Raw genomic sequence first — 72,089 nt, forward strand, 5'->3', positions numbered from 1 at the left:
TTCCTTATTTTTGCCAAAAAAATCAAAAAAATCAGAAGATAGTAAAATCGCAAAAAAATTTAGAAAAGTTAGTATTTTTGGCAAATTCTCAAAATATTATACTTTGTACAAATTATTGTATTGAAGTCTAACATTAGTGTACTATTATCGTTAAATATGTTTTAAGTGGTAGAATTCGATAAAAGTATACTCTAGGCCAAGATTGTTGTATTTTTTAACGAACAACTTCATCCTTAGATTTTGATCCATTGCATACTCTAAATCCTCTAATTCAATCAAAAAATTTCAATATCGTTGGATCTATGAGCCCTTTACTCGAATAAGATCCTATTAATCCTTCAATAAAATTTGTTGAAATTAAGGTGTAATTTGATATATAAACCTTAAAGTGTTAGATAGTAACCCTTTTCAGGATCTTATATTATTCTAACAGAAGTCTACCGAGCAAGACTTGCACAACAAAGAAATTTAATCAGCAAGACTTGTAAAGTTTATCGAGGAAGACTTGGAAATATTATCGAGAAAGTTTTGTAACACTTAATGAAAAATATTTGAATAGCTTAATTAGTAAGACTTGTAAACCAACTACTATAAATACCTCATTTAACTAATAAAATGAGATACAACTTTCTCTCAATATCTTCTATTATCATATATTTCCTTCACATTAAACATAACTAATATTTTCGGTCAAGGTTTATAACAATTTTAGGAAAATGTTATTTCCAGAGAAAAAAAGACTGAAATGACAAAATTGCCTCTCCTGCATTCACAATAAAAGCCCTGAAAAATATGAATATAAGGATAATTTAGTCTTTTTACACATTTTTGCTCAGGAAATAAAAAAAGGAGTTCTGGAAATAACATTTTCCCAATTTTAATATTAACATCCCAACTGAGAAACACTGTGTGGAAAACTGCAAATTGATTTGTTGTTGGGCAAACACGCAGTAATACCTGAGTGTGTGTGAAATTATCATCCAATGTCCATATCAATTGGAATTCCAATGGCATCATCACTCTCCTCCATTTCTTCATCCTCACCACACAACCACTAAAACGACACAGTTTTAACCCAACTTGCTTCCGATACGTCGCCGTTTTTGCATATTTTCGATTCTCCAACTCTCACGGCTACCCCTGCACAAGTATATATATATGTGTATGTATGTATGTAATAATTTTTGTTCACATTTCATCTGTTTTGTCATATAATGTGAGTTAATTACTGTTTTACATTTTTAATTAAGTAATGCTTATTCATTTCGAGCTTAAATTAAGTCCAATGCATTACTATTTAGTGCAGGTAATTTGAGCTGATCCCGAGTGTCTGAGTTTTAGTTGAGTCAAGCTTGGGCTGTCAATTATATTTAAATTAAACAGATTCATGTTAGCACTTAACCAAACATATAATATCAAGAATTATTCCTCAACCCCATGTCAGCTTAACCCGGTTCCCGATTCCCGATTCCAAACTCATACCGTCTTTGAACCAAACGACCCATAACTACATATATAAATAATTATTTACTATTGAAAATAAGACATTCCTCGTATAATGCTGTATAAAGTACACTTGGGCCATGTTTGTTTAATGATATTAAGTAAGGGATAAGATTATAGTTCTTTAAATTTTCCAATTCCATGTTTGTTTTGTAAAAAGTTAGTGAAAGGTTATCCAAGGATTATAATCCTTTAAATTATCCTATCCAATGTTTGTTTTGTTGGAGTAGAGGATAGGATTATAATCCCATCTATATACTTGGTGGGGGAAGGTATTGTTTTATCCTCTTCTACAAGTCATTTTTTAAAAGATTATAATCCCCTCATTGTTATCCCATATGAAACAAACATAGGATTGAAAAATTTAAAGGACTATATTCCAATCTCAAGTACTATCCCACAAAACAAACATAGGATAAAGTTTTAAAGGATTATATTTCAATCCTACACTTAATCCTTTCAAACAAACTTATGATAAGATTATTTAATCCATAGTACTAATTTTGATGAGATTAGTTATCCCCGGATTATTATCCCGGGATTATAATCCCATGAAACAAACATGGCCTTGGTGATAATTTTGAATGGGATTATTAGTTAGGTCCTTGCTTTTTCTAGTTAAACACATTTGTGCACACCCTTAGACATCCGAGGAGTGAGGGAGAGGTGTTGGGTTATTATGTAGGTCTTTGTATGTGAAAGTGGAGGGAAATCAGAAGTAAAGTGGTGAGAAATAATTGCTCGTTGTGAAATTACAAATGAAATTACGTTAATGATTGAGAATCATGTTTGATAGTAGAGGTTTAGAGAACATATCAAGGCCATCGGTTTTTCATGGGCACCTCACACTTTAGTGTCGCATATCTAGTCCTGAGGCTTTTTGAATATGAGATAGGGTTATCCTGATTTTTTTGTCTTCTCTATTATTGTTGGATTTACATTTGGCAAGGACAAGATCATTTGTGGTATCATTTAGTGGATTTGGAGTAGCTTTGACGAGACCTTTTAATCTTTTTCTACCGAGTGTACAATCATGTTTGGACATCATTCATTTTTGCATTTTGCAGTTTAAATAATTCAGGTCACTTATCCATGATTAGTACAGGGTATTTTATATGTGATGTATCTTGGACAATTTGATTGGGATTTGGGAGGGGCAAACCTATGATCACTGATGGGATATAAATGAACTTACCGAATGAAGAAAGATACCCCCCCCCCTTTTACTCCCACCTCCCCTTAAATGATCACTAATTAGATTTTTTCTCTACCAGTCAGTTGAAGCTGTAGCCAATGTGATGAGGCGCCCATTTAATATGGACTCCACAAGAGCTAAAGAATTTGGCGTCATTGTTAAGGTGGCAGTTCAATCTTTTCGCTGTTCTGCATATTTACGTTTCTTTCAAGAAAATAAAATACTCCCAGCAATGGCGATGTTGTTACAGGATTGTCAACTTGGTAAGCTAAATTGGTTGGATATTGTGATGAATGCTATGATAGTGGAGGAAATTAAGCTGTGGTGTTCTTTGGACTAGAAAAGTCATTTAGAGGAGAAACAGAGTTCATGATGTAAGGCTGTACATAAGGGTCAGTTTAGAATTTCAACTTGGAGCAGTCGAAATATAATTTTATATAAACAAGTTCGTAATATTAGAGAACTTGTTGGGGGCTCCAGTTGTTTACCCTTCATTAAAATGACAAAATCGGATTATTCTTTGAGCTTATGGATCATAATTGTAAATTCTACCTGGCGAATGACTTATATCTGAATAAATAAAGCATATAAAAGCTATCTTGTTCTATTTCAATTTTATTTAATACAATCTTACAGGTTGCATTTGGTAAACAACTCTGAAAGTAAAATGAATTTCAATATTTTTGCAAATTAAACAGGACAAATTGTCTCAGGGCTGGTGGTTGGAGTGGTTGTACAATTGTTGTCTTCTTCAGCTTACCAATTGATTGATGCTTTTGACTTGGGACTGGTGGTTACTGGTTAGTAGCTTTTACTTCCAGCTAAATTGCAGTAATATCTTTTGCTTCATGAAAATTGTCCATAATTGGCCTTTAAACTTTAGATGTACAACCTAAGAATTAACTAAAGTAGATCTTAGTAGTTGGGGTCCTTGGAAAGTGAGATTGAAAAAATAAAAGGGTAATGGAAGCATAGGAACAAGGATTGAAGCCTGAGAGTAGATAGAGTTAGACTTAGTTTTACTTGGCTAATCAAATTAACTTTTATTTAAATATAATGTTGAGGAACTTATGTTTGAGTTGGAATTGAACACTAATAAAATTTTGGCCAATCAGTTAAGGTGAAATGAGATATTCTGAACAGAGATAAATAGATTATATGTGAAATGTTCAAATGTATGAGATTGTCGATGGAGTAAGTTATTATCTTACTGAGAATAGCATTACTGTTGTTTTGGATCTCATTCCTTGTGTTGCATCATTTTTCAACCTCGTATTTATTATGCCTCATTATTTAATAATATGTTGTCTCCATTCTTTCGTAATTGCAAAGTTCCATTCTTCTAAAATTTTGTTTTTTTCACCTCCAATCCCCTCTCCCCTAAAAAAAAAGAAACTGCGGTCGATATAACAGTTAGCGCAGCAAGTCAGCAATATAGATTTATAACTACAATGGCTTTGCCGTGTAGGTAACAGCCTTGTACAAACAGTAATGAACCCTACAAGCAAGGGAATTATGCAAGTGTGGAGGCATAATAATTCCCACATAAAAGTTTCTGACCATTAGTCAGAATACTCAGAACCTGTAGTGAGGACCCAGAATCATTAATAGATGTTGAGATGAAATTCTAAAAGCGTGGGTTAATATGGAGGCACAATTCATAGAGGACAATTCTTGATGGGTGGGCTAAATGAGCTTGATTTCTTTCTTAAACCCTAAACTTGCATCTTTCTTGACCACCAGTCCAATTTGTACTGAAAATTAATCTCTGCACTACTTTGTTCTGTTCACACTCTGGAGTTGCAAAATGCTTTAGTTAAACGGCTAAACTTTCGGTGTATTTATTAATTTTAGATATCTGATTTAGCTTTAGGATGTTAGTCCATTTATGTTAGCAATCTGAGAAGTGAAAATCTGTTTTAATCTTACGTTTTATCAGTTTTCTTAGCATCGAAATGAAGCGCTTTATTGTATAAGCGAAAGAAACCAGCTACCTTAAGGTTTCATACAACTAATACGTCATGTAATGTGGTATTTAGATAATAATATGTTAACAGCAAAGCTGATAATTTAGGCCAAAAGTTTTACCACCTTTGGCTGGAAGGCACCAACGTACTTTGTTATAGCTTTATAGGGTCCTGGTCTACAACAATCGATGTGGTTTGTGTAAGATAGGTTTTTTCGTGTGAAAGGATGAAGGGCTATCTTTACACATACCGCGATAGGGTACGCTGCCAACAATCCTTTGCCGGGATCATCACCCTTTGTTATATCCAGAAAATTGGCGATGTATACACACTGCAGAGATCTTAAGAAATCAGTGGATGAAAAATGTACTGCAGGTAAAAGAAAATAGTATGTACGAAAAAACATTTAAGAATAATTATTAAGTCTGCTTGAAGGACTGGCAATAATAAGCTCCATGTGCTGGTAGATAAGGTGCCCATGATAGTAAAACACGGACAGTGGTTCCAAAAATGAAGGAAGCAATTGATACAGCAAAATAGGCAATATTTCTTATTCTGCATTTGTTACTGTTTGTTCAATATGTACTGATAGTCCCATGTTTGTTTAATATAGTGAGAGCTAGTTTAAGCTATATATATATATATATATATATATATATATATATATATATATATGGATGGTATCATGGTGAGTCTAACCCTATTTTCTCACCATGATACCATCCATGCTCTAAACACTTAATTTCCACATAAGCGTTTAGTGGAATGCTTTTCCGGTAACACATGCTCAGTTTTGCGAAACGAAACATTTAACTAAACTATATATGAACTCCAATTCTCTTAGTACTCTCTCTTCATGCACTAGTCAATTTTGAAGCTGTTTTTGTTAAGTTTTACAGTTTTACCTTTTAAAGAGTGATTTTTTTAGGATACATTGATGATTGAACAGACTCTATAAGTACATTTCATCGACCCTGTTACAAATGACTCTCTACACCTAGATTCATGCATTCCTTCTAAACTCAACATCGGGGACAATTATAATGTTTTGGTTCGCTTACAACTATAATTACGACGGCAATTAGCAAATGGAGTATGGTGTGCCATTGAATAATATACAGTATCAATCACATGGAGGACAATATGTGACTAAATATGTAAGTAAGAATTATATTGTACAAATTGTATTGCTTGCAGAAAAAGTGGTCATAAAAGTGAAAAAAGCAGGTACACCTTAACATTGGTGCATTATAAAATTTTATCACCAAACATGTTTTTGTTTTAACACAAAAGATAGAAACCACCGTCAGTGCTTTACTTTGAAAACACAATATTAGGTACTTAAAAATGACTAAACAAGGAATATGAATATACACATACTCACCCATATCTGTAATACAACTCACAGTTATAAATGTTTATATCCATATATACAAACACAGTGCTAACATTTAACGAGGCCTCCATTAAACCTAAACTTTTAAAATCCAATTACACCCGCCGGTGGTCCTGCTTGCGAAACATAAATTTATTTAAGGGCCCTCAAAGAACCCTATTTTTAAATTTTGTGATACATATCTATATATGTATAATAAGATTGATACCTTGTTGCATTATTGATGATTGATGGTATTGGAGGTAGATAAATGTTGAAGAAAGGAATTCCATTATATTGTGCATAGCATGTGAATGTCTTTAATATTGCTTTCATATTCTTGTGAATTACAGAGTGTGACAACAGAACAAGTAATGTTATGTGTACAAGGCATCTATATTGTAGATTTTTAGCTAGCTGTGAGAATTTTATATATATATATATACTATCTATATATACCATACTATTGTAAGCGGAACACCCACTATTTGGCAGTCGGTTGCTCAGTACAGTTGTTTGTTACGACAAATAACCGTCAGATATAAAGTCGGATAGATGAGAACTGTTGAATGCAATAATAAATATTATTATATTAATGTTAAACTGCTTCCATGGAATCAGGGTTCGAACCCCGTGAACAGTTCGTTATATTTAAACTTTTATATTCTTTATTTTAACAATTTTTACAGGTTCAGAGCTCGAGTCCCGTGAACAACATATTATATTATATTATGTATTTTCAGTCAAGTCTTAAATTATCACAAAACATCATTTATTTGGTAGTCAGTTGTTCAGTATAGTCGTTTGATACGACAAATAACAACCGTCAAATCTAAAGTCAGATAGATGGGAACCGTCAACAACTTATTATATTAAAAAAATTTATATTCTTTATTTTAACAATTTCCATAGGTTGAGTACTTGAGTCCCATTAATAACATATTATATTATATTATTTATTTTCAGTCAAGTCTCAAATTATCACATAACATTTATTATTAGAACTTATTATGTTCTTCAATTTATTTTTTAACTATTGAAAATATATATCAAAATATAATAATTTTAAGATATAATTATATTATTAAAACTCATTAAAATGTTAAAAACAATCTGTGTATCGCACGGGTCATAACTAGTATATATATATATATGTAAAATGATCCCTACTTGGGTCTAGAGTTTATGTAGTTTTTTTAATAAATACATTTGTAGAATAATGCGAATGCATTTTTAAGATGATACATTTGCTAAACAACTAAAAGCAAAACATGGTTGGAAGTTGAAATGAGGTTTGCTCTTTCACTGCTGCTGTTAGAGAGTCAAGATCCTCTCTCCCCACATTGTGTACCCCAACATGTCCCCTCTTTTACTATTGATCGGTTTTTCACATTTAATGTAATCAAATAACTGACCAGGAACATGGTTATTAGTGATCAGACGAGGGGACATATTAGGGGATGTAGAAAGGGATATAGAATCCGGACTCCTATTAGACCAATCTCAACCAATATGATTTTTCATCCGGGGAGATCGTGTAACCTAAGCTTTGATAGTACTTAGAATGTTATTAAACCATTTCTTAAATTTACTCAACACCATGTCCCTTTTACAGTTGATATAACTCAACAAATCTTGGTCATTGTAACCTTAGTTTTAACACCAGTTATTGGTTTAAGACATATATCTCGAACCTCAAGAACTAGTTCGCAGGTGAGAGAAGCTCAGTCTCACATTTGGTTTGCTAATTTTATACAACATTTTTAGATATAAAAATCAAGGTAAAACAAAAAGTAACTCGAGATAGCGACCGGGGTCTAGCGTGTTGGATTGAGACTTATTACATGTTCGATTGCTCCATCAAAGCGAATGAAAGGCAAGCCCCATCTCCATTAAAGCGCAATTTTTAAATATCTAATATTGAATTTTGAACTTCAAAACAATTGATGCATAATTTTACTGTCATAATTTTCCTTTTATAATTATTAATTGGTTTTAGTTCTCGAATCATTTTCTGCTAACCTACCTACTGCAGAACGCGTATCTCATATTTTATTCAATACTGTATCAAATAAATTATAGGATAGTGTTTAAAATCGAAAATGAGGACTTGACCGAATATAATTTTATCTGCTTGTGTGTTAAATCGCACGCAACTTCTATTCATTCATCTTATATATTGTAGTATATATTGACATTTTTAAGAGTAAAAATCTTTAAAAAGCATGATTTCAAAGAATGAAAGCACCGAAATTTGAAATGTTGATAAATTTGTAGAGCTGTAATTCGAGCCGGGTTATGTAAATGTTAGTTAAATGAGCCGTCTCAACTTAATTCATGAAACTAAACGAGCTGGATTTGGGTAAAGGGTTTAACTGGTTTTAAGTGTAAAATTAAACAAGTTTACTCATATGATTCGTTACAACTGGCTAGTTTAGCATCGACCGAATTCTTGAAATTAAATGAGTTAAATTCAGGCATAAGTTTATACTCGATTAGGTAAAGAAGTTGGCTCGACTTGACAAATTTCTGCTCAAATTATGTCACATTCGAATCTCGGACCATCGGCCCTGAGGTCGTGTAATTGAACAGATTGAGAAGATAATATGATTTCATAATCTTTTTCTTTTCGTTTTTGTTCATTTACCGTATGGATTAATCTTTTCCGTCAACAAGAGGTTCCCTTTTTGTTAAAATGGGTGACCGAAAGGGAGGTTTAACTGGCCCGTTCGGTTAAAATAGAAAAGAAAAAGTGTCAAGCATGACAAATGACAGCAAGATAATTTAAATTAGTTTCAATTTAGCTTTGGTTTAAACACAAGATAAAAGAAGTATGAAATTATGGATCACTTTTTTAATTTAACCATCAAAACAATAAAACACGCCAGTGAGCTGGAGAGATATCCAAATCAGAATATAAAACGTTATTATTGAAATAAACCAACTCAACAAGAGTCAAGAGCAAACCTATCATTGCTTAATTTTGTTTCCAACACAATGAGATCTAAAACAACAGTTGTGCTCTTAAAAATTCAAAGATCTTGCTATCTAATAAATTATAATATATCTCAGACAATATGATAATTTGTATGTAACAAAATCAAGAAATGCACACTTAAATACAAACATGATTTGTATGTATATTAAACACCATGTAATGTAATATGGATTAATATATAGTAAAATTTCAACCTAAAATAAAACCACAAATGAGTATATGAAACACATATCTTCATTTAACAACTTAATATCCCACACAAATCTCTCTTTGCACTTTGTATATAACAAATAATTAAAAATCCCCACCTCCAAAAATTTCAAATTATTTAAAAATCTTGGAAGATTGGAATTAGTTAATTAACTAAAACAAATATTAAATTAAATACACACTAATATAATAAAACTTAGCTTCTGCAACGACTAATGGCACTGCAGCCCCGGTTGTAAGGATTGGCTTGTGCACCTTGTTTACAATTATAGTAAGATGCGCCACGCTGTGAGCATGGTACATTGTTCCTCTGCAGCGCACCATAGCTTATGTAGTTGCTTGTTGCTAATATGCGCCTGTTTGACTCTGAGTCAAGCTCGAACTCCGAGTCTTCCTCGCCGCCGGAAAGACACTCTGCGACTGTTCCACGGCAGCCGGATCTCGTGGGCATCCAACCGATGGAGTTTTGTTGGGACCCACTTGCTTGGATTATCATAATGTGGATCAGAAACAGAGCTAGCAATGCAAGAAAGCCTGAAGAAGCTGCCATCTTTTACTTGCTACTTTTTTTTTGAGAAGATATAGAGAGGTGTTTGTTTTATGCGTGTGTTTTCTTTTTCTTTGTTTGGGTTGTACGAGAGAGAGAGAGGGAGAGAGATCTTTGGGTTCTTGTGATGAGAGCGGGGGGAGAGATACAGAAAGAAAGAGTGTGTTAATTTCTTTCTGTAATGGAATGGAATGGAGAGAGAGGGGAAGAGCTGGCTATACTATAAGTATTCTGTGTGTTGTGATTTAGGTTTCAATGTTGTTGATTTTTACAATAATACCATGAATCTTTTTTGTGAGCTGTCACATATGGCCATATTTTTTTTAAAAAAAGAATACTCGTTTAGGTTTGCAGCTGACATATCTTTTTTTATTTTTTATTTAGTTAATTAGATTTATATTTCTTATAATTGAATATCTGTTTTAACAAATTTCGGGACGAGTAGATAAGTAGTTATAGCAAGTACAACAGTATCTTAGTGTATTATATATATATTATAAAAAAAATATTTTTTAGTGATTTAAAATATTGTTTTGTGTTTCAATTACAACAATGATCCTTATATACAATTCTTATCATTGTTATAATAATATATTTATAAAGAATTGGACAAAAAAGGAAGGAAAAGTGAGAAAAGGAGTCAAAAAAGAGGGGATATTGAAATTTTTATTAATAAAAATAAAATAAGTGATGATTAGGGGATTCTTATTAATAAAATATGAGATTTTGCTCTTAACTTTTTAAGAAATTATTAAAAAGTTGTTAGAGCAGTATTTTTACTCAAAATTCTTATAATCTTAACTAGGAGCTCGTATAAATAATATGTTGGATATCGAGATATTTCATCATCGTGCTCAACAAGTGGCATATCTTAGTTTAAGAAAAATTATAACATAATTTCAGTGATAATCCTCACATTAACACACATTTTACTCATTCAGCTGCTGTATAACTTCTTCACTAATCATCATGCTTAGTATCATGATTTATAAAACTTATATCAAAATAATACTCCCCGTCATATTTTAATTGTCACATTTGATTTTTAACCAGTCAAATTAACTAAATTTTGTTCAAAATTTATTAATATTTATAATTGAACAAAATAAAAAAAATTACATTATGAGAAAGTAGATTTAATCTACTTTAATATATAATTTTTAGTTTTTTTCATAATATAATAATAATGTTTAATTTTTGGTCAAAAATTGATCAGCTTAACTTCTATAAAAAGAAATGTGACAAGTAAAATGGGATGGAGGGAGTAACACATATATTGAAATAATTAAAAATTTATATATTTTTTACACTTTTATTTTCTTAAATAGACAATTAAAAAACATAAATATACTTTTAAATATAATTAATTATTTTAAAACATCAAAACATTCGAGTTACAATAACACGAAGATAAAAAAATTCAAGTTATAAAAGTTACTCAAACTTTTTTTTTTTTTATCATAACTAACTCGCAGCCGCTACCCTTCGGGTGCGCAGTGATAATACTACGAGATCACGCAATAACCTGCTGCTCGACTCTTGATTTTCTTTAAAGGAAAAAAATAAGGGGGCAGTATGGTAAATAGAGAAGAAGTCTTACCTAGAATGTACCTAAAAAGACAGAAATGGATTAGTTGACTGAGTTGTCTTTCTTTAGTTGATGGGGAGGGCATCAATCTTCTATTATAATAGTACTATTATATTTCAGTATTTAATAAAATCAAATAAAACAGTAGTAATAATTTAGAGTTAGGGGTATGCTTTCCATGTATGTTAACCAAAACACGTTTTCTCTTTCTTGCTTTGCATATATACATTGTATTTTGTATTATCCTCCGTCATTGTCTAAGGTTTAATTACGTACGAAAACCGTTATCTTTATTACAGTGTTAATTAAATATATATATATGAAAAATAATAAAATAGAAAATATAAAAACCAGAAATTAATCTAAATTATTAGATCAATCTAATCTTATGCCCCATAAAAATACCACATTCAACAATATGCAACCTCTCATATACAGACTTTACTGTATTTTTCTTCATCTCTCAAATATCGATTTACATATAATATATATTATATTTCAAAAAAAAATTTAATTTTTAGTTTCTATTTTAAAATTAATTAATTTATTTATAGTAGAGTAGGCCCTACTATTTATAACGAGAATTTCAATTAATGAATTCGACGGTAATATTAAATTTAGAGCATTATCAATTGGCAAATCCTACGTGACTCCCACTCTTTTTTTGAGTAAAGGTGCCATTCAATTAGCAAAAGTAAAATAAAAAAGAAATTATTAACAAACGGCGTTAGAAAAGAAAAATGAAGGGAGGGGAGCGCCGACACAAACCGCACGTAGCCGTTGGGTGAAAAAATAAATAATGCAACAGAGAGGGAGCCAAGGGGGTTTTATTAATTATAACAGTCGGTGTTTGCGCGTTCCCAGACTTATTGCTGTTTTTCATTATATTATACACAATTAATCCATCACCACAATTCTATTAATCTATACACATCGGACAAACTTGCTCCGAATTTTCTTTGTTTTCACTGTTCCACTATTGGTTCCATAGTAATTTACTTACGTATGGCCAACAATTGTTTTGCTAAAGATGATGGCAAACTCTCTTTATATCACACTAATTATTTAACTATAGCTGTGGTTGTCCTAACCTTTATTTGACTCTTAAGATATGACAATGAATATAACTTTCTTATCTATAGACTATACCTATGTGTACCAAAATAATTGAACCGAACCTTTATTAATTAATAATTGAAATAAGATATAATTTAGTATATTTTTTTTTGTTGGTTTGTTTTCCTAATTTATAATCGTTGGATCTTTTTAATTAAGTGATTAAGGATAACATATTCAAATATTAAAACAATAAACACCACTAAATCTCCTAAATTCAAACCAAACCAACAACAAATATTTATATTATTATTTTTACAATACTAAAACTTTATCAAAACATTTTTAGCATGCCAATTCTTTGATAGCTAGTATAAAAACCTTCAGCGAGGTTTGAGTAACGAATGAGTTTATAAATGGTTTAATCATTGATCATGTAAACTTACCACCCATCCATTTAGTTCTGGAGAGCAGAAACTCCACAGGCAAACAACGGGGAAGCACATTATATAAATGCAAACAGAACCAAATGAGCTGCATTCTTTTGTGTACCCTTGTTTCACGCGCTGACATTTATATACTATTACTGTTAATATATGCCTGTCAGACTAAAATGCAGAAATATATATAAGATTAGGCTCACAGACCTATAATGCAAGAACATATAATTCGAGCACTTGGACTTGTTCCTGGTTTCCCTCAACCGATAGAAAATCAAACAACATATATGATGGATTTAAGAATTATGTTTGATACATTAAGTGAATGGAAACATCAATGTTGTGTAATTTGAACCATATCTTACAAATGTAACAGGCAGGATAATACAAATTGATAGCAAAGTTGAAGAACAATCACCCTAATTTCTAGGTTGCACTATGATCTTAAAACAACCTAGCATGAAGTTATCCATCCAATAATTGAAATAATAAAATTTACAGTTCTGCCGCTAGTCTTGGATTGACTAAAATAGGGTTGCGAGAGTAAGGGTACAAACGGAGACAAGTCTTGCCATACCAACAACACTCAGGATTAGTGCATCTGCAACACTTGTACGGATTTTCGTTAACTTATGTCAAGATATCATCTATGATTTTAAGTGAAATGGCTCCCATATATTATTGTATCTATGATGATGCATGAAGCGAATTACTGGATCTAATCCCTACTTACTGCACCTTTATAAGACTAAATTCCATCAACAATAAATGATCAAAGCAAATTTTAACTCGAGCAAATTCAAAAGCTTTTTTTATCCCACCATAATTAACTCCGGCAATTATAGCTTACTACAATTTACTACAAAAAGGTAGGACCTACACTCTTGCCCGTGACTGTTTACAACTTACAGTTATATAATAATATATGGCTAGTTATCTATTTCTTATGAGTTACCACCAATTATTTTTTCCCAACAGAATACGCTTGACATTGAAACATACCCGTACTAAACATTCTCATGTCGTAAAACAGTCATGATGTATCAACAGAGATAAGTTGGCCTTGTGAAACTAAACGAAAAAGGCTAATATGACTAGCAACACTTGCACAATGAGGACCCAAAGAACAATCCCTCTTTTGCAGAAAAGAACTGGAACTTTATAGTGCTATCTTTCTTCATAATATGGTGGTGTAGATTGGATACACAGGTCAGGCTCATCACCTTCATCATCATCCTCATCAGCATCAACCCAATTACTAGGATGGTGTTGTGAAAAACCAGGATCATTCGTTTCAGCTCTGTCTGAAGGAAAAATAGGTGAAGAGTTAAAAGAACCCATCACGATGAATTCTTAAACAAAAAACATAATTTTACTTTCCTTCTATCAGATGACTAGTTACTCTAATCCGAAAAAAGTAACATTTAAATGTATAGAATATGGTTATTACATTGTTGTGTATCCAGACAAACGGGTACAGAAAACACTATGATCAGATAATGTTAATTTTATGCAGTTCGGAAAAGAAAAGCAGTAAAAAATTTACTCTGGTCCAGTAACTTGTAGCTGGATTGACTGGTGGTACTACGAGACTTTAATGAGTATAATCATCAAGTCATATACTGTACAACACTTCAGAATCAAAGTATCAGCTACAATATCTTGGCAATACTGTAACAAACAAACCATGTTCATTATTTTGATGCCTTACTAATTACCATCATTATCACGAGATGCAACATTGTTTGCAGTGAAGTAACTATGTCCAAGTAATGCACTCTCACATATCGAGCAAGGTATGAAGGTAATGTAGGAAGAAACTATCCCAAATTGTTAATTAATAAACGAGAATATATTTATCCATTAAGTCTCATACCAGTGCACGTGATATTGCCACAAGTGGCTTTGCAGCACTATAGTACTAACACCACTTGTTTATTTCATTTACGGTATTGAACATTACATGTTGACTCCTACAACAGCTGGTGTTTCTTGCACCTTACCTAAGATGTAACAGCAATTCATTTTGAAGTCTAGCAATCCAACAGCCAGCACAGCAGGAATTATCATTACAATATGTTAAAACATATCTACACTAGTAACAATAGAAAAAAAAAGGACAAAATTTGTTACCATTTGGCACATTTCTTTTGCCCGAACCAGCTCCGGCAATATGCAATTCACTGATTCTATGAATTTCCTCTTGTTCAGTTGTATTAGGATTTCTTTCCGCTTGAGCTCCCCTTTGTTCAGCGCCAGTACCATCTCTGATGCCGCTTGCTATTTTAAAACCGAACTTAAAACATGTAAAACCTTTGTTCTCTGTGATGCGTGTTTCAGCATCAATGAAAATTAAAAAACAATTACCTGAAAGTTCAGACCAAATTCTTGTGTGATCAGATGGATGCTCAGAAACATTTCCCCTTGTTTTCTCTTGTTGCATTGATTCAACTCCTTGATGAGATTCATCATTTGTTGTAGCTTCAGCTGGTGGTGGCCCTGTGTCCGTCCTTTCTTGAAGCTGAGAAACAAGCATCGTTGCTAGTACTAGTGTGGCATCAAAATTTGAAGTAGAGCCATCATCTAAGCCAAACTTTGGTGCCATGAGAATGGGCCTGTATGATAATGATTATTCATATGAACACCATACAATGAAACCATAAAAAAATGGCTAATAAAAGCGAGATAGAAGAATGATGTTAAGAACTGCCGTAGTAATTAGACATCTCCTGATATGAGAATTTTTTTTGAAAAAACTTTCAACATGCAAGGCCTCAATATATTATTTTAAGTATCCTTTATTTATTTGGAATCTGATCCTAATAGAATAAACATTTAAATGTAAGGTTTTTTTCAATAAATAAACTAAAATAAAGATTAATAAGTGTACTTAAGTAACTTAACATATCTCGAGGTGCAATTAGTAACTACACAAAATTTCATGTCTTTAACCTAATGGAAAAAATTATGTTAGTGATGACCGTAAGCTCGTTTAAAAAATAAAACATTTCCACCCCGTATCCGTATCGTCGTCCCCTAATCAAGTTTCTTATAATGGTTATCACAAGACAGGGACTATACTATCTGATGCAAAACTTGTCTAGGATGGCTGACCACTCAAAAATATATAAGATGCATCATCCATCATTTGAAAGGAAAGCAAGTAAATACCAGATATCACTAAAGAAAAACAAATGTTACATGGGTTATTTAAAATCATCTTACTCGCCGGCTTTCTCGAAGTACAAGTGAATATCAACTTCACATCCCTCACAGAAAGAGAGAAAGGCCTGCAATTTGGAAAATAACAAAACGATTTATGGGAACTAAGAAATAAGTTATAGAAATGTATTGAATATCGATAATCTTAACCGTACATGAGACCATATTTTCTTTTAGACAGACAAGTCTCAACTACAACCTACAAGTATATACCTTCAATTCCTTCACGCCAAATGTCACATCCACAGGGTTTCCAGTGTGATTGTATTGCACAAACTCTTCAGAAGGATCTATCCACAGTTGTGTGTGTAATGATGAATCGTTATCTACAACAGAAATGTTGAATATAAACACCTTTAGCACAGAATCTCAAAGAAAAAACTGCAATTTAAGAGTAACCTTTGCTTGGGTCTATGTAGCTTCTAAGTTCAACAGCTTTCCCCCCAATTTCACTTGCAGCGTCAGCAGGCACGGAAGTTGGCTCAGTTGCAAAGATTGTAATCTCCTGAAGGGTTGACTGAAAATTAGCTAATAATCTGTTGAGATCACGAGGCCTAACAACAAGGCTGCTTGGAAGCTTTCTCCTATCAAGAGATAGATGTTGAATGTCAGGCTCAACATTGCAAGTTATCCAATAGGCTTTCCTCAAACCTGTAAATTGACCACAAACTGGTGACCAACCTCATCGAGGTACAAAAATACTTGTGTAAGATAAATATAAAATGCGTAGTAATACATATTCTCAGAGTTAAGTCCTAAATTGCTTAAGTGTAGAATATAAACAATGGACCAGATAGATTGGTAATAAACGATAGACCAATGTTGAATGTCAGGTTCAACATTGCAAGTTATCCAATAGGCCTTCCTCAAACCTGTAAATTGACCACAAACTAGTGATCGACCTTATTGAGGTAGATAATACTTGTGTAAGGTAATTATAAAATGCAGAGCAATACATATTCCCAAAGTTTAGGTTCTAATTTGGTTAACAAGTATAGAACATAAACGATGGACTGGATAGACTGGCAATATAATTTCAAAGCAGATCCGAAAGATCTATTGATGGACAGGGTCGCAATTTCTGTATAGGACGTGATGGAAGGACTAACTCTTCTAGAATTTCAAAATTATAAATGCTACTTCACCACAGCACAAGCAAAAACTATTTTATACAATTTAGCAATAATGATTGATAATTTGAAATGACTCAAAATGTGGCTACAGAAGAACAGACATGTGTATCTCTAAACTGGGAGGGTCTGCATATTGAAGATTCTTCCATGTGTAAATTGAGCAGAAATTAGAATATGAGAAATTCAAAAAAGTGAATTACCATTGTTGCAGTCCAATGTCCACTGTACTTTTGAAGCATCAGGATTAGGTAAGTGCACTCTTAAATGGTCAATACTTGCAATTGGTGTACGAAGAACAGCACAAATAGCCTTCAAGCATCAACGTAAAGGGTCACAGTCCAGCAATTTCTACAGATCATACGTTGTAACTACATATTACCTTCAAAAGTACGCTGCACTGAATCTGAGCACCACCAGAAATTGTGTAGGCATCGAAGAAATCCGGCTTCAGTGAGATAGATTGATAGGCAGAACGTGATGAGTTCAGACTGTGAAACGTCAACTGCAAACAAAGAAGGACAAATAACTAACACCCCGAAAGAGTTGAATTTAAACAGTTTGCACAGAAGTAAGCAATATGCATAAATATAAATTTATTACAACCAGAAAGTTTAGATCGTCGCAATTCACTATAGAAATTACAAATTTCAATAAATAAGACTAACACGATGAAACAGAAGTTCCGACTACAAACCGGGGTTATTAACCATGAATCAGACGTCACCTAAGTCCTCTTAAAAATTACCCTAATAACATTTCACAAAATCACCTTAACAAACCCTAATTAATAAAAATAAATAGTTAACTAAAATAAAATTAAAAATAAGCAAAAAAGGAGGGGGGGGGGGGGTTGGGTTGTTACCAGAGAAGGAGAAGCTTGAATAGCGAGTTCATTGCCGATGCGTGCGAGGCACGTGATGGACCTTGCAAATGTCTTCAAAGCATGTCCACTTACATTAAACTCCATTTTCTTCTATTTCAACTTCCAATTCCAAGCTTGTTATTTGCTACTTACTTACTGCTGCTCGTGGCGGGAAAGCCATCAACATATGACCCGGCCCGCCTCTCTGTTTATTTAACTGGGCTTTATAAACCTTGGGCTTTTTTAGTTATTTTTTTTTTAATTTTCAGTAGCTACAAACAACTTAAGCCCATTAAGATTATTTAGCAATCACTTCTGTGTTACGCTTACAAGTCAGCAATGCAAATTGGACTTCTTCACCCCCATCCGGAAATACTTCATTTGTCCTTTTTTAATTGTCCTTTTTTTTATTAATTAAAATTAATAAATTTCAGTTGTCACATAAAAAAGACGGACGAGGTACTAATTTGTTCACAGTACCTTCATTTCTGTTGGATGAAATAAATCATATCATTATAATTGGTTTTGTTAGCTACTTGGTACAAATATTTTGTCTAGTCAAGGTTCGAGTCTTATGTAACGGGTGTAATACTTTGATTACTCATCTGCACGGGACAAAAAAAAGTAATTTTCTTGTACAACAGACCATACTTGTGTGTATGGATCAAACATTTAAAATATAGTAACGTTATTTTTTACACACGCCGGACTCTTTATATGACATATCTGTAAATTAATTATCCTTGCTTAAATAGTTATATGTTACAAAAGAATCACTCATGACGTACGTCTGAGGTAATTTAATGCGATTCTTCCATTGCCTCCTCGAGGAAAAAATCCACCAGGAACACTCTCATTGCCAGTGCTATACACAATTCTCAGTATCTCTTTCGGAGTTCTTCCGTACGACAGAGAGTTGCGATGTGCTGATAAAACGTTGCTAGAGGTACGCATTTCTGCTCCTAACACTGGTGGCACGAATACACCCTCATCTTTGTTCCCACACATTCCCAAACTATTCCTTAATATTGAAATTCTGTTTGTGAATTCTGTTACAGTTATGTTGTAGGGGTGCACAAGCTGCTCCCCTCACTCGTACAGGTAATGTCGAATCACAGCGTCTTGGCCTGCTTCCACCCCGTACAATCCTGCCAAAAGCTGATGCAAATTGCAAATTTAGTCACCTGTTCTTACAGACCTTCAATGCTGTGGAAACAGGGGATGATCCACCGGTATATATTTGAGAGTCTTTTTTTGAGTAAAATGTTGCATATCGTAATTTATATTCATGTATAAATGCAAAACGCTAGTATGCAAAAAATGAAATATTTCAGATGGGGCACCTACATCCTTTGATATGTAACCCCTGATAAAACGATTTGAGCCTTTGTAACCATTGAGTCCAACGTACGGCACCACATAACAAGTGAGCGTGAGCATATAATTGATGCTATTTACGTACGGGTTGAAAGGAGGATCGAGCTTGTATCCGAATGCAATGTCCATTATCTTGGCAAAGTTTGATTCACTCAAATCTAGTAGAGGCCTAGGAAACCCGCCAACCGTACTCTTTAAAGACCTTAAATTCAAGCCATACGTAAATGTCAATTACAAGCTAAATAGTAGTATGTAGTAGTTCATACTTCATATACCAGAACAAGTAGCGGTGCTTATATAAAACCAGTGTGAACCAAAACTGAACATGCCACTATGAACACAGAACATATGATGTATCAATTACGCATAAAGCTCAAAGCCCGGGATTAATCATACCTTAAATGACCCACCTCTTGGAGTCCAAATTCACCGATTATACTCCGAGTCTGATTGTCAAGATTTGCTCGCTGAGCACCGATAGGGGGAGGGCCTCCATCAACTAGTTCTGGTGCAAATTTGTCTAAACCATAGCCATAAGCACCGAACAAAAAATAATCAGCCTCCAAGTGTTCTAGGTTTTCTGCAAACTGGAAGAGGTCTATATCTCTTTTATATATTGGAAGCCCATAATCTGGATAATCAGGATTGCATTTAGGGTTTGAATTGCACAGAACTTTGCTACACAAAATCGTAACCACCAACACAATTACGGAGGCAGATGAAATTATGCTAATTGCCATGGTACCTGACTATATATATTATAACTTGTACAGTTGAACTATTGTTTATTTTCTGTGCATTGAGAGACAGAGAGTCGAGATATATAGGATTTATGCATGCATGATGTACACAAAGTCACAAACACATATATATGCTGCATGTTTGGTGTAATGAAATTATGGGACAATGACATTTAAACAAAAAAACAATTAATTCCGTAATCAAATCAAGAAACTAATTAGGCTGTGTTAGAAAAAAACTTGGGAAATGTACGTTCTTATAAAGTAAGTATAACTTTCAACCGAGAAATTACGGAAAGCTTCGTACTTAAATGAACAATACGTATTTCATACGTGTGTTTAAGCTTTAAAAGTCAGAAGCTAGCTGCGTTTGTAAAACTTTGAAGTAGTTTAACATGTAGTGATGTGGATTATGTGCTCCTAAATCCTAATTCTAACTAATCATGAATCCAGTATCCAACCGTAGCAGGGAAGTTAATGATGGTTTAAACAACGTAATTAAATGTTACAAGGACAAGCCGTGTAATAATTTGGTGCAATTTTGAAATGATCGATCCAGAATTTGACAGAACAAATGAACAATAGCTTGTGCAGGTTAGAATTCACGAATTGAATTTCAAAAATCCACGACAAGGATCTACCTAAGCTTAGCAAATGAAATTACTGTAGATTGATCAATGATTAAAAGCTTGGAAATCTTTATTTCCAACTACTTATTTTGTTCTCACCTCACATCTAACATGCTACATGTTTCGTTGCCGTCGTCTGTTATTAATTTTCGTGAATTTATTCATCCGTAAATATTGACGTGGACACGGGACATGACATTCATCTACGATCAGTCTTTTTCTTCTTTTAAAATTTCATCCACTAATAATTTCCTCATTATTACAATTCTATGCACCACATTCTTTTAAATATATCTACTTTCTTTTACAGGGCACCGTAGACCGGCGAAAGCAGTGACGGGATCCAACGACTATTAAAAATTAAACTGAGATTTATTCACTTTTACTAGTTTTTATTAAGATTCTTCGGGCATTAAAATATAAACTTTCAGAATAATACTCGAAGATCAGTTGAGATTTTTCAGAAGGCGGTTCCTGCCTTGTCAACAATTGTAAATGTATTTTTAATTGTTTTATTAATTTTTTTTGGTGAGATAAAAATTAGGATTTCGTTTATATTTAATGTTACGGTTGTTGAATTTTGAGCTTTAACGATTGTGTTTGTGTTCGAGACTACACGGTCTTCACAAAATGTTTACGTGTCCCTGTGTTGTAGAGAATTAAGCCAAAACGTACTTTTAGGTTAAGGGGAGAGCCCTTTATAAATATTGAGTATAGGGTTAGACCAACGTTGAAAGACTTGGTATACAAGTCTCCTACTTAGATAGTAAGTAGGACTTCTCAAGACGGTGGATTCTAAATCCTTCCTTATAGGAGTCTGTTTACATGTTGGATGTTGTTAATAGTGTTGAAGTAGACCTCGTTTTTATGTCAGCTCGACGGGCCTATCAGGTACCTGATATTGGGCCATGGACGTTACGACCTATATTGGGCCGTGGCCGTTATAGTCTACTTGGACTATCAGGACTATTAGGGCCAACATGGGGTCGTGGTCGCGACGACCTACTTTGGAACGTGGCCGTCATGACCTAATATGTCTTTGGTCACCACGACCATACTTGGTCGGGTCATTCACGAGTTTTGACCAGTCAATTTTAGGACATAATTAATTCAGCATTAATTATGTCTTAACGGATTACTTTTCATCCACATTATTTGCCACCCAACCTGTCGGAAAAACATCTTGAGTTTTAGTGGAAGTTATAATAGTCTAAACGCGACTCGGGGGTTGTTTCATCCCTTCTTGGGTTCGATCATATTGCGAAGTGTGGAGCGACCTACACATTCACAGTGACTTATACTTTCTTAAGTGTTCTTTCACACATTTGGGCCATCATGAGGCTAGTCAATAGCTTTTGAAGCTACCATGCCTTTACTAAGGCTAATAAACGAGCGTTGATAGTCTTTTAACTTTATCAAAGGATAATTACAAGGTGAAACTAATAATCGACCCTAATCAGGGTTAATTGGAATTAATCGAGTCTAATTGGCCATAATCGGGCCTAATTGGTCTTAATCCGGGTTAAATATTAAGCGTGAGTTACTAATTAAACTTAATATAGGCTAATTATAAAATACATTACGCTAACTGGCCTTAATCGAGGCTAATCGGCCATAATCAGGGCTACTTATTGATTGTAGGTTGTTAATTAACCTTAATATATGCTAATTATTAATATATTATGCTAATTGGCCTTAATCGATGCTAATCGGCCATAATTGGGGGCTAATTATTGAGCGTAAGTTGTTAAATAACCTTAATATAGACTAATTGAACTATATTACCCTAACTGGCTTTAATCGAGGCTAATTACCATTAATCGGGGCTAATTATTGAATGTATGTTGTTAATTAACCTTAATATAGGCAAATTATAAACTATATTACACTTATTAGCTTAATCGTGGCTAGTCGACTCAGGGCTAATTATTAGGCATAAGTTGTTAATTAACCTTAATATAGGCTATTTATTAACTATATTACACTACTTGGCCTTAATCAAGGCTAATCGGCCCTAATTGGGGCTAATTATTGAGTGTAAGTTGTTAGTTAACATTAATATAAGCTAATTATTAACTATGTAACGCTAATTGGCCTTAATCGAGGCTATCGGGGCTAATTAATGACTATAAGCTGTTAATTAACCTTAATATATGCTAATTATTAACTAGATTACACTAATTGGCCTTAATCGAGGCTAATCGGCCATAATCGGGGCTAATTAGTAAATTTGAAAATTTTCATTTTTCGGCGAAAAATCATTAAAAAATATTATCCGTGTTCGCCATGGGAATCCGAAATTTTCGTTCCTGGTCGCGACGGGGGGAGCCAAAAGTTTTTGCCCATGACCGCGACGGAGGGCCGAGGGCTCCTATGGAGCCTACTCTTCCGAGTCAACTCGTTTGAGAGCTTCGTATGTGGTCGCGACGACCCAGTTTGTTCATGGTCGCCATGACCTACATTGTTCATGGTCGCCACGACCCACTTTGTTTGTGGTCGCGATGGAGGGAGCCTAAAATTTTATCCGTGTGCGCGATGGAGGGCTGAGCGCCTCCTGAGCCTACTCGGCTCACTCTAGTTGGCTGAGGGGCTTAACAATGGCCTCCTACTTGGCTGGGGGTGTCAAGGTGAAGGCCTACCCGGCTAAAAAAAATTCAAATTTTTTTGGCAACGCCGTGACCGCGAGGCGGGCGAGAGGCTCCTCTGGAGCCTACTCGGCCCACTCTCCTCGGCCGAAGGGATGCGCCAAGCCAGCCTACTGGACTGGTAGGTGCCTTGGTGTAGGCCTTCACGACTAAAAACTTTTCAATTTGTTTTTTGGTGACAGCCTACTCGGCTAAGAGGTTCCCTGGGAGCCTACTCGGCTAGGGCTACTCGACCGGGAGCTCTAGGGAGCCTGCTCGGCTGAGTTAACTCAGCTAGAGTGGTTCCCTTGGAGCCTCCTTGCTCGGGGGTCCTCGACCCAATTTTATTTTAAATCTTATGATATTGACGTCCTACTCTTTCGGAAGCTTGTGGCATGGACGCTCTACTCTTTCGGGAGTAACTGCGGTGACGTACTAGACGACTAAAAAAGCCTTCAAAATAATCCTACTATTTCGAGAGTAAGTGAGGTGACATTCTTGGCGGCTGAAATGCCTCCAAATAATCCTACACTTCCGAGTCTACTCTTCCGAGAGTAAGCGATGTGACATCCTTGGCGGCTGAAAAGCCTTCAAATTAATACTACTCTTCCGAGAGTAAGCGCGGTGACATCCTTGACGGTTGACAATTCTCCAAAATAATCCTACTCTTCCGAGAGTAAGTGAGGTGAAATCATTGACGGCTGAAAAGCCTCCAAAAAAATTCCACTCTTCTGAGTCTACTCTTCCGAGAGTAAGCGAGGACACATCATTAGCTGATGAAAAGCCTCCAAAATAATCCTACTCTTTCGAGAGTAAACGAGGTGACATCCTTGGCGGATGAAAATCCTCCGAAGTAATCCTAGTCTTCCGGGAGTAAGCGGAGTGGGGTCCTAAGCGGCTGAAAAGCCTCCCAATAAGCCTATTTGGATGAGTCTACTCTTCCGGGAGTTTTTTACATGATCGAGGAAGTACCTACGTTGTTGTGATTGGACAATATCTTGAGTTTCGAACTTCATCTTTTTACTACTATTAACGATTAGAGCAATTAATCTTTGATCAAGATTAGAACTTGAGTTTTTTTGACAACATGTTGTCTCGGTCATCTCCATGATGGGCTTTGAATATGAAATACCATGTTCGTGTTCGTGATGGGCCTTGAACTTCATATATAATTCCTTTATATCAAACTTTCTAAAAAATTTTAATCAGAAGCCATTTTCGGTTCTAGTTTTCGAAGATGTCTGAAAACGTTCAACCACTTCTAGTCGTCATGGCTGAGATGATGGCCAAATGAGGCAAGCTAGATCTACTAAAGGTAAAGCTCTTGTTCCACCTTTGTTTCTTAATCCTTTCTTTGAAATTCTGAAGAATTCGTTGGACGAGAGGGCGGATGCCTTCCCGAACAACACTGATCCCGACTCCTTCTATCATTCATGTAATATGAGTGATTCGGATGTGAGGGAACTCAAGTAAAAGTATAGCTTTTCAGGTTATATTTAAAGCTTTTGAGCCGAGCTATATTGACAGAATTTGTAACTGGGATCGAGTGAAGCTATGTAGTTTTAAAGGAGCCCTCGAAGCTAGGTTGAGGTTCACGGTCCATCCCTTTATTTGGTAGTTGAGCTCAAGGTTAACCCTTGTCAACTGTATACAAATGTTAGAAGAATGATCACCAGTTTTATGCTGGGATGTTATCTGTTTGGACATCCCTTTATGCTCTTCCATGTTTAGAAGTATCTTCATCATTAAGAATTCTCCTTTGTCAAGAGCCTGATGTTTAAGAGATTCGATTCAATTTTTCAAGACGAGCTTGAACTGTGTATAATACGGTTCACACTTTATCCATGTCCTTAATACTCAAGAATGATGGGCTCGTTGAAGACGGGAGCAATTTCACTATCAAGTCTTCATGACTTAAAGAAATCTTGTTGAAACTGGCCTTAGAGGCCTTCCTTCATTAGTTTGAGTTTGATGTTTTAAATTTTTTGTTCAAGAGGGACCTAGTCGGCCTAAGGCCTCTCTTAGAGGCTGGTCGCCTCGTTAGGTTAGCTGGAGTTCCTTTTTAGGGATGCCTGGTCGGCCCAAGGTCTTCCTTGGAGGTTGATTGACCTTCTTTGGACTGTTGGAGTCTGCAATAAGAATTTGGTCGACCAAAGGTCGTCTTATGATGCTATATATAATAAACCTTCAGGTTTAAAATATGCCAAGTTCGAGGCACTTCGACACCTCTCAGAGTTTTCAGCTTGTAGGATCCTCGTCATAGTGTCCTCTTGAACTTGTAAAGCCCTTCTCAATTAGGGGCTATATTTCCTTTCTCACCGACTCCTGATGCCTCAATCTTTCTCAAGACCAAGTCTTCTTGTAGAAAGAACCTTTCCTTAACCCTTCTATTATATTAGAGGGAGGCTCTTCATTGATGCTCTGCATTATAGGAGTTAGCTTCATCCCTAACCTTGTCAATTAGGTCGAGGATGGGCCTCATGCCTTCTTCATTGGTTTCTAGTTCATGTGCTTTGACCCTTGGTGATCCATGGATAATTTCCGGGGGCACTACTGAATAGGCTTCATATGCCATCATGAATGAGGTAGCTTCAGTTGTAACTTTGTAAGTAGTACGATATGTCCACAGTATAGGCAATAACTTATCTACCCAAGTGTTCCTCGAGTGTTCGACCCTCTTCTTAAGTCCATCAAGGATGATCTGATTAGCAACTTTTGCTTTCCCATTTGCCCGCGAATGAGCAACTGAGGTGAATCAGATTTCTATGCTACTGCCATTGAAGTACTCCCTCCACTCTTCATTCTCAAATTGTCGCCCATTATCTGTAACAAGGATGCGTGGAATTTCAAATCGGCATATCATATTTTCCCACAAGAATTGGAAAATCTGTTTGGTGGTTATCCTGGTTAGTGCCTTACTCTTGATCCATTTCGTGAAGTAGTCTATGACTACCACTATGAACTTCCTTTGTCCTAATGCTATGGGAAAAAGGACCAGTATATCCATTCCCCACATTCCGAAAAGGATTGGTGTGTTGATAGATGTAAGCATTTCTGGAGGTTATCGTCCTATAGGCGCATGCCTTTGGCATATGTCATATTTCTTTGTATAAGCCTTTGTGTTGGCTAACATAGTTGGCCAGTAAAATCCTAATCGGGTTAACTTATGAGCGAGGGCTCTTTCTTCCAAGTATTATCCACAAATCCCCTCATGGGCGTCCCTAAGCGCCTCCTTTGCTTCAAAAGGTCTCAAACACTTCAACCATAGACTGACGAAAGACCTTTCGTACAAAAGGCCTTCGATCAGAGAATATTTCAATGTTCTCACCGACAAGTTATGTATCTTCTGGGCATCTTCAGGGAGCCATCCTATTTCAAGGCAAGCTTTGATTGGATTGATCCAATAAATTGCCACACAGATTGTTAGTATAAAGTTTATGACATGTATGGTAAGGGTCCTCGGGACTTGGAAGTAAATACTTCTCGGATAGTTCTTAATTTCAGAAAATGTGAACTTAGATAGGGCATCGCCCGTAGTGTTATCCTTTCTTGAAACATGCTCTGTATACCATTCATCAAATTGAGTCAGCATTCCTTTCACAATTCTCAGGTACTTGGCCATTGTATCATCCTTGGAATCAAACTCTACATTGATTTGGGCAACAATAAGCCTTGAGTCTCCACACACTTTAAGATTTTGTCCCTCAAGGCTCCAGCCAAGCCTAAACCGTCTATCAATACTTTGTATTCTGCTTTGTTATTCATTGTCGGGAAATCCAACTTCAAAGCATACTCAATTATGAACCCATCGGGGCTTTGCAAGACTATGCCTGCACCACTACATTTTATTTTGGATGCTCCATCAAAATGAAGAACCCAATACTCTTTCAAAGTCAAGTCTTTGTCTTTCTCTTTTTCTTCTCCTTTTTGGGTTACTATCTCTTGCCCCGACTTATTGGTAGTTAATGGTGCATTCGACCATGAAGTCTGCTAACGCCTGAGCCTTGGTAGCTGTTCGGGGTTTGTACTTTATGTCAAATTCGCCCAATTCTATTGCCCATTTGATGAGCCTTCCACTGGCTTTCGGGCTGTGAAGGATGTTCCTCAAAGGTTGGTCCGTCAGGACTTTTATTTTATGGGCCTAGAAGTGTGGTCTCAACTTCCATGAGACTGTTATCAAGGCAAGTGAAAACTTTTCAATAGTGGAGTAGTTGAACTCTTCTCCGTGGAGCACTTTGCTCACATAATATACATGTTTTAACCTTCTACTCTTCCTTTACCAATACGGCGCTTACTGATTGCTCAGAAACAGCAAGATACAAGTAAAGGATGTCCTCCGGACTTGGTTTGGCCAATAATGGGGCTTTAGTCATGTACTTCTTCAGCAGTTCAAAGGCCTTTTGGCTCTCAACAGTCCACCCAGAATTTTTCACCTTATTCAGGGTTTTAAAAATGGGTAGGCATTTATCTACTGACTTGGAGATGAACCTCCCCAAGGATGTGATTCTTCTAGTCAGCTTTTGAACTTCCTTTATGGAGTATGGTCGCTCCATATCCAGGATAACTTTAATCTTGTCGGGGTTGGCCTTGGTTCCTCTCTTCAAGAACATGTGACCCAAAAAAATTTCAAACCCAACACCGAAGGCGCACTTGGTAGGGTTTAACATTATCTTGTGGTACCTCATCACTTCGAATTCCTATCCGAGGTGATCAATATGGTCGACCTTGGCTAGGCTTTTAACTAATATGTCATCAACATAGACCTCCATGGTCTTTCTGATTAGATGAACAAATATCTTATTCACCAATCTTTGATAAGTGACTCCCGCATTCTTAAGTCCAAAAACCATAATAAGATAGCAAAATACACCTAAGTTAGTTATGAAATATATTTTACGGGTGTCGTCTTTGTGCATCTTAATCTGATTATAACTGCTAAAGTCATCGATGAAGTTCAACATCTCGTGCCCAACACTAACATCGATCAGAGTGTCAATCCTTGGTATGGGTAGCAGTCATTTGGACACCATCGTTCATATCGGTAAAGTCGATGCACATCATCCAATTTCCATTGGCTTTATTGACCATCACGGGGTTTGTTAATTGTTGGCGGGATTGTGAAGCTATATGAACAGTAGACATGATAACTCATTGCTAGAACATGACAGGTAAATAATACTACGTCTACACAAGAAATCAGGAAGAAACAAAGACAAGGCATATACAAAGAATCAAAACATTAGAAGAAGTTTTGAAGTCTCTTTACAAGTCACTGAGAGAAGTTCGTTAATATGTTCATGCCTCAGTGAAGAATAAGGTTTACAGACTTTCAAGGTTTCAGAAGTGTTGAAGATTTCAGTATGACAGTGTCATAATAAGATTTCAGTGTTTTAGCGTTGATTGAAGATAGACATTGTTCGAAGCATAGAAATCTGAAGAATTGAAGACATAGTATAGACAAAGGTTAAAGAAGACAGTTGTAGTCTTGAAGTTATACTCACTGAAATGAGTTCATTTATATGTTCAAGCATTAGTGAAGAATAGTGAATGAAGTATTCAAGATTGTAGTAGCAATGAAGACGTTGTCTGAGTACCAGAAAAGATTCCAGTGAAAGTACAATTGTTTATTGACAGTCAATGTTCGAAGCGATAAAGTTATTGCAATCTTAACAATGTAACCAAGGATATAACACGAAGACTTGAATCGAAGATATTCATCTGTGAACCAGACCAGTTGTAGTAGGAATTAGCGATTTGTGAAAGGAATTTGAGTATTATCATTAGAAGAATTGTAAAGTGAGGATTTGTATCTGGATATGCAGGTTATATCATTTATACGAAGACTTGGAGAGAAGACTCGAAGACGGGACAGTTTAAGGGTTATAGCGTTCTACAGAATCTAAGTCAAAGTGATCACTACCTTGTAGTGTGAGTCACTAAGAGTATTCTATTACTTAGTAGGAGCAAGAATATATAAGAACAACTCAAAACCTAAGTACCAGAAGCAAACTTAATCCAATAGGAGCAATATGCAAGAAACATAAGCAAAAACTATTTCAGAAATGGATGTTGTTCCTTGTAGTCATAAGTGGGAGGCTCCCTAGTGCTTCTAGTCACTACTTGAGAGAAAAACTAAGGCAAAAGTGCCTTGTAGTCACTAGTGGAATTCCAAGGGTGCTAGGGTCGCAAGTGGGAGACTTTCTGGTGCTTGGGGTCGCAACTCAGCAAAGTTTCTAAACTCTCAACAACTTTATTGATTTATATCATTTGGTTTACTTGGTTAAAAATGCAGCCACGTATCCAATTGATATATAAAGTATACACAAAGAAGCAGAAGATAATTAATAAAAATAATTGTTCTGTTCATCTTATTCTCAAACGAGAGCTGATAAAATAAGAAACAAAGATACACGGAGAAGTCCAAGCTTATTGAATATCCGTTAAACTTCTTTTAGGAGAAACATTATAATGCCCGATTTAACTCTTGTATATTTATAAGGTGCATTATAATCGTTATCCAGTAATTAGATCCTTAGACGAACACAAAGCTAGATCATTGTATATGATTTAAATTGTATATCTTTGTAGAAGCAAAAATATTGTTGTTCTTGGATTGTAGTCGGTTAATTTACTTACCGAAGTGTAGCAACACCCTAGAGGATTTATATATGAATATATACTTCCCCGAATATCTTATGTTTGTTACTTTATTTTCCTAAACACTATTCACCTCAAGAACATGAAACCCCCCCTTCTACGATACTTTGGGGACCTAACATTAACCATTCGGGGAATTGTACTTCCTCAAAAAATTCAGCTTCTAGGAGCTTCTCGACCTCCTGTTTAATGGCTTACAGCCTATCAGGGGCATAAGTTCTCTTCTTCTGTTGCATAGCCTTTCGAGTTGGATCGATATGAGTTATAAGGTTGGGGTCGATCACAAACATGTCAGCTACTATCCATGCAAACACATCATTGTTTCTCACAAGAACTTTGTCAATCGGCCCTTCGGGGGCTTTCGAAGGATGCTCCAATGTAGGTGACCTTATCATGGTCTAAAGGGTCTAGGGTCTAGGAGAATTGAGACCAAATCCTCAGCTGGCTTCCCTTGACGTTCTTCTTTCTCACGGACATCTATATCTTTTATTGGGAGGACCTACCCCATAGTCCTATTGGGCCTAAGTGCGTCCATATAGAAACTTTGAGCCATTTTCTGATCTTCTCTTTCTTCTCCAGCAGCATTCCCGGTGGGGAACTTGAGCACGATGTGGTAGGTCGAGGGTACAACTTTAAATGCATGAATTCTTGTCCTTCCAAGGATTGCATTGTAGGTAGAGACTACCTTCACAACCTGAAAATTTAACATTTGTGTGGCCTCTCTTGGCTCTTTTCCAATAGTCATGGGAAAGTTTATTGCTCCTTCGACTTTGCACTCCACTCCGTTGAACATGTAGATGGATGCGTTCTGAAGGGGTTTGTTGGGAGTCATTGTACCCATCCTCATAAATGTGTCGTGGAACATAATGTCCACTGAGGCTCCATTGTCGACCATGACTCTCTTGACAAGAAAATTTCCAATTTTCATTGTGATAACTTGTAACACCCCCTTCTTAAAAAGAGAAGGAGATATTACTTATAATCCATAAACCTGCAAACAGAGCACTAATATATTTCTAAACAATAATTAACAGTCTAAAAATTTCCAAAACAATTTAAATCTCCAAATCATTTAAACCATTAATATAAATGTCGAAATCTCTAAATAAATAATTATGTCTAGATAAATTCCATAATCTTAATCAACGAAATAGGGTAGCTCTCCAACACACAGTCCCAGATCCCTTTAAGCACCGTCCAGAAAAAGAATACGACATGAGCCAAACGCCTAGTAGATTTGGAATATAATTTATGAAACAGAAAATCAGAAATAAATATTTTACAGTTTGTAATAAAATAATAATTTTCAAAACATGTATGGCTTAAATAACGAGGGGTTAAGATATTTCATACCGAGATTAGAACATGCAACAAACCAGATAAGTGTACGACATATATAACGTCACCGCTAAATTAAATCAAATTAAACTCTGGGTGCACCCACGTATCCTGAACAAATATCAAATGCACAAAAGCTCCTCCCAAGAGTTAACAGAAGGATACGCCGTGACCAATCACATAGTCACATAAGTGTCATGTCACTGGTGCTGCAATGGCATGACTATAGTACCCCTATAGCTGGTTAACTCGGTATACCCTATATCACTCTAAGGGTCAAATAAAATAGTTTCAAAAAATTTAAAATCACTTGATGGAGATATATCAAATATTCTAAACACATTTATAACAAGAATAATTTCTAAAAACATTGAAGCAATATGCAAATATGTTGAAACCGAAATGAGACAAGTATTTAAACATTTATAACCAGAACTAAACAGATACTTTAATATTTCGAAACAAAGATGTGACATATAATTTTGAAAAAAGAATATAAAGGTACATTCAAATATTTTAAAAAGATTATTTGAGATTTTTGTAATATTGAAAATCACGGATGAAATAGATTTTTAGATAGTTCAAAACAGGTTTTAAAATAGTTTTACAGAGTCAAAATATTTGAGACGAATAATAACGGGGCGAATAGAATAAAGAACTGGAGGAGTAAAACATATTTAATTGTAATAAAAGTAGCGTAAAATAAAAAGAGATAAAATCCGTAACTCACTAAGCAAATTACTAAAATTAATAAAATATGGGTACCATCTGCTAAACTTCGGCTTCCTGTCTTTACTATATTAATTTAATTTATTATTAATACATATTATTTATTAATAACAAATTAATAATGTTGTGCAAGACATGCCCATACATAACAAGACGAAGTCATATTGACAACCCTAAGAATAATTTGTATGATAATCTATATCTGTATTTTGTAATTGTATTACTTGAGTTTGTAAAAATGTTTAGTAGATTAGACCGGTGGATTTTCTGTAAACAGCCTTCAAGCTAAGGAATAAACTCTGGAAAAAGATCAATTCCTGACCATGCCTCAGAGAGAAGTGTATCACGTTGGATTTGAATAAAACTGTTCTAGAAAAAATGTTCTAAGTCAGATATCGACAAGTCACATATCAAGGGATGTCGAGAAGTCTAAAATGACTTGTAGAGAAGTCCCAAGAGATATCGATAAGTCATTTCTGCATGTAGAGATATCAGATATCGACAAGTCAAATGTATATGTAGAGAACTGGAGATATCAACAAGTCATTTCTACATATAGAGATCTCAAATATCGACAAGTCAAATGTATATGCAGAGAACTGCAGATATCGACAAGTCATTTCCTCATGTAGAGATCTCAGAGATATCGGCAAGTCAAATTCTTCATGTAGAGATCTCAGAGATATCGACAAGTCATTTCTACATGTAGAAATCTAGAGATATCGACAAGTCAAAATTTTCATGTAGAAAACCGAAGATATCGATAAGTCAAAAGCCTATATCGAGAACTAGAGATGTCGACAAGCTATTCTACATGTCGTGAACTAGAGAACTCGACAAGTCATTTACATATATTGAGAACTCGAGATATCGATAGGTCATTTTACTTATCGATATGTCAATTTTTTACAAAATAAAAGAAGACCTCGACAAGCTATCTCATAATTCAGAATACAGATAAGTTCAAGATTCAAGATTATTAATCAACAAACAATTCATTCACTTAATTGGAAAGACTACAAAAAAAGCTTGAAGAATACAAGAGCAAGGGACAAGATTCACTGGACAAAGAATGGTCACATACCTACAAGATTTTGCACAGATTTTCTAACACCAGAAAGGGAAATAGACAAGATAGCTTTAGAAACCGTGTTAGTACATTTTAGTGCAAGTTTTGTAAATCCATGTTGTTGGTCTATAAAGCATGTACGGGTCCTTAGTTTAGAAGTAACAAATAAATCTAGAAAAATCTTGTATTCTCTCTCAAGATTTGTAGCTGAGTTCTTATTTTTAAGAACACAGATTTATAGCAAGACAAACTTAATTAATACAATTAAGTGAGTTTTTGGATATTGTATTTTGTGCGTTTACTGTTAAACATTATATCTCTACAATTCTTAACTACTTTGTTCATCCATAAGCCAAACAGTTTTAAAAGAGGATTAAAATCCAAGAAACACATTCACCCCCCCCCTTGTGTTATATTTCACTACACTCAATATCTAACAAGTGGTATTAGAGTCAAATCTGAAAGAAAAAAAATTTAATCTTGGAAGAATGAGTGCTCAGAAATTAAGCAGTATCAAGATACATGTCTTTGACAAGATCAACTACACACTATGGAGAAGAAAATGATGTTGTTCATAAGGATGACCAACCCTATGTACATTCATATTCTCAAAAATGGACCCTTTATTTCCATGGAAAAGGTTCCTGAATCTACAGATGGAGACATGATCATACCTGCACATTTGCACCTAAAGATCCTTCAACCTACACAGAGCCTGAAAAAGAAAAGGTTTTACTGGATAGCAGCTTACAACTCATATTGATTGAGTCTCTTGATAATGTAATGTACAATAAAATTATTAATTCTGAGTCTGCTAAACAGATCTGGGAGAAAATAGAAATAATGTGTGAGGGATCAGAAGAGGTTAGATTCAATCAAAGAAGGATCTTGGTGTTATAGTATGAGGGTTTTATGGCTAAACCTAAGGAAAGTATAACTAAGGTTTTTGAAAAGTTCAATAAGTTGATAATGATTTGCAGCTCCATGACAAGTATTATGAAGCTGAAGAGGTCAACCTTAAATTCTTGCTCACCCTTCCTGATCATTTGGAACAAAAAAGATATCTGCTATTAGAAAAGGAAGAGATTTAAGCAAAATGACTCTGAAAGTCTTGTATGGGATCTTGAAGACCTTCCTGATCAAGGGCATGTTGTTGATGGAACTAGTGCCTTGGTTGTCAATGACAACAAAACATCTGAAGATGAACTAGAAGCTCAGACACAAGTTGTTGAGAAGAAAAATAAGGAACCACAGAAGCAAGTCATATTGAAGCTAGAGGAGGATGAATTTTACACCCTTGCTAAACTGGATGAGATGGATTAGTCAATGACCTATCTGGCAAGAAAATTCTCTAACATAAGGGTTAAGAAGCCAAAGTGCTTCAAGAGCAAGGGTCAGACATCCAACAACAACAATAATTGGAAAGAAAAAGCTCAGTTCAACTCAGCTAGCAAAAGTGGCTACAAGTCAGGGTCTGTTGACAGATCAAAGATAATGTGCTATAATTGTGATGAACTAGGTCACTTTGCCACTGAGTGTAGAAAGCCAAATAAAGTTAAGAAGGATAAAGCTTATTTGGAGTTGGAAGCAAAGTATGAAGCACTTTTTGAGAAAGCAACAGGGAAAGGCTTATAATTGTAGAAGGAAAAATCTGGGATGATACAGATGATGAGGATGACTGTGAAGAATATGGAAATTATGCTCTCATGGCTCTAAAGCAAGGAAAATCATCTGCATCCAAATCAGAGGTACCAATTCTAACCACAATTGAATTAAATGCCCATCAATATAAAGAAACTGTTGAAAAATGAGTGTAGAGATGTTTCATATCCACACAAGCATGATGACAACTACTGAGGAAGTAAGTAGACTGTAAAAAATTAATGAGAAGCTTGAGATTGAAAAATAAGAGCTAGAACTGTAGCTTGTTGGTCTTGAAACAGTCAAACAGAAAAATGAGTACCTCAAGAACAAGCTGAAGTGTGTTGGAGAAGTAGAGGTAGTGTTAAGAAAAATAATTGAGAAAAATGATTTGAAGCTCAAGTCATTCCAAAATGCATCTCAATTGAATGGTCAGTATCATGAGAAAAATAAATCATGTGCTAACATAGGTATTGGTTTGGATTATGAGGCCCTAAACTCTCACATGAAAATTGAAGCCGACTAAAGAAAGGAAATTGAGAACCAGGATGTTTTTGTGAAAAGAGTAAATGCACCTTTTTTTAAAGCTTGTGAAATAAATTTCAGTGAAGTGGAGTTGGAAATCAAGCAAGAAATTACAGATGAAGACAAATAGAAGAAAACTGTAGAAACCACTCCTATCACCAAATATGAGAAGAAGCCTATAGTGAATCAAGCTACTAAGACACCAACCAAGGAGATCAAGACTAAAAACACCGGGGAAAAGAAAAAGAACAGGAATAAAATAATAGGTGTAAACAAAAGTAACAATTATGCCTATATTACAGATGCTCCAAGAAAGCAATGTCATAAATGTGGCTCAACTAATTATCTAACTCACCTTTGTAGAAATGCTGTTAGTGAGCCAAAAATTGGAGCATGCAAGTACAATGAGGCTGTGGCTGAAGATCCCTATTACTTATGTGATAAGCTTGACTGCATTCCTTGCAATATGAAGGTTATGACAAGTTGTCATAAACTGAGGAAAGATCATAAGGGAGACAATCTTGGATCTGAGATTAAAAAGGAAAATGCTGATCAAACCATGAATGATGTTCTTTTTAAATGTTCAATCTCTACTTCTATAACTTCTGTGAAGAATAAAGTACCCAACACTGCTTGGGTAGCTAAACACGCCTAATCCTTATTGTGTGCAGGGCAAGAAGAATACAATCATATGGATTATTGACAGTAGATATTGCAGGCATATGACAGGTGACTTTTGGAGATAACAACAAAGGATTCATAATGGGATATGGCAAGTTGATTTCTGGAAATATTCTCATTAAAGATGTAGCACTAGTTGCTGGTATTAAAGTAGATCTTCTAAGTGTCAGCCAGTTTACAGACAAAGGTTTTAATGTAACATTTGACAAGGAAGATTGCTCAATTACTAGCAAAAAAATTGGTGAAGTTGCTCTGAAAGAAGCAAGGAAAGGAAGCATGTTTGTTGCATACTTGAATTCAGCAAACAAGAATGGAATATGCTGCTTCTACACCGAAACATTTATTGAGCAAAGCAAGTTATGGCACAAGAAGCTCTCTCACTTAAAATGCAAAGCAATCAATACCTTGGTGAAAAAGGAATTAGTGAGAGACATGCCAACTCTGGAATTTGCTCAAGATGAAATTTATTAGGCTTGTCAAAAAGGCAAAATGAAGAGGTCCAATCACAAGAGCAAGACTGTAAATTCAATAAGTGCTCCATTGCACCTTATTCACATGAACCTTTTTGGACTAGTTAATGTCTTGTCTATATCCAGAAAGAAATATGCATTAGTGATGGTGGATGACTACTCAAGATACACTTGGGTGGAATTTATGTATTCAAAGGATGAAACCCTACAAATCATCATTGAACACATAAATAAAGTTGAGAAGCAGGCTGAGGATCAAAATTGTGTTAAAAGATTGAGAAGAGATAATGGCACAGACTTCAGGAATGCAACTTTAAGTGAATTCTGCAAAGACAAGGGTATTGTTCAAGAGTTCTCAGCTGCAAGAACACTTCAAAAAAATGGTGTGGTTGAAAGAAAAAATAGAACTCTAGTTGAAGCTGCAAGAACAATGTTGCAAGATGCCAATTTGCCAACAAATTTTTGGGAAGAAGCTGTTAACACTGCATGCTACACTTAAAATATATATATAATCAATAATAACCTTGGAAAGTCACCCTACTCAATTTTATCAAAAAGAAAGCCTACTGTAAAATATCTGCATGTGTTTGCAAGCAAATGCTTTGTGCTCAAAGACAACTTTGAATATGTTAGAAAATTTAACTCCAAAGTATTTGAAGCTATTTTCTGAGATATTCATTGAAAAGAACTGCCTACAGAGTTTATGTGTTAGAGCAAAAGAAAATTATGGAAAGCACATATATGACCTTTGATGATGAAAAGTGTCCAGGCTTGAAATGTCTTGATGAAAATGAAGTTGAAGCCCCTAAATTTGAAGATATGAACATTGATAGTGATTCTGAAGATGATGCTGAGATCAATACAAACAACAAAATGGATGAAGAATCAAATGAACTAGTGAACTGTGAAGATGAGAGTTCATCTCAAAGTAGAAATACACCTGAATTTGATGGAACAAACTCAGGGGGAAGAAGAGATGAGAGTTCTATAAGTCATGCCAACAATAAAGAAAATACAGATAGCTCTAGTCAACAAGATCACACTAAAAAATGGGACAGGAGTCACACAAGAGATGCTATAATTGGTGACCCAAATGCTGAAGTGAGGACTAGGAGTGCAACTTCAAATGAATGTCTGCATGCATATTTTCTTTCACAAATTAAGCCTTAGAAAACTGAGGAAGCTCTACTTGATCCTGACTGGATAACTGCCATGCAAGAAGAGCTAGATCAATTTAAAAGAAATAAAGTTTGGGAATTGGTTCCTGCTCCAAAGAACAGAAGCATAATTGGAACACAATGGGTGTATAGGAACAAAATGGATGAAAATGGAATTATGACAAGAAACAAAGCAAGGCTGGTTGCCAAAGGCTACTCACGAGAAGAAGGAATTGACTATGATGAAACCTTTGCTCCAATTTCTAGACTTGAAATAATAAGAATTTTTCATGCATTTGCTGCACACACAAATTTTAAGGTGTATCAAGTGGATGTGAAAAGTGCGATCCTTAATGGTGAATTGGAAGAAAAAGTCTATGTGCAATAACCACCTGGCTTTGAAGATCCATAATTTCTAAACTTTGTGTTTAAACTATTAAAGGCTCTTTATGGATTGAAGCAAGCACCTAGAGCATGGTATGACACACAGTCAGAAATTTTACTCAAACATGGATTCACTAGGCGGGCAATTGACAAGACTCTATTCTACAAGCAGCATGGTGCTGACATTATCCTAGTTCAAATCTATGTGGATGATATTATTTTTGGCGTTACAAATGAAAAGTTATGTCAAATATTTTCAAGACTCATGCAGAGTGAATATGAAATGAGTATGATGGGAGAACTAAGTTACTTCTTTGGTTTTCAAGTTAGCCAAAGAAGTGATGGAATATTTATCAGTCAAACCAAGTATGTCAAAGATCTGTTGTAGAAATTTGGAATGGTTGACTGTTCACCTGCATCAACACCTATTTCTACATGTAACGCCCCCAAATCCGGGGTCAGAGGATTTGGTCGTCACTATGAAACCTCAATCTAAATCAACCTTTTTAATCAATAACTAAATGCCAGCGGAAGATATTTATCATAAATGAACCCAAACTAATCCAAGATCTTTTAAGGTTACAGTTCTAGAAATAAGATATCCAAATTCCACAAATAAATTTTCTCCTTCTTTTAAAACTCTTTTCGACAAATCTCAATCTCAAAATTAAACCCACTAGTATAACTTCGAAATGAAGTATACTAGGCCCAAATAAAATACACAACTATAATATAATATAATATAAACAACCTTACACAATAAAACTTACACTAGCCCGCAAACCCTGGACCAACCACCTTCCAAGAGCTTCTTCTTTGCTTCCTTGAATTACGCAGCTAAACAGCGCAAGGTAATCCTCACTGGACGTTAAATTTAAAAACAGGCAAGTATGAGCGGAAGAAATGCTCAGCAAGACCATTATAATATATATAGGGTCTTTTGATATAAAACTGACATCTGCATTAGAGCAGAACATTTAAAATCATAATTTCCGAATCATAAAACTTTAGTTGAGGAATCCCAGAATTGATTCCTTAATTTTATTCAAAACCATTTTGATATTTTTGAGCGAAATGCTTCAGCAATACTTTGAATCTTGACGAGAATAAAACTCGTAAAACAGTGTTTACGGAAATATCGTAAACAACAATAACATGAAACAATGATTATGGATTGAATCATAAACTTTACTCAAAACCGAACTCTGGAAATTAATACTTATTATGCTGTCATATCAAATTAGATATCAATTCGAACTTTGATGCTCACAACATCTCATACTGAAGTCAACATCAATCATCTATACTAACACCACCTTTGATATTTAACAACAACGTAAGTATCAGCATAAATCAAAATCTGAATCAAAACTGCATTTTACTATTATTCCAAAACATAAACAGTTGATAAATCATTTATTCTATGAATATCAAAAACGATATGATAATTTAGATTAGGATCATCCTCCGACGGACGTACTATCACATGCTGATCAGCCCGTATGATAGCACAAGGTCATGATTCATAGAAACGTGACCCCAAAAATATGAGTACTCAAACAAAAGGCAATATACCTGCCTGTGGCAAAAATTGTGTCATAATATTTTATATGACACTTAGAAATAGCCCTTCGCTGGACCGTCCGTCCCGGTCACTTACGCAATTATGATCCAATCTTAAAACTTTTTATTGAAATGGGGTCATAATAATTGACACCCGAAATAATTTTATTCCCCCAATTCTTGGGTAGGAATATTCGCAACCAAATCACTTTTCTCAAAATCCAAAACATTTATAAATCCGTTAATTGGATAAGTAAAATCACTTGACTATTCTGAACATAGAATAGCAGAGGGTACTTGCGTAAAAAGAATCATTTAATTCAGCAATATGTAAAACATTTATCTATCTCGACTGAATAGGGATTGCAATACTTGCATGATAAAATTTAAAATAAATATCACTTGAACAATAAGTGATGATAGGGATATTTGCCTTTGGGTTTTTAGCAGTTAATCACACTCGCAAACACGCATCTATTCTGACATTCTGTCTCAAAATATAACCGTCTTTCTTTTCAACACTTCACCGATATGCTGCTCCTGCGATTGCTAGAAGCCAAATATCCAATACCATTCCATCTCATTCTTTATCCAACGTCTTGTCCCGATCAACTCGAGAGATCCGCATCTATAATTAAAAGATATAATTTTAATCGCCTAAACGATAATCACTCGACGAACTGCGCGTCAAAAGCCTATCGACTACCCATACGATAGCCCACACATAAATATAACAAACAAACACATGACTCTTGATCCACATACACCCATAATTCACATAGCACATAAGCATATAACTCATGTATCTCATAATTCATATCACATAAGACTCGGTTCATCAAAAGGTTCGACTCGATATGTTTAAAACGGAAATCGGGTCAAAAATATGATTTATCGATTAATAATTGACTCAGAATGACTAGTAAAACAAGCGACCTTTCGAAACAAAAGAATTCGGGTCTCGAAAGTATTTTTATTGAAAGCGAAATATTTTTCTGCGTCTGTACGCGTTCGTTTCGTATTAAACGGACGAACGGTTTATTTAATATGAATTTTTAAACTTTTTCGGAATTAAAACGGGTCTCCGAATCATTTTATAACTAAATAATAGTGCTCGAACACTCGAAAATAATTTTATAAGAATTATTGAGCTTGGAAAATAATTTAAAATAATATTTTAAAGCTTGAACTATTTTTCGGAATTTTTAAATCATAAGAAATAATTAACTCAAATTAAATAATCAATTAAAATTCATTAACTAAATAATTTGGATTTATTTTCGAATAATAATAAAAATAATAATGTTCAGAACTAAAAAAAAATATTTTCTTGGAAATCGGACAGCACCTCCTCTATTTCTCGGACTGCCAGTCGATATCATATCGACACAACCAACAACAATCAACACAATAATTTATATTTACGCGTATAAACACTCCAGAAATGAATAACACGGCCACCTGAACCAAAACTCGGACCAAAAGTGACTTCTCCAACAATTTCTAAAAATTATGAAATAAATATATAAACACTAACATGCTATAATATACAAAAGTACGAAGGCGGAATTTCAGAATCGTTACCCAAAATAAATTCTGATCACCCCGAAGAGAATATCTGATGTCCGGAAAATATCTCCATAAAAATCTGAAATTAATAGCCATAGACATATACACGCTGAGATGCCATGTGGAGTAATCAACACCGTCATACTCCTTTTTAATATCCCGAAAATAAATTAAAACGGAAATATAACGGAAATATTCTCCGCAAATTTTCTTCTCAAAACCTTGCAATATATATACCTATGCGTAGGTATCGAAGCGCTGATCGTTTATATATATAATAATTGAAATTTGGATAAACGATTTAGGAAATATGAATTTTTGAATATTTGGTGTATATAAATATACACGGACAGAGAAAGAAAACCAAAGGAGGTAAAAGGAAACGGGGGACAGGGGGACACAGGCGGGAAAAAAAAAAGAATAAACGGTGGTAGTGGGAAGAGGGAAGAGAGAATGGAAACAGGGGGTGGGGGTGTCGTGCGTGACTGATAGGATTGGGGGGGGGGGTCGTGGGTAGTTTTAGGATTTTCGTTCTTTCTTTTTTTTTTCTATTTTTTTTAAAATAAACAAGCAGATAAGTGTTGCACAACTAAAAGAATCATAGAGCACGTGTCGTGAAAGTAGCCACGTGTCCTTCTGCCTTGCTGTAAGCTTATTTCTGTCCCGCATTTTACAATTAACGAATCGAGCTGCACTTGAAACAAATTCAGAAAATCACGAAAATAGTCTTAAAATGTTACAAATATCCCGAAGTTTATAAAAACATAAATTTCGTAATTTTAAAACAATTTTTGAAATGCAATTTATACCCGCCTTTAGCAATTAAACGATTCAACGCGCGGTTGAAATTAATCCTAAAAATTCCCAAAATAATTTTAAAATTCTCAGAATATTCCAAACTTAGATAAATATGAGTTTCGTAATTTTTGAAGAATTTTGGAATTAAATACAGATTTTACAAATAAATGAAATCAGAAAATCATATAGGGCTAATTAATTGATGAAATATTGATTTCTAAATTTTATAAAATCCCAAAAATAAATATTGTAATTATAAGTCATAAAAATAATTGTAAAGATAATTTAAATATTTATGAAATTAAATTTTCAATAAAATCACTTTTAAAGATAAAAATAAAACGATACTACTCAGTAATTAATAATACAAATAATCCTCAATCACAATTTAGTTCCACACAATTAATATTACATACAACACATAGCAGACATAATATCCATCCAATCCCTAATATTACTAAACGAACTCAATTTACCGATATCAATAAAATGATCGATTTTTAAATAAACTTTTGAAAATAATACATTTAAGTAAATATTTTTAGAAATTAACAAGGATCGATATAACACTCAACAATTAGCACATTACTATTTAATAACACCAACTCGTCAAACAAGAATAAAATATCCACAATTTTATTCCTTCCTAATCAGAAAATCACCTAAACATATTCAAATAATAATAATAATAATAATTCTGAAAATACGAGATATCACAATCTACCCTCCTTATAAGGATTCCGTCCTCGGAATCAGCAGAAGAAAGCACTAAGGGATCTTCTAGCCAACTTTCCATTTCCAAATAACCTCAATTTTCCATAATCTCAAATAAATCTTGTATTCCTTGTATAATAAAACTTTTATAGGAGCTTCACCATGCACCACTGTTCCATTCACCTCTTTTGACCAATTCCTCAATAGAATCGCTTTACTGATTGCGAGAAAGAAGAATAGAGAGAAAGATAGAGGGAAGAAAAGAAAGAGAGAGATAGAGAAATAAAGAAACAGATTGACTTCGCTATACACCCCTGATATTTTAATCGCATTGCAATCCGCTGTTGCTCTTGATAATCCCATCACATAACCCTGCTTTGACTTGACCAGGATAACTCAGCTTAACTTGATTGGCATACCTTCGAATGTTTGAGATGATAAAATCATTGAATTTCAAAAAGAAAAGAATTTGATATCATAACAGATGTCTCACCATTGTGGGTACCAAAGTCTGAATTTATGAGAAAGTGTTGTTGAAATGAAAGAATAACTGAGAGATCAATATGATCAAATGAACTTGGTATTGCGTGTCCAAATTAAGACACTACTAAAGGTTGTTAACCTTCATGTATTCACAATACACACAAGTGATGGCATCCCATCCAACTCCTATCACACAGACAGGTATACCTTGTGTCCCCTAAAGTTAGGGTTGTTCACCTCAGTCAAAATAAAAGAATATCAAAGGAATCCAAAATCAAATGAATAAAACTGAAAATATTTCAAAGCTGATATTTCTGGAGAAAAATGAAATCCAGAAAACAATATTCTGGAACAAAATGATTAAACGAGTGTTAGGGTATATATCCTCTAACAGATACCTCTTTTGAGAGAGGTCAAAAGAAATTATAGAAAGAGAAGGTATTGCCAAAGTCTTAATACTTATCTTCTATTTGAATTCTTCTGTTGACTTGTCGTCCGATTCTAGACACTTCTTCATGTTTTAAGAATATCGATAATCTTCATCGTCGTCGAATCGTAGTAGCTTCAAAAGATTCCACAACAGAAGTTTGCAGCTTCCCGGAATTCCATCCAGCTCAGCACAACCATCTCAACGAATGCGCCAATCTTAACTTATTCGTTGGTACTATATCCAATAGTTTAACAGGAACTCGATATGAGCTCAAACGTCCTCACATAGCTATACACATTCCTACACACTCTCGTTTCTAGTTTACTATAACCTCAGCTCTGATACCAACCTGTAACGCCCCCAAATCCGGGGTCAGAGGATTTGGTTATCACTATGAAACCTCAATCTAAATCAACCTTTTTAATCAATAACTAAATGCCAGCGGAAGATATTTATCATAAATGACCCCAAACTAATCCAAGATCTTTTAAGGTTACAGTTCTAGAAACAAGATATCCAAATTCCACAAATAAATTTTCTCCTTCTTTTAAAACTCTTTTCAACAAATCTCAATCTCAAAATTAAACCCACTAGTATAACTTCGAAATGAAGTATACTAGGCCCAAATAAAATACACAACTATAATATAATATAATATAAACAACCTTACACAATAAAACTTACACTAGCCCGCAAACCCTGGACCAACCACCTTCCAAGAGCTTCTTCTTTGCTTCCTTGAATTACGCAGCTAAACAGCGCAAGCTAATCCTCACTGGAGGTTAAATTTAAAAACAGGCAAGTATGAGCGGAAGAAATGCTCAGCAAGATCATTATAATATATATAGGGTCTTTTGATATAAAACTGACATCTGCATTAGAGCAGAACATTTAAAATCATAATTGCCGAATCATAAAACTTTAGTTGAGGAATCCCAGAATTGATTCCTTAATTTTATTCAAAACCATTTTGATATTTTTGAGCGAAATGCTTCAGCAATACTTTGAATCTTGACGAGAATAAAACTCGTAAAATAGTGTTTACGGAAATATCGTAAACAACAATAACATGAAACAATGATTATGGATTGAATCATAAACTTTACTCAAAACCGAACTCTGGAAATTAATACTTATTTTGCTGTCATATCAAATTAGATATCAATACGAACTTTGATGCTCACAACATCCCATACTGAAGTCAACATCAATCATCTATACTAACAACACCTTTGATATTTAACAACAACGTAAGTATCAGCATAAATCAAAATCTGAATCAAAACTGTATTTTACCATTATTCCAAAACATAAATAGTTGATAAATCATTTATTCTATGAATATCAAAAACGATATGATAATTTAGATTAGGATCATCCTCCGACGGACGTACTATCACATGCTGATCAGCCCGTGTGATAGCACAAGGTCATGATTCATAGAAACGTGACCCCACAAATACGAGTACTCAAACAAATGGCAATATACCTGCCTGTGGCAAAAATTGTGTCATAATATTTCATATGACACTTAGAAATAGCCCTCCGCTGGACCGTCCGTCCCGGTCACTTACGCAATTATGATCCAATCTTAAAACCTTTTATTGAAATGGGGTCATAATAATTGACACCCGAAATAATTTTATTCCCCCAATTCTTGGGTAGGAATATTCGCAACCAAATCACTTTTCTCAAAATCCAAAACATTTATAAATCCGTTAATTGGATAAGTAAAATCACTTGACTATTCTGAACATAGAATAGCAGAGGGTACTTGCGTAAAAAGAATCATTTAATTCAGCAATATGTAAAACATTTATCTATCTCGACTGAATAGGGATTGCAATACTTGCATGATAAAATTTAAAATAAATATCGCTTGAACAATAAGTGATGATATGGATACTTGCCTTTGGGTTTTTAGCAGTTAATTACACTCGCAAACACGCATCTATTTTGACATTCTGTCTCAAAATATCACCGTCTTTCTTTTCAACACTTCACCTATATGCTACTCCTGCGATTGCTAGAAGCCAAATATCCAATACCATTCCATCTCATTCTTTATCCAAGTCTTGTCCCGATCAACTCGGGAGATCCGCATCAATAATTAAAAGATATAATTTTAATCGCCTAAACGATAATCACTCGACGAACTGCGCATCAAAAGCCTATCGACTACCCATACGATAGCCCACACATAAATATAACAAACAAACACAGGACTCTTGATCCACATACACCCATAATTCACATAGCACATAAGCACATAACTCATGTATCTCATAATTCATATCACATAAGACTCGGTTCATCAAAAGGTTCGACTCGATATATTTAAAACGGAAATCGGGTCAAAAATATGATTTATCGATTAATAATTGACTCAGAATGACTAGTAAAACAAGCGACCTTTCGAAACAAAAGAATTCGGGTCTCGAAAGTATTTTTATTGAAAGCGGAATATTTTTCTGAGTCTGTACGCGTTCGTTTCGTATTAAACGGACGAACGGTTTATTTAATATGAATTTTTGAACTTTTTCGGAATTAAAACGGGTCTCCGAATCATTTTATAACTAAATAATAGTGCTCGAACACTCAAAATATAAGAATTGTTGAGCTTGGAAAATAATTTAAAATAATATTTTAAAGCTTGAACTATTTTTCGAAATTTTTAAATCATAAGAAATAATTAACTCGAATTAAATAATCAATTAAAATTCATTAACTAAATAATTTGGATTTATTTTCGAATAATAATAAAAATAATAATGTTCAGAACTAAAAAAAAAATATTTTCTTGGAAATCGGACAGCACCTCCTCTATTTCTCGGACTGCCAGTCGATATCATATCGACACAACCAACAACAATCAACACAATAATTTATATTTACGCGTATAAACACTCCAGAAATGAATAACACGGCCACCTGAACCAAAACTCGGACCAAAAGTGACTTCTCCAACAATTTCTAAAAATTATGAAATAAATATATAAACACTAACATGCTATAATATACAAAAGTACGAAGGCGGAATTTCAGAATCGTTACCCAAAATAAATTCTGATCACCCCGAAGAGAATATCTGATATCCGGAAAATATCTCCATAAAAATCCGAAATTAATAGCCATAGACATATACACGCTGAGATGCCATGTGGAGTAATCACCACCGTCATACTCCTTTTTAATATCCCGAAAATAAATTAAAACGGAAATATAACGGAAATATACCCCGCAAATTTTCTTCTCAAAACCTTGCAATATATATACCTATACGTAGGTATCGAAGCGCTGATCGTTTATATATATAATAATTAAAATTTGGATAAACGATTTAGAAAATATGGATTTTTGAATATTTGGTGTATATAAATATACACGGACAGAGAAAGAAAACCAAAGGAGGTAAAAGGAAACGGGGGACAGGGGGACACAGGCGGGAAAAAAAAAGAATAAACGGTGGTAGTGGGAAGAGGGAAGAGAGAATGGAAACAGGGGGTGGGGGTGTCGTGCGTGACTAATAGGATAGCGGGGGGGGGGGGGGTCGTGGGTAGTTTTAGGATTTTCGTTCTTTCTTTTTTTTTCTATTTTTTTTTTAAAATAAACAAGCAGATAAGTGTTGCACAACTAAAAGAATCATAGGGCACGTGTCCTGAAAGTTGCCACGTGTCCTTCTGCAAGCTTATTTCTGTCCCGCATTTTACAATTAACGAATCGAGCTGCACTTGAAACAAATTCAGAAAATCACGAAAATAGTCTTAAAATGTTACAAATATCCCGAAGTTTATAAAAACATAAATTTCGTAATTTTAAAACAATTTTTGAAATGCAATTTATACTCGTCTTTAGCAATTAAACGATTCAACGCGCAGTTGAAATTAATCCTAAAAATTCCCAAAATAATTTTACAATTCTCAGAATATTCCAAACTTAAATAAATATGAGTTTCGTAATTTTTGAAGAATTTTGGAATTAAATACGGATTTTACAAATAAATGAAATCAGAAAATCATATAGGGCTAAATAATTGATGAAATATTGATTTCTAAATTTTATAAAACCCAAAAATAATTATTGTAATTATAAAGTCATAAAAATAATTTTAAAGATAATTTAAATATTTATGAAATTAAATTTTCAATAAAATCACTTTTAAAGACAAAAACAAAACGATACTACTCAGTAATTAATAATACAAATAATCCTCAATCACAATTTAGTTCCACACAATTAATATTACATACAACACATAACAGACATAATATCCATCTAATCCCTAATATTACTAAACGAACTCAATTTACCGATATCAATAAAATGATCGATTTTCAAATAAACTTTTGAAAATAATACATTTAAGTAAATATTTTTAGAAATTAACAAGGATCGATATAACACTCAACAATTAGCAGATTACTATTTAATAACACCAACTCGTCAAACAAGAATAAAATATCCACAATTTTATTCCTTCCTAATCAAAAAATCACCTAAACATATTCAAATAATAATAATAATAATTCTGAAAATACGGGATATCACACTACAACTACAAAGTTGGATGAAGATAAGAAAGGAAAAAGTGTAGACATTTCAAGTTATAAAGGAATGATTGGATCTTTGCTGTACTTAACTGCTAGTAGGCCAGACATCATGTTTGCAACATGTTTGTGTTCTAGATTTCAAGCAAATCCTAAAGAATCATATTTAATGGCCGTCAATAGGATTTTCAGATATTTGAAGGGAACAAAAAATTTGGGATTGTGGTATCTTAGGGGAACTGGTTTTGAAGCTGTTAGATACACAGATGCAGATTTTGCTGGATGCAAGATAAACAGAAAAAAGTACAAGTGGAGGCTGTCAATTCCTTGGTCAAAGACTTGTATCTTGGTATAGTAAGAAACAACAATCCGTGTCAACTTCCGCAGCTGAGGCTGAATACATAGCTGCTGGAAGTTGTTGTGCTAAAGTGCTTTGGATTAGAAATCAATTAATGGACTATGGCCTACTGTTGCATAAAATTCCAATCATGTGTGACAGTGCTAATGCTATATCTATTGTTGCTAATCCAGTTAATCATTTTAGAACTAAGCATATTGATGTAAGGTACCATTTTATTAGAGAACATGCTGCAAATGATACTATTGAGCTTATTTTTGTTCCAACAGAAAAACAATTAGCTGATATTTTCACTTAACCTTTGGATGAAACAACTTTCACTAGACTTGTAGGTGAAATTGGTATGTTAAATTCTTCATCCTAAAGGCAAGAACTCAGCTAATGTGTTGCAGCAGATAAATTTCTGATAAATCAAAACTAATTTGATATAATTAGAAATTAACTGAAATATGACTTATAAATATTTCAGAATTATCTGTATATTTATTTTCCAAAAATTCAAATTTAATTGGAATTTTTCAAATTCTAAGAAAAACTGTCTAAATGTTCATATACATTTTCAATATATGAAATTAATATAATACAAAACTGAAAAAGAATAAAAGTATATAGAGAACTGAGTTCTCGATAAGTCTAAATGACTTCTCGACAAGTCATTTTGAGATTTCTCGACAGAGTTCTCGATAAGTCTTTTTCATGACTTCTCGATGGACTTCTCGACAAGCTTCTTTATGGTTTCTCGATAAGTATTGTAGAGATCTCGATATAAGTATCAATATGGAGTTCTCTACAAGTATAAATTTTAGACTTATCAATAACTCAGAACTGGAATTATTTAATTCAATAAATTATTTCAGTAAAATACTTTTGATATAAAATCAAATCTAATTTTATATTGACTTATTCAATAATAATTGGAATAATTCAGTCCAATTAGAACAAACTGGGTATTTATTCTAAATCTCGATAAGTCAATATCTAGTTCTCGATAAGAGTTTTCCAATTCTTGTGACTTCTCGATAAGCAAATATCAACCATTTATTCCTACTTCTCGACAAGTCACATCTCTAGTCTATAAATACCCAGACATCTCGACATAACCCCTATTTACGCTTTCGAGATCTCAATTGACATAATTTCTACAAATTTTCATTGCTCTCACTTGTTTTAATTTTTTTTTCTCTCAAATATCTTACCCACTCAAACTCAACTCTTTTAAATGGCAGCCAACAATGTTAGAGCTTTCATCCCCAAATAGGGAACTAACTATTTGGTATTTGTGGATGCAAATCAAGCACCTAATACTTTCAAGTATTTTGTCAAAATTCTGTCTGAGCCTTATCTTGTTGAGCCTTATCTTGTAGGAGCTCTAACTACCAATCATGTGCTCTATTTGGATGTGATCAACGAGTTTTGGAATTCAACTATTGTGAACACAATTGTTCATGAGAATCAAGCAGTCTCATTGGTGGTTAACTGCATATTTCAAGGTGTTGCTATGGAGTTTGATGCTGATGATGTTAACCAGGCCTTGGGCATAACCCACAGATAACATTGTGGATGCTCCAACAATACATGAGTTGGTTGAGTTTATAAATTTCATAAACTACAGTAAGAAGATTAATATGGCCAGGCTGAATAAGAAGAATCTCAGGAAGTAATGGTCCTTCATCTTTGACTCCATCATTAGAGCCTTCACATGAAGGAATAATGGATATGATAGTATATCCAGTGTGGTGCAGAAGTTGGTGCATTCCATAGCATACAACATGCACCTCAATGTTGGTATGTTGATCCTGGAAGAACTCAGCACAAGGGTGACCATGCCTTTGGTAAGTGGAGGTAAATAAATTTTCTTCCCTAGGTTTATAACGTCCACTTTAACTCATAAAGTAGATGACATTCATATGACTGATGGTGTTAATCCCAAACAATGCAACAAGAATTACAGAAGGGGGGTTGAATGTAATTCTAGCTACTTTTTCTGATTTTAAGAATGTTTTTACTTAATATATAATTGTGTTTGATTTTGCAAGAAGTGGGGAATGAGAATAAAAATAGAAATCAAAACATAATGCAATAAAACACAAAGCTTTAAAACTTTCTGGTGGATTTGAACTTATCCACCAGAGATATATATAAAGTTGAGAACTTTGTGATGCTTGAATAACACACAGCTGCTTACAAGAGAACTTACAGAATTACAGAGAAATGCTTAACAGATACAGCTTTATCTATCTCTCTGAAAATTATGCTTACTTAGTCAGTCGTTCTACTTGCTTCACTTGGTTTATATATTACCAAGTTACATGATAGAAATACAAGACAATAAGACAAACTATATCTAGTCTAACCTCATGCTTCTACATTACTCTATCTAGCATATTTGAATATCTTCACAATTGCATGGAAATGGTAATGCTTCTTTGTTCTCTAAATCCTGCAATTAGGCTGTCACATTCCATTTGCAAACACCCGACGCATGTGACTGTGTTGTCACTATCAACTGCTATTTTGAATATTATCATCCATCAGGACGGTGTTGATCATCCATCGGGAGCCTTGTTAATTATCTTTCGGGAGTCTTTGTAGATCATCCGTCGGGAGTTTTTCTGTCACTTGATTCTAATTCACTTATGTGGAATTACAAGACATCTTATATTTATAATTAGCCAACATATTCTGCATATCAATCTAGTAGTCAACATGACTCAAAGAATCCTACAGTATCTACTCAACTAAAACATTGTTGTTTGCAGAAATGTGCTACAATAAATATTATTACATAAGCTACACTCTCGATAGATGTTCAGTTATCATCCGTCGGGACTATAAAGTTCATCCATCGGGACTGTTTTAGAACATCCGTCGAGAGCTACAAAAAGACTAAGTTAAATCTATTAAGGTGCTTTGTTCAACTTATCATCAAGTTCACAACATATTCCTAACAATCTCCCCCTATTTATGTCTACTGGAATTGTAGCCATAAATTAAGAGAAACTTGATGATTAAAAAACACCCTAAATGAATAGATTAATAATGGTAGATAAAACTAGTAAGTGCTACATTTTATTTGAAGATTGAACAAAGTAAAGTGTACAAAGAGTTCTCACAATCATTTTTAAGGTGCTCCTCTAGTCTGAGCAGATGATTTCTATTTCCTTGATTTTCTTGATTTCTTCCCAAGCTTCTAGTTGTTTTCTTCTATTTGATTTTGGAGTTGTCTGTAAAATTCAAATTCTTCAGCATTTGATAGATCCAACTTTTCTTGCATTTCCAATAGAGTCTCATTGTTTGAGATGCTCAATTGGTCATCCAATCTGAAGAATCTTCTAACACCTTTATTATCCATGAAATCCATAAGCCAGTAAGGCCGCAAGTGCACTGTATTTCCTGTGAAGGGAATGGATAGAGTTCTTGGAAGTGTATTTGAGGTTTTTCTGCTCCTGAGTTCTTCTATCTTCTTTAGAACCAATTTCTTGGCTGTCACATTGAATCCAAATTTTTTCTTGAAGGATGAGAAGATCTTTATCAAAATAGAACAACTTTCTTGAAGAATTCTGTAAAAGGGCCATATGATCTCTTTCCCACCCTTGTACTTGAACACCAGTCCTTCAGGGAGATTCCTGTGAGCATCAATTGCTCTCACTTCTTCTAGTTCATCCATGTAAAGATTTATATCTGAAAACTCCTTGATGTCACAGATATATAGAAGATCCCTTTTGCTGACAGTTGGTTGAGTTTTGGTAAAGGCTTTGGTTTTGAGTTTTACAGGCTTGACCTTCTTGATTGCTCTTGTCTTTGTCTTCTTTAGCTTGTTGAAGATTGGTAAATTAAGCTCCAGAAGAGGCAAACTATCCTAGACTATAGGCTCATCCTTGGGAGCTATTGGCTCACCATGAAAGTTCTTTGTAGGATCCACCTTAAATTTATCCTGCACTTCTGAGGGCTTGGATGTTTGAGTTGAAGTTATAGACTGTTTGAGAATGTAATCTTCTATCTTGTCATCATCAAAATCCAACATTCTTTTGGGAAGAATCTTGTATCTGAACTTCCTTTTCTGTTGCGGTTCCTTGTGCATTTTCTGATCTTGATCTTCAGTTACCACAGGTGGTTTCTCATAAATCTCAGTTGCAATTTTCACAGCTTGAAGCTTGGCTACAATAGCAGCTTGCTTTTTCGTCTGTTTGAGTTTCTTAGCATTTAATGCAGCTTGCTTTTTTTCTTGCTTGATTTTTTCCTTTTCTTCCTTCTTTGCTTATGAAAACTGAGGGTGTCCAACCACCATACAGATTTCTTTCCCATTCATGTAGATCTTAGCAATTCTTCTCTTTAGCACTGAGTCAGTTGGATCTTTGAAGAATGCAATGGACCTTGCCAACAACTTCTTTTCATCTGGCCTTGGAATCTCAAACATAAGATCCAAGGGATTTTTTTTCAGATGACTTTGGATAATTCCTTTTGGGCTTCAAAACCAAGTTGGCTTTTGGAGACTTTATGCATGAAGGTTGGACCTTTTCCAGATTACCTAGACTCATGTCATTTACAGAAATTTACTTGACTTGAGAGAAGTGATAAAAGGTCTTGTTTGGTTTCTCAATTGGACCAATTTTTTTTGTGATTTCTTCATCAATCTTCCTCCATATGTCATCCAGTTCCTTCTCAACTGCTGCAACATCAAGCTTCTTGAAATTTGTCCTTGAATCCAACTTAGCAGCTGCTATCTGGATCAGATCAATGCTATCCAAGACTGGTGGCTTAAGATAAGTAATTTCTGGAACAATTACTTGACTAACTTGTATATTTAGCACATTCTCCCCCCTCACTGATTGGCTCTCCTTGACTAACTGGGACAAGTGAATCTTTCTCCCCCTTTTTGTTAGCATCAAGTTGAGTGGAGGTAAAAGTTTGTGCAGCCACTAACTTTTGAAGCAACTGAGTTTGTTGGGCTTGATGTAAGTGAATTGCAGTGATGGAAGCTTCCAATGTATTGAGTCTTGTATCCAAAGGGTCCACTTTGCTGGCAAGATTAGAGTTTTTCCTTAGTTTTTTGTTGATGTCAAGCAGAGTTGTGTTAGGAAATTTAGCATTCAATCTCTCAGAGACATCCTTCTTGACTTGATCTATCTCTGTTTTAATTATAGTGACATCCATATTGTGTTGAAGAGATTGAATTTGGTGCAGTTGAAGAGAATTAAGATGTGCTTGAAGTAGCTTCTTGGTGTTGGCATTGGTTGTAGCTTGAAGAGCTGTCTGAGTTTGTTGAATGATATGAAAGAGAGTAGTCTTGAAATGTTGCTCATCACAATTTTTAGAAAACACCCAAGATGGAATGTTTGATCTGGAGCTAGGGCCTGCTTCTCCCCCTTATGTGCATAGACTCTTTCTTATCATCATCTTCATCCCCAAATATGTCTTCAGAACCACCATTTCCATAATCAACATCATCACCAGCTGTGGGAGGCATGGCTGAGATGACATCTTTGGCTCTTTGCATGGAGGCTGTTGTATACACCAGATTTAGCATTCTCCCAGCAGCTACTTTGTCCTGTTCAGCTAGAACTTGATAAGCTGAAACAGGGTGAGTAAATTCCTCAGCTTTATAAGAAACAAAATATAAGACAGCTTGATATTCTTGCTGAATTAGTTATTTCTTTTCAGCCTCATTGACATCCATTAACTCACTCACAATGGGCTCTTCCCAAATTTCAGTTGTACCTGCTTTTCTCTCAATTTATCTCTGTTCTTGCATCAAGGGCTCCCCTTGGCTCACCACCATCACACCCTCACCTTCATAACTAAGGTGGAACTCCCCTCACTCACTTTTTCCAGGCTGGAAGAAATAGCTGCATAATTTCTCTCTTTTCCTCTCCTTTTTCCTGAGAGCAACTCAGCCTCTCACTCTGTTCACTCCCTTCCCTCAATCCTATGAGTGATTGTACAACTACTAACTCATCTACACTTGTAACAATTGTTGAAAAATCAGCTTGTGTAGTGAGTACCGACGGATGAGGAACATCCATCGGGGTAGTAGTTAGGATAGCCGACGGATGACTGTTGTTAGGCACATCCGTCGGGATACAATCACTGGCCGACGGATGAACAATATCCACTGGAATAGAGGAAATGATAGAGTTTGGAGTTGAAACTATTATTGGCTCTGTGCAGATTGATGATAATTTAGGCACAGAAGTCTCAACAGTTCCTGAAAGAATTGGCAAGTGATCCAACAAATCATCTAGAAGATGATGCTCACTTGCACTGAATTTTGGCTTCTCTAACAGAGTTAAAGAAGGAGAATTAGGGATTGATGTGTGAATCATATCCATATCTAGAGAATTGGTGGGAGAGTTTTGTGTGTTTGGTGCTTCTATTGTTAAAGATTTTGGCTGTGACTCCACATTTATTGGAGCCACATCAAATTGAATTTGAGATAGTGCAGTGATTGAGTCTTTAGCTTCAGTTTGTACTGTGTGTGATCTCTGTGCATCCCCAAGTTTTCTAGATTTTTTCTTTCTTGTATAAGTTTGGGGTGAATCTGTGTCCCTAACCCGTTTGGCTTGTGCTCCTGGTTGGGAGCTTGTTTTAATAGTAGCATCCTTTTGGGAGGATGAAACTAGAGATGTGCTAATTTCCTTATTAAGCACCACAGTGTGTTGGTAAACTGTGGTGTGGCTAGGTTTGGGTACACTTATCTCTCCATCCTTATTCTTAGGGTTTCTTTTATATTCACCCTGTCCCTCACCAACCTTACCACCCTTCACACTCCCCTATTTGGTTTTGGTGGATTTTGAAACTGGCATCTTTTGAGAGACACCAGAGTGTGGTTTCTTTGATTTGGATTTTATGGTTTGGGTAGGCATCTGTTGGGTCATTGACATAGTTTTCATAGCCACAGTCAATGGCAAAGAAATTTGAGAGGTAGAAGGAGTAGAGACAGAAGTATTTACCTCACTTACCCGAGGGCCCTTCATGATAGGCAAATAAACAAGGGGCACTTCCTTGTGATGATCAACCCTATTTAAATCTGCAATTACTCTTCTTTCTTGACAATCACAAGATCTTCACAAATATGGTTAGCAATAATCATAAGGAATCTATCATAATAAACATTCCTAGATCTCTTTATAATCTCCCCTAACTTGTAGCCTAACTCAAACATGACATCATCACTAAAATTATAGGAAGTATCATTAACTAGCATATAGAGCATGTTAAGCATAGTAGTATTGACAGAATCAAAGTTGCTTATTTTACCAGAAAACACTTTGGTAACTACAACACACAGAAAACTCCACTCTTTCCTTAGACCTAGCCTCTTAATCTCACTTAACTTAGTGGTGGGAAGTGCATAGCCAATAGTATTAAGCAAGTTAATTAAATCAGCATCTGTGTATGGTTTAGTAGTAGTGTTATCAGGAATTTTAAAGCATGCTTGAATAGTGTCACTGTTAATGCAAAATTCCTTACCTTTAATGGTGAGAGTTATAGTTTTGTCAGTTGCCTGGTAGATAGCAGTAGTCCACATCTCTTCCAAAACTTCACAGTAGATTGTGGGTGATTCCAGCATGGTATAACTAAGTTTGCATCCCTTCACAAAATCCATCATTTTTTGATAATCCTCAGAGGCTGAAATTTCTTTGTTCACAAGAGCTACAAAATTATTTTTCTCATAAATGAATCCTGACTGAGACATGATCTTGACTACTTGTACCATTGTTAAAGCAAGAAAGTTTGCAGAGAGAAAGAGAATTTTGCTTTAATGAAGAAGAGAGCAGTTAATTGTAATAAAGAAAGATAAAACCTAAAATAAACTTGAAGTAAGGCTTTTATGTATTCTCAGATAAAATGGGATAAAAATTAAAGGTAAAAATTAAAGACCCAATGAAAATTGCCCAAAATAGTCGTTTAAAAGTAAAATAAACTGTCAAAATTCTGTCAATTATCCGTCGTGATATACTTACAGACTGTAAGTATATCCGATGGATAATGTTCAGAACTTTAACGGCTAAGATGTAGACAATTTGACGGATGAGAATAAAGCAAATATCCGTCGGGTTTAAAATAATCCAGAAAAGTAATTAATTTTTGTCAAGCTATTCTATTTCGATGGATGATCAAATTCGATGGATAAAGAACATCCGTCGAGATGTAAAATTTGATTTAGCCAAATTTTCATCCAAAACTGAAAAATTAATTAAACTTCTGGCTGCATTTCAACTTGCAAAATTATCAGAAATAATTTAAGAAAAATTAAGCATACCTAACTCACTTACCAACCTAGTAAATGTGGATTCATCAAGTGGCTTGGTAAAGATATCTGCAAGCTGCTTCTCACTTGGAACAAAATGAAGTTCCACGGTACCAGTCATCACATGTTCCCTAATGAAGTGGTACTTGATATCTATGTGCTTTGTTCTTGAATGCTGTACTGAATTTTCAGTGATGGCAATTGCACTTATGTTATAACAGAAAATACGAATTATGTCCACTTACAGACCATAATCCAACAATTGGTTTTTCATCCATAGAATCTGTGCACAACAACTTCCAGCAGCAATATATTCAGCTTCAGCTGTAGAAGTAGAAACTGAATTTTGCTTTTTACTGAAGCAAGATACTAGCTTGTTTCCTAGAAATTGACAGGATCCTGTAGTGCTTTTTCTATCAATCTTGCTCCCTGCATAGTCTGCATATGAATAACCAGTTAGATCAAAACCAGAATCTCTAGGGTACCAAATGCCAAGTTTTGGTGTTCCCTTGAGATATCTGAAAATTCTCTTTATAACTACTAAATGAGACTCTCGAGGGTAAGCCTAAAATCTAGCACAAAGATAAGTAGCAAACATTATAACTAGCCTACTAGCTGTGAAGTACAAAAGTGAGCCAACCATGCCTCTATAGCTTGAAATATCCACAGACTTTTCAGCAGTGTTTTATTCAAGTTTAGTTGCAGTGGCCATGAGATTTTTGCAGATGTGCAATCATTAGATCAAACTTCTTTAAAAGATCATAAATATATTTGGTTTGACTAATGAATATTCCATCACTAAATTGCTTAACTTGTAAACCAAGAAAGTAAGTTAGTTCTCCCATCATGCTCATTTCATACTTACTTTGTATCAATTTGGCAAACTTTTTGCAAAGTTTTTCATCTGTAGAGCCAAATATAATATCATCTACATAAATTTGAACAAGTATACTAGAGCCATTAACATTTCTAAAGAATAAAGTTTTGTCAACAGTACCTCTTGTGAAGTAATTTTCTAAGAGAAACTTTAACAAAGTATCATACCAGGCTCTAGGTGCTTGCTTCAGTCCATAAAGTGCTTTCAAAAGATAGTAGACATATTCTGGAAAATTTGGATCTTCAAAACCAGGAGGCTGACTGACATAGATTTCCTCCTCTAAATCTCCATTCAGAAAGGAACTTTTGACATCTATTCGATAGACTTTGAAATTGGCATAGGCTGCATAGGCTAAGAAAATTCTGATGGCTTCAAGTCTTGCAATAGGAGCAAAAGTTTCATCAAAATCTATTCCTTCTTGTTGACAGTAGCCCTTAGCAACCAATCTAGTTTTGTTCCTGACAACTATGCTATTTTCATCCATCTTGTTTCTGGATACCCATTTGGTGTCAATTGGATTCTTTCATTTAGGCTTGGGTACCAGCTTCCATACCTTGTTCCTTTCAAATTGGTTTAGCTCCTCCTATATAGCTAGAACCCAATCAGGATCCAACAGAGCTTCTTCTATCTTCTTTGGTTCTTCCTTTGAGAAGAAGTTGTTATACAGACATTCTTCTTGAGTTGATTTTCTTGTTTGAACTCTAGAAGATGCATCACCAATTATGAGATCAAACGGGTAATCTTTAGTCCACTTTCTCTATTGTGGTAGATTAGCTCTAGATGAAGATGCCTCATTGTTGTCTTGATGATTAGTAGAGTTTTGATGATCAGAAACTCCCCCTGAGTTTATGGATCTTTGACTTGAAGATGGGGTTCTTTCTGACTGTGATCTTACTTAACTTCCAACTCTTATTGAGGGATCAACGGATGTTGTTCTTTGCCTGTCGACGGATGATGCAGATTCTCTTTCGACGGATGATATACTTGGTCTTTCGATGGATGTTGAATTATGTGCTTCATTAGTTGTAGACTTTTATGCATTGTCCTTGGACATTGGTTCTTGATCACTATCATCATCACTTTCTTCACAAATCATCTCCACATTGTCAAATTTTAGGCTCTCATGGAAATCTCCATCTTGTAGTCCTTCAATCTTTCTATCATCAAACACAATATGTACAGATTCCATAACAATATTGGTTCTTAGATTGTAGACTTCATATGCTTTTCCAACAACATATCCAACAAAAATTCCTTCATCTGCTTTGGCATCAAACTTTCCATGTTGATCAGTTTGATTCCTTAAGATGTAGCATTCACAGCAAAAGACATGTAGAAAGTTTAATGTTGGCTTCTTATTCTTGAACAATTGGTAGGGTGTCATGCATTTTGCTTGATTGACCAAAGAAATATTCTGAGTGTATCATGCAGTATTCACAACTTCAGCCCAAAAATATGTTGGTAACTTTGATTCTTCCAGGATTGTTCTTGTAGCTTCAATAAGAGATCTGTTTTTCCTTTCCACCACTCCATTTTGTTGTGGAGTTCTAGCTGCAGAAAACTCATGCATAATCCCATTCTCTTCACAAAATAGTCTCATCACAGAATTCTTGAACTCAGTTCCATTGTCACTCCTGATTCTTATTACTTTGAAGTCAGGATGATTATTGACTTGCCTTATGTGATTAATGATGATTTCACTAGCTTCATCTTTGGATTTTAGAAAATATGTCCAAGATAACTTTGAGAAATCATCTATAATTACTAGGCAATATCTTTTCCTAGAGATGGACAACACATTGACTGGTCCAAACAAATCCACGTGTAACAGTTGCAAAGGTTCTTCAATTGTTGAATTGAAAGTGACTGAGTTGCCCTTATCACAAAGCTGGCTGATACTCAACAAATTATTCTTGAGTCCATCCACTAGGGCAACCTCTTCAATGAAGACATTATCCTTTGAAATCAAGCCATATCCCACAGTATAACCCTTGCTTTCATCTCCAAAAGTGATACTTGGGCCAGCTCTTTCCTTGAACTCAGTGAGCAGGGTAGAATCTCCAGTCATGTGCCTTGAGCACCCACTATCCAAATACCAAGGATTCTTTCTATTTCCCTACACACATCAAAATCAAATCAAGTTGATTTTGGTACCCCCAAGTTTCCTTGGGTCCTGTCTTGTTAGCCTTTTTCTTTGGTTTCTTAGGTTTGATCTCATTTGACTTGGGTATCTCAGATTCATCCTTTGTCATTTGAGTTGGACCTTTGAAACCATTCATTGAAACAGAATTATCATGCACATTTTGATTAACATGAAAAGGCTTGCTATGTACAAACATGTTATTCCAATAGGGCATGCTGAATGGCATTTGAGGCATACTAAATGCAACATAATAAGGATTAGGTACAAGTGGCATGTTAGCATATTGTGCATTCAAATTTTGTGCAGGCATAACATTAACATGCATTGTAGGCATGCTGGGAAATGAAGGAGGTGCAGACATAGGAGTAGGCATAGCAGGTTTGCAATTAACAGATAAGTGATTAACACTACCACACTTAACACGGATTTTTCTTGGAGCATATTTAACAGGTGTGTAGTTGTTATGTTTGTTAATTGCTACCTTCCCATTTTTCTTATTTTTCCTTTTTGATTCTGCTTTAACCTCAATCTTATCTAATCTGTCATTCAATTGCTTGATAGACAGATGACCAACATTAACTCTCTTTTCTTTTCTCACTTGACTTGAATCTCCTGGAACAAAGTTTTTAGAAACTGATCCATATTTATCATTCAACTTGGCAAGCTTAGCTCTCCTAACTGGCTTACTTACATTCGACGGATGTGGCTCATTGTCTTTCGACGGATAATTCTTTTGATTATTCAATGAGTAATTTTCATCATCCGTCGAATCCACATCCGTTGAAAGTCCTTCAACCAGATTGGAATCAAGCTTCTCCTTGTTCTTTTTGTAGGCTGCATCATAAAAAGGCTCTATACCCTGAACTTTAGTAATTTGACCATGGACATCTCTAGATGACTTCCATGCCTTGATTACTTCCTATTCTCGTTCAAGTTGCTTTCTTAAAATCTCTTCTTTCTTTAAAGATTCAGTTAATTCATCCTTGGCAGTTTTACATTCAATTTTCAATTTTTCAAACTCAATGAATTGAGACTTAAGCACATTATTCCTCTCACTTAAAAACAAATTATTTTCTTTAATTTTCGCATTTTCCTTAGTGAGAGACTTAAGAGTTACACACAAATGATACAGCTCAGTAGACATGTCATTGATAGCATCATTGCACTCAGACTTAGTTAAATGTGCTAGGTTAGTGGTGATTATCTGATTATTGGATGAACTAACTTCTGTTTCATCTTATTTTGACATTAGGGTTAGGTTGACATAGTTTATTTCTTCGTCTTCATCCAATCCATCTGCATCCCAGTCATTTTCTTGTGTAATGAAAGCCCTTTCCTTTTGCTTTAGTAACTCAAAGTATTTTTGCTTGTAATCAACAGGCTCAAACTTCTTTTTACCAGAATCAGACTTCCTGCACTCACTTGTAAAATGACCTGTCAAGCCACACTTGAAACACTTGAATTTAGATTTATCAACCATGTTTCTATTTGACTTAGCTGCTCCGAAATTCTTCTTGAATTTGAGCTTGGAAAATCTCCTGGATAGAAAAGCAAGATGCTCATCTATGTCATCCATGTCATCTTGGCTCAACTGTTCTTCATTTTCAGCTACCAGCCCTTTACCCTTGCTTTCACAAACCCTTGAGTTTGATACAGATTCAACAACTTCAACCTTCATCTCTTTTTCCTTTTCTTGCTCAGAAACTAGTGCAATGGATCCTCCTTTCTTCCTTCCTTTCTCCATCTTTTCATCTTGCTCTATTTCAAGCTCATAGGTTTTTAGAAATCCATACAGTCTTTCCAGGGTGAATTCCTTGTAATCTTGAGAGTTTCTTAAAGAGACTGTCATGGGCTTCCATTCCTTTGGATCTCAGGAATTTAAGGTTTGAGTCTTTTGTTTGATAGACTCTTCCATGCAACTTGAGAGCATTCAGTAGTTTTTGAAATCTACTAAATATATCAGTGAGTGACTCACTTTCTTCATAGTGAAAATGCTCATATTGCTGAATCAAGAGCTGCATTTTGTTCTCTCTTACTTGCTCAGTTCCATCACAAATAATTTGAATTGTGTCCCAAACCTCTGTTGTTGTTTTGCAGTTTATGATGTTGTCAAACATACCACCATCAACACCATTAAACAGTATGTTCATAGACTTTTTATCTTTCCCGACTTGTTCAATGTCTGGATCAGACCATTCATGTCTGGGCTTTGGAACTGATGGCTCATTTCCTGTAGCAGCTCTTATAGGAACATGAGGACCTCTCTCAATGCAGTCCACATAGGCTTCATCTTGAGAAAGAAGATGTAGGTGCATCTTCACCTTCCAGTGGTAATAGTTGTCTTTTTCCAAAAATGGAATTTTCACTCCAACATCCTTTCTGATCATCTTGATGATTGTGGTGATTTTTACACTCTTTGTACTTCAAGAGCTTGCTCTGATACTAATTGTTAATCCCAAACAATGCAACAAGAATTACAGAAGGGGGGTTGAATGTAATTCTGGCTACTTTTTCTGATTTTAAGAATGTTCTTACTTAATATATAACTGTGTTTGATTTTGCAAGAAGTGCGGAATGAGAATAAAATAGAAATCAAAACAAAAAGCTTTAAAACTTTCTGGTGGATTTGAACTTATCCACCAGAGATATATATAAAGTTGAGAACTCTGTGATACTTGAATAGCACACAGCTTCTTACAAGAGAACGTACAGGATTATAGAGAAATGCTTAACATATACAGCTTTATCAATCTCTCTGAAAATTATGCTTACTTAGTCAGTCGTTCTACTTGCTGCACTTGGTTTATATATTACCAAGTTACATGATAGAAAGACAAGACAATAAGACAAACTGTATCAAGTCTAACTTCATGCTTCTACATTACTCTATCCAGCATCGTTGAGTATCTTCACAATTGCATGGAAATGGTAATGCTTCTTTGTTCTCTAAATCCTGCAATTAGGCTGCCACATTCCATTTGCAAACACCTGACGCATGTGACTGTGTTTTCACTGTCAACTGCTATTTTGAATATTATCATCCGTCGGGACTGTGTTGATCATCTGTCAGGAGCCTTGTTAATTATCTGTTGGGAGCCTTCGTAGATCATCCGTCGGGAGTCTTTCTGTCACTTGATTATATCTCACTTATGTAAAATTACAAGACATCTTATATTTACAATTAGCCAACCTATTCAGCATATCAATCTAGTAGTCAACATGACTCAAAGAATCCTACAGTATCTACTCAACTAAAATATTTTTGTTTGCAGAAATGTGCTACAATACTTATTGTTACATAAGCTACACTCTCGATAGATGTTCAGTTGTCATCCGTCGGGACTATAAAGTTCATCCGTCAGGACTATTTTAGAACATCCGTTGAGATCTACAAAAATACTAAGTTAAATCTACTAAGGTGCTTTGTTCAACTTATCATCAAGTTCACAACATATTCCTAATAGATGGTATAGATAGAAATCAAATAGACACTTATAGACAGGTTTCCAAAGTTATATTTGGTTCACTAACTACAAAGAATCAGGTAAATATAGCTCTAAATATCACTGACTTCATGTTGGAGAGATTTAGAACCTACCCTTACCCTATGCCTGATATGAGATCAAGTGCTACAACTAGTACAACTATGACCTCTGCACCTGTAGAAGTACACAAACATAATAGTACATAGGGGCCTTCCATAGCTGAGACCCTTTCTTCTAAATCATTAGATTCTAGGAAGCCAACTACTTCATCCTCTCAAAAGGATGGAGTCAGTAAAAAGAAGAGAAAGAAAACACCCATGGTAATAGCTACTGAGAGTGGTGAGGACCAAACACAATTAGATTCAACCCTGTTCAAAAACCAAAGAAGCAAAGGAAGTTTGAGTTGACCACTCAAATAGCCACCTCTGCAACTTCTCAAAAAGATGCAGTTGTAACAAAGGAGAATCAACAGAATCTAGAGGCACATTCTCAACAAGGTGTCGCTATTGAACAAAGCATTCTCCCCCATGCATCCTGTATAGAGTCTACATCACCTCTTGAGCACTCTCAAGAGGTTGAAAGAAGTCATTTGGATGGTACACACATTGAGAGCACATTAATTGAAACTCCCTCATCCATTCTGGGGAGTTGCTAAAAATCAATCCTGAACTCACTCATCTTATATCACAAATTTCTTCTTCATATAATGAAAGGCTTGAATACACTTCTCAAGCCTTGCCAACATCAAGTGACACAGTTCAAGAAACTGTGATCACCACTCAGACACAATCTCTATATGGTGAGAGGCTACATGCTGAGGTAGACCTTGATGACACCATAAAAATACAAGGGTTTCATCAGTTTTTACTGAAGACCCTGTGCAGGTTCCTATTGTACTTTCATATGCACCACTGTCTTCACAGAATGCTAGGTTTGAGGGTAATACTCTTGAGGGGGAGCTACTCAAATCCTCTATAATTCAATTGGAGGTTTCTCAAGCAAGAACAACTACCCTCACAACCCTAGATGAAATTGCTTTATCAATTAAAGCTGGGAGTATAATTGCCAGTGATCTAGTTATTGGTGAGGCAAGAACTCAAGTACATTCAAGTGCCAGTCCCCTGCAAGAGGGACAAGGGTTTGAGACCATGGTACATGATAGTAACCTGGTCAAATACCCTCCAATTCAAATGGAGGTTCACTCTTCTAGTGAACAACACACTATCACAACCACAGTTCCTACTGTAAGTCAAACTGTGACACCTGTTAGAGAAACCGTTCCTACCTCTATCACATCCACTTCTAGAACTTCCAATTAACCATCAACATCAAGCACTACACACCAAACTGAACACCTCATCTCTCAATGGCTGCAAGATGTTCAATCCCAACCAACCACAGTCAATGATCTTTTGGTTGATCGGCTTGCAGGCCTAGCCAACATAACCCAACAACTTCTTATAACTGACATGTCTAACAAGACTATCAGGCCATTCTGCTCTCATACAAGGAGGATGTTAAAGAGCAAGAAGAGAATATTGCAGATGAAGCAGATGGTAATGTGGATGCAAGATTGTCAAAAGACTTCACAGTAAGCATGGAGGAGGCCTTGGCTAAATTTAGAGATGAATATGTCACCACTCTGGGAAACAGTGCCAATGTCCTCACTCCTTAAGAGGTTTATGATGCTATAACTGAGGTGTACAAAGCTCAACTGAAGGCCTTTCATCATATTGGAAGAGCTGTAGAAAACACTCTAAACAAGCATCAAGCTGAAGTCAAGAAAATTGTTAATGATAGAATTAATGAATTGATGCCTAATTTCTCATATATGAAGTCAAATTTCAGCAAGTTTTCAGATAACCTTCAAGCTCTCTCTCTTGCACCAGTTGAAGAAAGAGTTACAAAACTGAAGAAATCTTTCATAGCCTTGCATGAGGTGATCCAGAAGCAAATAAGTCAAAATAATGACTCCAAGGTCAAGCTAGATTAATTATACAAGGCTAGGTATGAACCATCAGCTTTGGTAATGGAGGAGATCAAGAATGTTGTTCAGAATTCTTTTGGTACTTTATCTGTATCAAGTTCACAACCTATACCTTCCACGTCAACCAACCTTTAAATCCAAAATCTACAAACATAAGTCTCAAATCTCCAAACTCAAATGACTATCTATCTGCTCAAGTATCTCAGCTAACCTCTCTTGTATAAAGCCAACAACTGGACATCAAGTATCCCGCAAATATCTACAGATGGAAAATTTAGTATCTTTGGGAGCTTATTTGGGAGCTTTGAAGATACCCCCTCAGGAAACACCTCAAGCTATAAGGACCCAAATCTCTTTACCTCCACCTCTTGTGCCCTCTATCAAGACTAATGGGGAGATGGGGTCTCAGCTAAAATCCATCTAGGCTATTATTCAAAACAAATATGATATTGGTATGGATAGACTTATGAAGGCAGCTAAGGGACCTTGTCTTGACAAGAAATTTGATGAACTCCTAAAAGCCCTCAAAATCTCTCTAAATAACAATCACTTTACATACATAAAGGCTTTGGATAGAAACATAAGCTTCCTGAGGGTGGTAATGGTGATTGAGGGAAACTTCAAGGAAACGAGGATTGTTGCTAATATAAATGACTCAGATGTGGACAGATGCATGCAGGTGTCTTTCTCTTTTCTACAATCAAGAATAGCATCTGATCTAGACATCTTTATTAACAAGGTGAACAGGGTGATTTTAGAGGACACTCTCTTGCTCAATGAACTCAAAAAGGGTCAAATGGATGTATTTCCAGAAGCCTACCTTCAACCAAGCAAGGGAGTGGCCTACATCTGTCCTAACACCAAACAGTGTAAACAATTTCAGATTCCAAAGCACCGTGTCATGGGGAACAAGAAATGGTTGATGATCATAGAGACATATCTAAAGTAAAAGAAAAATAAGACGGTTGAGGATGTAGAAGCCTTGAAGATTATTGGCAAATATTTGAAGAATGCTGAAACTATGTTGCCAAGATCTTAAATTAACACAAAAGATTACTTGGATGATGATGAGCAGAAGAAAGATGAACGTAAATCTTCAAGATCAAATCCAAGCCAGTCTAGCAAAGCAGCAGGTAGCAAGATGGATGAGAAGAAGAAAGGCAAGGATGACAAGAAAGGAAGGGATGATGGGAAGATAAAGAAGAAGAATGGAGAAGGAGGATGGAAGAAACAAAAAGTCCAAGAAACTCAAACTTCACAAACTCTACAAACTCAAACCCCTAAACCTAGCCAAACAAACACTCAACCTATATTAACCTCAAAGCCTATGTACCTATACAAGCCAACTGCAAATTCCCTACTCAAAACACCTATCAAAGATAACCAAACCTCACTCAAGAAAATATCTAACCTACCTTCATTCAAACCTCCAACTAGAACTCACTTCAAAACTGCAGGAAAAAAGAAAAGAAATTCAAGCTGAGGTTGGTGTTATTTGGAACTGATTCAGTTAAGATGAATTTCTACTCATTTCTAAGAGCATAACAGATGATGATTATCACCAACAATTAGATGAGGAGATAGTCAAAGTCTGGGTTATTTCTCTGGGAGAAGTCAGAATCTACTACAAGTGTGACACCTTCATTTTGCATAATAGAGAAGTAATAGAGACATTTTCAACTGCAGAATTGAAGAGACTGATTAGTTTGATGAATTCTATGGATTCAAGCACAAGGATGAGGAAGACAGTATTGGATGAAAGGTTGAGAGAAAGGAATATCAGGCATGCAAGAGAAAAGGCTGAGAGGGAAGAAAGAGAGAGGAAATATGCTAAAAAATTGAGATATTTGAAAGAAGATCAAATGAACTGAGGGAAGGGGGTTGAGCAGGGTTTCCAAAGATGGACATTTTTTAAATATTAAGGTAGACGGAGTTTCAAGATTCAGGATTCATCTTCTCAACAGTTACTCATTAGAAGAATGGCTCAAATTAGTGGAAGCTCTAAGAGGGACTGAAATTATTAAAGAACTTGAAGTACTAGTCAAAATCAAGGACCTCATTAGAAAAGAACCTGGTTATGAGACATTTACCTAATTTTTATAATAGTAAACTGATGTAACTGATAAATGTATAAAAAGTGTATTTTGTCAATCTTCCAGTCTTATTGTAATTAATTTTATCTTGGGGTTAGTCTTGTTATTAAGCATGAATTTGTGATAAGTAATCTTCTCACAAATTGGAGAAGATTGTTGTTCAAGACATGCCTATACATAACAAGACTAAGTCATATTGACATCCCTAAGAATAAGTTGTATGATAATCTATATTTGTATTATGTAATTGTATTCCTTGAGTCTGTAAAAATATTTAGTAGATTAGACTGGAGGATTTTTCAGTGAACAACCTTTAAGCTAAGGAATAAACTCCGGAAGAAGATCAATTCCTAATCATGCCTCAGAGAGAACTGTAGCAGGTTGGATTTGAATAAAACTGTTCTAGGAAAAATGTTTTAAGTCAGATATCGACAAGTCACAGATTAAGGGATATCGAGAAGTCTGTCAAGAAGTCTAAAATGACTTGTAGAGAAGTCCCAAGAGATATCGACAAGTCATTTCTGCATGTCAAGATCTCATATATCGACAAGTCAAATGTATATATAGAGAACTGGAGATATCGACAAGTTATTTTTGCATGTAAAGATCTCAAATATCGACAAGTCAAATGTATATGTAGATAACTGGAGATATCGACAAGTCATTTCCTCATGTAAAGATCTCAGAGATATCAACAAGTCAAATTCTTCATATAAAGATCTCAGAGTTATAAACAAGTCATTTCTACATGTAGAGATCTAGAGATATCGACAAGTCAAAATCTTCATGTAGAGAACTCAAGATATCGACAAGTCAAAAGCCTATATCGAGAAATAGAGATATCGATAAGCTATTCTAAATATCTAGAACTAGATAACTCAAAAAGTCATTTATATATGTCGAGAACTCAGGATATCGATAAATCATTTTACTTATAGATATGTCACTTCTCTACAGAACAAAAGAAGACCTCGACAAGCTATCTTATAATTTAAAATATAGAAAAGTTCAAGATCCAAGATTATCAGTCAACAAACAATTCATTCACTGGATTGAAAAGACTACAAAAGCAGCTTGAAGAATACAAGATCAAGGGCCAATATTCACTGGACAAAGAATGGTCACAGACCTACAGTTAAATATCTTTAAAGTAATAGGGTTGGGACCGAGAAAAAATATTACTTTAGTGAGTTTATTACTTTATCGGGAGTAAAAATACACTATGTCCATTATGCTGGGACCAGAAAAAAATATTATTTTAATGAGTTTATTACTTTAACGATTATTACTTAATCGAGGTTTAACTGTACAAGATTCTACACAGATTTGCTAACACCAGAAAAGGAAATAGACAAGATAGGTTTAGAAACTGTGTTAGTACATTTTAGTGCAAGTTTTGTTAACCCGTGTTGTTGGTCAATAAAGCATGCACGGGTCCTTAGTTTATAAGTAACAAACTGATCTAAAAAAATCTTGTATTCTCTCTCAAGATTTGTAGCTGATTTCTTATTTCTAAGAACACAGATTTATAGCAAGACAAACTTAATTAATACAATTAAGTGAGTTTTTGGATATTGTGTTTTGTGCCTTTACTGTTAAGCATTATATCTCTACAATTCTTAATTGCTTTATTCATCCATAAGCCAAACAATTTTAAAAAAGGATTGAAATCCAAGAAAAACATTCACCCCCTCTGTGTTATATTTCATTTCACTCAATATCTAACAAAAAATCATGCATAGCACCTATTTTGTTTAATACTACATAATTTTACTTATGTTTATTTATTCAAATTGTGTACGTGGGACACTAACTTCTCAAAATAACAGACCCATGTGGTCACATGAATATCTATATTAAATTTTTCTAACTTTATTCTCGGAAACAAATATGAATATATGATCACTGTTTTGAAAACTCCGGCCCTAGTTACTATTTCATGCGGCTCCTTTCATAAAAGAAGATAAAGGGAAATCATGGTGCATATGCTATACTTTATTATTAATAATCTCCTGACTAGCATCAGTCCACATTTGTGTATAAATATAATAGTATGGATTTTACAAACAATAACTATGTACTTTAGCTATCAAAACAAATTCCTTATAATATAATTCATTACAAAATTAAGAAAAGATGATTTACCGATTATTGTATACTAGTTGTTGGCCTCCTTCGGTCGCACATATGGCTCTCTTTTTAACTGTTGCGACTTTGCGGCTTTTCTTCTCTTAAGTCTAGGACTCCATTCAATTTTAGGGTTTTACTTAAACATACCTCCCATCCCGTTGGTATAAATTCTCTTGATTACTATTCTATTTATAATTTAATTACTATTTTGTTACAAAATTGTTTTCTAATTTAAATCTTCTATATACAAATAGCACATTATAACTATATGTGTTAATAATTCCAATTCTAGTTTAAATCGAATTCTCTTTATAAAATTAATATTAAAATATCTAAAATCTGGATATATTACATAACTAGAGGATCATCCCGAGGAAACTCCAAACCCTCGAGATTAGGGTTATCGAATCCAAGTGTTTTCTTAGCATGCTTAGGTGCGTCTCTGGCTATACTCATCACCTTTATGTCATAGGCCTTTTGGGAGTTCTTTGTTGTCCGAGTAGCTGTTGGCCCTCTAGAGGTTATGTTGATCACGTCCCTCAGGGTTGTGGGTTATAATCTCGGTCATTATTTTCGATTATTTTCTCTTCGACCGTTATCTCTTTTATGGGCTCCGCCCCTTCACCCTTGATGAACCGTCCAAACTTTCCTCTTCATATTAGATACTCGAACTCGTCCTTGAGTTTCCTGCAATCATGGATGTCATTACTGACATCTCTATGGAACCTACAATATTGGCCCTTGTCTTTCTTATCGGGGTCCTCCTTAGTGGCTTCGGCCATCTGAATTCCTTATCCTTCTCAATTTCTAACAAGATTTGGCTCCTTGGAGCGTTCAACCTTGGGTATACATTGAATCTCGGTCCTTGGTTTTTCTTGAAAGTATAGTTAGAGTTCTTTCCAGTTCGAGGATAGTTGTCCTTGGAATCGTATTCTAGTTCCATCTTTTGCTCCTTATTTCCTGTGGGCTCATTACTTACATCTATCTTCTTCATGCTTTCCTCGACCTTGATATACTTTATGGCCTATCATGGAGCTGTAGCATGTTTTTTGGGGGCGCTTGGCTAGGAATATCTTGAAGAATTCATGCTTAGTTCCTTGCTGCAGGGCTATCATGGCTACTTTATCATCTAGATCCGGGACCTTCAAGGCCTCTTTTGTGAACAGATTTAGGTAGTCTCAGTGGGACTCCTTCGCTCATTTTACAAGGCCCATGAGAGAAGCCAAACTCTTTTCATGTACTTTGCCACTGATGAATTGCTTGATGAATACCTGGCTTAGATCTTTGAAGGATCCAATCGAGTTGAGGGTATACGGCTGTACCACCTTTGAGCCATGCCATATAGACTTTGAGGGAACGCCCGTCACTTGATAGCATCGTTTACGGGCTATAGCAACAGGGCACTGAAGAATGTCTGTTAGGTCCCGTAAGAGGGATATATTAAGCTAAAGGGGGTTGAATAGCTTAATTACCAATTTAAAAATTATTATGGTATTTTAACATAATTTGTCCCTTTTTAAATCTTTACCGAGTAGTTAAGTAGTTTATGAAAGCGGAAATAAAGTGCAAGGAAAGAAAATGCCACACGGTGATTTTATCCTGGTTCGTGATGGCGCAACCTCTAATAGATTTGCTCACCCCTACGTCCAATCCCCGAACTCCTCTCCCAGACTTGGGATTTTCCGTTATAATAAACTCGCTCCTTTAGCAAGCGGAGAAGCCTTTACACCCTTACAAATATTTATCTTGGTGCTTAATACCCGGATTATCACCTCAAAATAAATGTAATACCTATACAACTTATCTTAGATAATAACTCCCCGCTATTTCTTCAAAGTTGGTGTAGAACTGGCTTCCTTAGCTTTTATCGGTCTTGAATCTTAGTGATCCGGTCTTGGGTCTTTTCTCTTCTTCACAGTGCAAAGACTACTAACTCCCCATTAGTACGTCTAGGACTTGGGTCTTAGAACGAGAATCACATCACTTCACCTCACTACAAAACTAATAAGACAATCTACGAAACAAACCAAATAGATATAAAATGGTTTAAACGAGCTCACAAGATAGTATAATATTCAATTAAGAATATTAAAACCAAATACGCATACTTGACTTAAGATATTGAATAATTTATCAAGTATACTTTTAATTACTCCTTCTTTATAGATTATAGATTTTGTTGGAGTAATATGAGAAGTCTTTTATATAAAGCAATATGTCTTATAACTTCCCACATATCCTTCTTCTTTCGATTATGTATTCATAAATCGAAGAATACTTTAGTTACAATCTCAGAATTGTAACTATCCTTTAAGCTTATAGGCTTTAAGGATTTTAATATACTTGTGTTTTGATAATTATAGAGCCAAAGTATACTTTTAACTTCGTGCACAATTTTATAGGTTCTATATGATCCAAGATCAAAATAAAAAAGTGCAAGTAATTGGCTTTGGATTTATGCTTTTGAAGCTAGAAGGATGATTACGAAGTTTACTATTTAATGATTTATAATCTCATGGAACACTAAAGATGTTTGTGGGGATT

At 35.0% G+C, this 72,089-nt stretch overlaps 4 protein-coding genes and 1 pseudogene across 14 annotated transcripts; 1 reads left to right on the forward strand and 4 right to left on the reverse strand.

The window, feature by feature from the left end:
* Nucleotides 1-882: 882 nt before the first annotated feature.
* On the forward strand, nucleotides 883-6,484 carry LOC141670456 (uncharacterized). 10 transcript variants are annotated; one of them, XR_012554549.1, is made up of 4 exons: nucleotides 883-1,162; nucleotides 2,778-2,961; nucleotides 3,397-3,498; nucleotides 4,825-6,484. XR_012554549.1 is itself a non-coding variant. In XM_074476302.1 (4 exons), exons 1-4 carry the CDS (start codon nucleotides 1,159-1,161, stop codon nucleotides 4,893-4,895), a joined length of 303 nt encoding a protein of 100 aa, XP_074332403.1. In that variant the 5' UTR covers nucleotides 883-1,158; the 3' UTR covers nucleotides 4,896-6,484. The 10 variants fall into 10 exon arrangements, 6 of the variants coding, with proteins under 6 accessions (XP_074332403.1, XP_074332404.1, XP_074332400.1 ...); XR_012554552.1 differs by having other exon boundaries at nucleotides 2,778-2,861; nucleotides 4,167-6,479; XM_074476302.1 differs by having other exon boundaries at nucleotides 883-1,170; nucleotides 4,891-6,484.
* A 2,960-nt stretch (nucleotides 6,485-9,444) lies between these two features.
* LOC141674293 (protein RALF-like 33) lies at nucleotides 9,445-9,798 on the reverse strand. The gene has a single exon (XM_074481017.1). The coding sequence runs from the start codon at nucleotides 9,796-9,798 to the stop codon at nucleotides 9,445-9,447; it is 354 nt and encodes a 117-aa protein (XP_074337118.1).
* A 3,885-nt stretch (nucleotides 9,799-13,683) lies between these two features.
* On the reverse strand, nucleotides 13,684-18,344 carry LOC141671985 (uncharacterized). 2 transcript variants are annotated; one of them, XM_074478458.1, is made up of 9 exons: nucleotides 18,097-18,344; nucleotides 17,614-17,736; nucleotides 17,435-17,543; nucleotides 16,501-16,752; nucleotides 16,315-16,427; nucleotides 16,105-16,169; nucleotides 15,247-15,494; nucleotides 15,013-15,159; nucleotides 13,684-14,179 (listed from the first exon to the last, which is right to left on the reverse strand). In XM_074478458.1, the coding sequence occupies exons 1-9, from the start codon at nucleotides 18,199-18,201 to the stop codon at nucleotides 13,974-13,976; spliced, it is 1,368 nt and encodes a 455-aa protein (XP_074334559.1). In that variant the 5' UTR covers nucleotides 18,202-18,344; the 3' UTR covers nucleotides 13,684-13,973. The 2 variants fall into 2 exon arrangements, with proteins under 2 accessions (XP_074334559.1, XP_074334560.1); XM_074478459.1 differs by having other exon boundaries at nucleotides 13,686-14,183; nucleotides 18,097-18,328.
* Nucleotides 18,345-18,600: 256 nt separating this feature from the next.
* On the reverse strand, nucleotides 18,601-20,327 carry LOC141672289 (ferritin-like catalase Nec2; annotated as a pseudogene).
* Nucleotides 20,328-30,317: 9,990 nt separating this feature from the next.
* On the reverse strand, nucleotides 30,318-31,051 carry LOC141674294 (uncharacterized). The gene is made up of 2 exons (XM_074481018.1): nucleotides 30,627-31,051; nucleotides 30,318-30,510 (listed from the first exon to the last, which is right to left on the reverse strand). Exons 1-2 carry the CDS (start codon nucleotides 31,049-31,051, stop codon nucleotides 30,318-30,320), a joined length of 618 nt encoding a protein of 205 aa, XP_074337119.1.
* Between the last annotated feature and the right edge of the window lie 41,038 nt (nucleotides 31,052-72,089).

This window comes from Apium graveolens, chromosome 7, assembly GCF_009905375.1.
Source record: "Apium graveolens cultivar Ventura chromosome 7, ASM990537v1, whole genome shotgun sequence".
Classification (NCBI taxonomy): domain Eukaryota; kingdom Viridiplantae; phylum Streptophyta; class Magnoliopsida; order Apiales; family Apiaceae; genus Apium; species Apium graveolens.

Bases quoted from the DNA above. Each gene is read 5' to 3' on its own strand.
- LOC141674293 (XM_074481017.1), bottom strand. From the start codon at position 9,798: ATGGCAGCTTCTTCAGGCTTTCTTGCATTGCTAGCTCTGTTTCTGATC.
- LOC141670456 (XM_074476298.1), top strand. The intron at 2,962-3,396 runs GTAAGCTAAATT...CAAATTAAACAG, and splicing joins GTTACAGGATTGTCAACTTG to GACAAATTGTCTCAGGGCTG. The intron at 3,499-4,166 runs GTTAGTAGCTTT...TTTGCCGTGTAG, and splicing joins CTTGGGACTGGTGGTTACTG to GTAACAGCCTTGTACAAACA.
- LOC141674294 (XM_074481018.1), bottom strand. From the start codon at position 31,051: ATGAAAATTGGAAATTTTCTTGTCAAGAGAGTCATGGTCGACAATGGA. The intron at 30,511-30,626 runs GTAGGTCCTCCC...GACCATGATAAG, and splicing joins AGGCCCAATAGGACTATGGG to GTCACCTACATTGGAGCATC.
- LOC141671985 (XM_074478458.1), bottom strand. From the start codon at position 18,201: ATGGAGTTTAATGTAAGTGGACATGCTTTGAAGACATTTGCAAGGTCC. The intron at 17,544-17,613 runs GTAATATGTAGT...TGATGCTTGAAG, and splicing joins AGTGCAGCGTACTTTTGAAG to GCTATTTGTGCTGTTCTTCG. The intron at 16,170-16,314 runs GTATATACTTGT...TCCAAATTGCAG, and splicing joins TTGGCGTGAAGGAATTGAAG to GCCTTTCTCTCTTTCTGTGA.